This window comes from Zea mays, chromosome 2 (assembly GCF_902167145.1).
Source record: "Zea mays cultivar B73 chromosome 2, Zm-B73-REFERENCE-NAM-5.0, whole genome shotgun sequence".
NCBI classification, from domain to species: Eukaryota; Viridiplantae; Streptophyta; class Magnoliopsida; order Poales; family Poaceae; genus Zea; species Zea mays.
Genome location: NC_050097.1, coordinates 148282419 through 148354247, shown reverse-complemented (window position 1 = coordinate 148354247; position 71829 = coordinate 148282419). Strand labels below are relative to the sequence as shown.

General features: G+C 47.1%; 3 protein-coding genes across 3 annotated transcripts; 1 reads left to right on the top strand and 2 right to left on the bottom strand.

Annotated features, from left to right (window-relative positions):
* The first annotated feature begins 12902 nt into the window (after nt 1-12902).
* On the top strand, nt 12903-14199 carry LOC100275926 (uncharacterized). Its single transcript, NM_001149858.2, has one exon. It carries the CDS (start codon nt 12982-12984, stop codon nt 13951-13953), a length of 972 nt encoding a protein of 323 aa, NP_001143330.1. The 5' UTR covers nt 12903-12981; the 3' UTR covers nt 13954-14199.
* Nucleotides 14200-16765: 2566 nt separating this feature from the next.
* Nucleotides 16766-19638, bottom strand: LOC100274339 (putative RING zinc finger domain superfamily protein). The gene is made up of 2 exons (NM_001148700.1): nt 18981-19638; nt 16766-17530 (listed from the first exon to the last, which is right to left on the bottom strand). Exons 1-2 carry the CDS (start codon nt 19280-19282, stop codon nt 17062-17064), a joined length of 771 nt encoding a protein of 256 aa, NP_001142172.1. The 5' UTR covers nt 19283-19638; the 3' UTR covers nt 16766-17061.
* An 18696-nt stretch (nt 19639-38334) lies between these two features.
* Nucleotides 38335-42398, bottom strand: LOC100383227 (uncharacterized). The gene is given in 9 exon segments (NM_001175889.1): nt 38335-39103; nt 39194-39295; nt 39753-39845; nt 39963-40106; nt 40742-40829; nt 41058-41146; nt 41319-41384; nt 41515-41629; nt 42036-42398. Coding segments are annotated over 9 exon segments (1104 nt in total). The 5' UTR covers nt 42194-42398; the 3' UTR covers nt 38335-38854.
* Nucleotides 42399-71829: the final 29431 nt, after the last annotated feature.

Sequence of the window (71829 nt, the reverse complement as noted above, 5' to 3'; positions counted from 1 at the left end):
TAGCGTTTAGTTATTCGTTTACCCGTAGTGCGTCTCGGGCATAAGCTTTAACTCTCGCGAGACCTTTTCCCATTTCTTTCTAACCATGGTGAGTTCATTATCGTATGTGATATTCTATGCGTGTTCACTTTATTTGTTCCCTTGTATGGTGTACTGTTTGTTTCCTAATTTGAATGGATGAATGTATGTATGCTTGCAATCGCATAGAGAACGATCCGGTTGAAGAGCCCGAGGAACTCGCAGGAGAAGCCCCTGAGCAGCAGTCGGTTGGTGGAGGCAAGTGTCCCTTGACCTATCTCTGTCCTATTCATTCTTTAATTCACCTCCCGCTTTACACATTTATGCCTAAGGATTGACTAGCTTTGTTATCCATGTCCTTGTTTACCTATTTGGGTTGGATTATTATTGTTTAGCTTTATGCTATTGCTCAAACTATAATCAATGAACATGATGAGATTATCTATGATACGCTGTTTTCGCTTCTCTTATTATGATGTCGTACTTGTGGTCTTCAAGGGGGCTCGAGCGGTTTCTCGAGTGCCTCTCCGTAAGGACCTGTTCTATAGATGACCGCCCGGGAAAACAGTGCAACCATGAGGGTGGAATGGGATGCCCTTAGCTGAATAATTAGAGGATCTGGGGTGTAGATCACTTAGCCGTCGTGCCGTCAATGGGGCTCGGTGTATGCGGCTCGCTCTGCCAAGTTTGGGTTCGCCCCTTGGGGATGAGTGCGGTGCATTTAGGAAACCTAACGGGTGGCTACAGCCCCGGGGAATCTTTGTAAAGGCTACGTAGTGATGCCCTGCTGGGTCACCTTGGTAGTGATCAATGGAGAGTCATGGTCTCTGGGCAGAAAGGGAATCACGGCTTGTGGGTAAAGTGCACAACCTCTGCAGAGTGTTTGAAAACTGATATATCAGTCGTGCTCGCGGTTATGAGCGGCCAAGGGAGCTCCAGTGATTAGTGGTACTTGATCAGAGACATTATGGTACAGGTGGTTATGAGATCGATGGTTTTGGTTATGACTATGGTACTGGTAAGTGGTATTTCTTTCCGTTTGGAAAGGGTACATCGGGCTAATAACTTGGGTTAATGCTAAAACCTGGCTTTCTATTAGTAAATAATAATCTGACCAACTAAAACCAACTGCTTGACTTATCCCCACATAAAGCTAGTCCACTACAGCCAAACAGGATACTTGCTGAGTATGTTGATGTGTACTCACCCTTGCTCTACACACCAAACCCCCCCCCCCATCCCCAGGTTGTCAGCATTGCAACCACTGCTCAGGAGAAGATGAAGCCGTGGAAGGAGACTTCCAGGAGTTCCAAGACTACGACGAGTTCTAGGCGTGGGTTAGCGGCAACCCCCAGTCGGCTGCCTGTGAAGGCCGCGTTTATCTACGTTTCTTTTCCGCACTTTGATTTTTATTGTAAGGACTATGTGGACGTCTCAGACGTATGATGTAATCAACTATTATTTCCCTTTTTAATATCATTTTGAGCACTGTGTGATGATGTCCATGTTATGTAACTGCTGTGTACGTGAATAACTGATCCTGGCACGTACATGGTTCACATTCGGTTTGCCTTCTAAAACCGGGTGTGACATAAGTGGTATCAGAGCCAGGCTGACTGTAGGACCGCTAACCTAGAGTAGAATGGTCGTTCTAAGGACTATAGACCTTTGTCTCTGCCTTGACTTTGATATCCCTTCAAAAGTTGGTCATACCGACCAAACCTATGTTCTAGTATATATTATACCTTGCTGAAAATTGTGTTTTATTCTAATCCTTCATTTATTTATGGTTCATTGTTTGCTGGTCATATTAATTCTGTTCTCACCCTTTTGCTTGCGATGTCTTTTATAGATGGCTCGACTTAGACACACTGCACGAAAGTCTGTCATCCCCTTCTTACCCTCCCGCCTTGCTGAGCGTCCGCTTCGCCGTCCCGTGGCCGGACAGTCCAGTCACTTGGAGAGACTGCACCACCGCCTGCATGAGGAGCAGGGACGTCGACGACTGGAGCAGCAGGGCTCTTCCTTCTCCCTCCAACAGGAGATAGAGTCCGTGAGGAGCTGCTCTCCTGTGCTTCCCCTGGAGGCGCCCCCTGCACCACCACTGGGCGCCCCAGCCTCTGGAGTAGCTGCTGGAGGAGACCCAGACGACGGAGGTGGCGACGACAGCTCGAGCCACAACACCGACTTCTCTGCTGACCAGGAGCCAGAAGGATGGGTTGCTCGACCCATCACTCGCGACGCTGCTCGCGGGTGTCACTTCCATGATGTGCTCGACACCCTGCTACGTCGGGCACTTAACCGGCGTACTTGGTCCATCGAGTATCGCTGTGTGGTCTACCAGCATAGTCGCGGGGTCTACCCGGACCGCTGGGAGGCGACCTGTTTGGTGCGTCGTCCGGAGAACAGTCTCCAGGGTGCGGAGGCCTGCTCAGAGCACTATTCTATCTCTGAGCGGGACTCAGCTGAGGCAGCCATGCAAGATGCTGCACGGCGTGCGCTTTCGCACTACTGCTCGGTTCTCGGTGGGGTAGCTGATGGTCTCGACCTGAAGTATTACCCCTGCCGTCCATCTGGCAGCACAGGAGGCGTGATTGTCTCACCCGTCGGTGAGGGCAATCCTAGGTTGAGCAGCACAGTCAACCTAGCCGCCGTGCTAAACACAGAGCTGGACCATGCGCTAGACGATCTGAGTAGGGCTCGTGCTGAGATCGCCCTGCTGCGGGCTGAGCGCGCGGAATGTCGTCACCTGGACGATGGTTCCCCCGCTCCCGTCGGGACTCAGCACCCGTACCGCTCACCTCGGCGTGGACGCCAGTCTTATGGCAACCCCGACTGCAAGACCAAGATAAATCTAGAACCATAGATCGTTAGAGTTGGATCTTGTAATTAATACAAAATATATATACGTATAAGCTACAGTCTTAGCGTTAGTCTTGCTTTTAGTTAGTCTTAGTTAGACAGGGTAGTTTGCTATATCCTGTGCATTTATGTTTGTCATGATGAACTATGTTTGGTTTGGATCTTTGTAATGACTGTCACCAGAATGTGGGTATCCCCTGCATTTTGGTTTACCTATTATGTTAATAGAGTTAGTTATCTAGTTGGGAAACCTTTTATTCCACTTTCCTCTTTATTTGAGAAGCTGTGTGGTCTGTGTTGGAGATCAGTGAAGATGCTCATCTGTTCAGTGCTGTTGAAGAATTCTATACTCTTTTCTTATGCTGCAAGATTTGCCAGATCAGTTCTGATGTGTGGTTGCATTCTGCAGATGTCAGAGAACAGGCGTAGAGGAGGAAGGCGTGCTCAGCAGGAGCGAGCCGCTCAACAGGAGGAGGTGCCCCAGCAACAGCACCTGCCGCCCCCGCCCCCGATGTCGATCGAGCAGATGTTTCTGATGCAGACTCAGGCAGTTCAAGCCATCGGTCAGACTCTGGCTGCCATTCAGCAGCAGCAGTAGCAACAACAGCAGCAGGCACCACCTCAGCCTCAGATGCCTCAGATGCCCAGAGACAAGCGTGCTGAATTCATGAAAGGTCATCCACCAACGTTTGCTCATTCTTCTGACCCCATGGATGTTGAAGACTGGCTGCGCACTGTGGAGCGGGAGTTGCATACCGCTCAGTGCGATGATAGGGAGAAAGTCCTGTATGGTCCCCGTCTGTTGAGAGGAGCAGCTCAGTCATGGTGGGAGTCTTACCTCACCACCCATGCCCACCCCAACACCATCACCTGGGAAGAGTTCAGAGGAAGTTTTCGTCAGTACCATGTTCCTGTAGGTCTGATGACAGTGAAGAAGGAGGAGTTCCTGGCCCTCAAGCAGGGGCCATTGTCTGTCAGTGAGTATCGAGACAGGTTTTCTGCAGTTGTCTCGCTATGCTCCTGAAGATGTCAACACCGACGCCAAGCGGCAGTACCGTTTCCTGAGAGGCTTGGTTGACCCTCTGCAATACCAACTGATGAATCACACCTTCCCAACATTCCAGCACCTGATTGACAGAGCAATCATGACGGAGAGGAAGCGTAAGGAGATGGAAGATCGTAAGCGCAAGATCAGTGGACCCCAGCCTGGAAGCAGCAATCATCCTCGTTTCTCAGGCAATCAACCTTAGCGGTTCAGGCAGAACCAGCGTCCACCTCAGCAGCATCAGCAGTTCCAAAGGCAGTATCCTCAGCATCAGTATCAGAACCGTCAGAGCAATCAGTCAGGAGGTCAGTTTCAGAGGCAGAATCAGCAGGCACCTCGTCTTCCTACCCCAGCAGCCCAGCAGAACAGTCAGGCAGCACCAGCTCAGGTTGGAAACAGAGCATGTTTTCACTGTGGAGAGCAAGGCCACTGGGTGATGCAATGTCCGAAGAAGGCAGCCCAGCAGCAGTCAGGCCCCAATGCCCCAGCAAAGCAGAACGTGTCTCAGCCTGGAGCAGGCAACCGCTCTCAACCGCGCTATAATCATGGGAGACTGAACCACTTGGAGGCTGAAGCAGTTCAGGAGACCCCCGGCATGATAGTAGGTATGTTCCCAGTCGACTCCCATATTGCAGAAGTGTTATTTGATACAGGAGCAACACATTCTTTCATTACTGCATCATGGGTAGAAGCACATAATCTTCCAATTACTACCATGTCAACCCCCATTCAAATTGACTCAGCCGGTGGTAGAATTCAAGCCGATAGCATTTGTTTGAATGTATGTGTGGAAATAAGGGGGATAGCGTTTCCCGCCAACCTCATAGTAATGGGTACTCAGGGAATATATGTCATCCTGGGGATGAATTGGCTAGATAAGTATCAGGCAGTTATCAGTTGTGATAAGAGGACAATCAAGTTGGTGTCTCCACTAGGAGAGGAAGTGGTGACCGAGTTAGTCCCGCCTGAGCCAAAGAAAGGAAGTTGTTATCAGATGGCCGTTGATAGCAGTGAAGCAGATCCAATTGAGAGGATCAAGGTTGTGTCTGAGTTCCCGGATGTGTTTCCAAAGGACTTACCAGGTATGCCACCAGAGCGGAAAGTTGAGTTTGCTATAGAGCTTCTTCCTGGAACCGCCCCCATCTTTAAGAGAGCTTACAGAATATCTGGGCTAGAGTTGGTTGAACTTAAGGAGCAGATTGATGAGCTGTCAGAGAAAGGTTACATTCGGCCAAGCACCTCGCCTTGGGCCGCCCCTGTCCTGTTTGTGGAAAAGAAAGATGGCACCAAAAGGATGTGCATCGATTATCGAGCTCTGAATGAGGTCACAATCAAGAACAAGTACCCTTTGCCCAGAATAGAAGATATGTTCGACCAGTTGAGAGGAGCCAGTGTGTTCTCCAAGATTGATCTGAGGTCAGGTTATCATCAGCTCAGGATCCGACCTTCGGACATTCCGAAGACGGCATTCATTTCCATGTATGGGTTGTATGAGTTCACAGTGATGTCTTTTGGTTTGACCAATGCACCAGCCTTCTTCATGAATCTGATGAACAGTGTATTCATGGATTATCTTGACAAGTTTGTGGTGGTATTCATTGATGACATTCTGATTTATTCTCATAGCGAAGAAGAGCATGCAGATCATTTGAAGATGGTATTGCAGAGATTGCGAGAGCACCAGTTGTATGCAAAGTTGAGCAAGTGTGAATTCTGGATCAATGAAGTCCTGTTCTTGGGTCACATAATCAACAAAGAAGGATTGGTTGTGGATCCGAAGAAAGTGGCAGACATTCTGAACTGGAAAGTGCCAACAGATACTCGAGGAATCAAGAGTTTCATTGGAATGGCCGGATATTATCGGCGATTCATTGAAGGGTTTTCGAAGATTGCAAAACCAATGACAGCTTTGCTAGGCAACAAGGTTGAGTTCAAGTGCACCCAGAAATGCCAAGAGGCCTTTGAAGCGCTGAAAGAGAAGTTGACTACAGCGCCTGTCCTAGTCTTGCCTGATGTGCATAAGCCCTTCTCGGTGTATTGTGATGCTTGTTACACAGGTTTGGGATGTGTGTTGATGCAAGAGGGAAGAGTTGTGGCTTACTCGTCCCGACAGCTGAAGGTTCATGAGAAGAACTACCCAATCCATGATCTAGAGTTGGCAGTAGTGGTTCACGCACTGAAGACATGGAGGCACTATCTGTATGGGCAGAAATGCGATGTTTACACAGACCACAAGAGTCTGAAGTACATATTCACTCAGTCAGAGTTGAACATGAGACAACGAAGATGGTTAGAGTTGATAAAAGACTATGAGTTGGAGATTCATTACCATCCAGGCAAAGCAAACGTAGTGGCAGATGCTTTGAGCAGGAAGAGTCAAGTCAATCTGATGGTCGCTCGTCCGATGCCTTACGAGTTGGCCAAGGAGTTTGACAGGTTGAGTCTCGGATTTCTGAACAATTCGCGAGGAGTCACAGTTGAGTTGGAACCTACCTTGGAGCGAGAAATCAAAGAAGCGCAGAAGAATGATGAGAAGATCAGTGAGATCCGGCGACTGATTCTAGATGGCAGAGGCAAAGATTTTCGAGAAGATGCAGAAGGTGTGATATGGTTCAAAGACCGCTTGTGTGTTCCCAATGTCCAATCCATTCGGGAGTTGATCCTCAAGGAAGCTCATGAGATAGCTTATTCGATTCACCCTAGTAGTGAGAAGATGTATCAGGATCTGAAGAAGAAATTCTGGTGGTACGGAATGAAGAGGGAAATCGCCGAGCATGTGGCTATGTGCGATAGTTGTCGAAGAATTAAGGTAGAGCACCAGAGACCAGCTGGATTGTTGCAACCGTTGTAGATCCCTCAGTGGAAACGGGACGAAATCGGTATGGATTTCATAGTCGGATTGCCTCGCACTCGAGTCGGCTACGATTCCATTTGGGTAGTAGTGGACCGCTTGACCAAGTCAGCCCACTTCATACCTGTCAAGACCAACTACAGCAGTGCAATATTGGCAGAATTGTATATGTCTTGGATCGTTTGTCTTCATGGTGTGCCAAAGAAGATAGTGTCAGACAGAGGAACGCAGTTCACCTCTCATTTCTGGCAGCAGTTGCATGAAGCCTTGGGCACACATCTGAATTTCAGTTCAGCGTATCATCCGCAGACAGATGGCCAGACCGAAAGGACCAATCAAATTCTTGAAGACATGTTGAGAGCCTGTGCGTTGCAAGATCAATCCGGATGGGACAAGAGATTGCCTTATGCAGAGTTTTCCTATAACAACAGCTACCAGGCCAGTTTGAAGATGTCACCATTTCAAGCGCTCTATGGAAGGAGTTGTAGAACTCCGTTGCAATGGGATCAGCCTGGAGAAAAGCAAGTGTTTGGGCCAGACATTTTGCTTGAGGCCGAAGAGAACATCGGGATGGTTCGAGAGAATCTGAAGATAGCGCAATCGAGGCAGCGAAGCTATGCAGACACAAGAAGAAGAGAGCTGAGTTTCGAAGTCGGAGATTTTGTCTATCTGAAAGTGTCACCGATCAGAGGAGTCAGAAGGTTCGGAGTCAAAGGCAAGCTAGCACCCCGCTACATTGGTCCGCACCAAATTCTCTCAAGGCGTAGAGAAGTGGCCTATCAGCTCAGTCTACTAGAGAATTTGTCCGCTGTGCATGATGTCTTTCATGTGTCTCAGTTGAAAAAGTGCTTGCGTGTGCCAGAAGAGCAGTTGCCAGTGGAAGGTCTCGAAGTCCAGGAGGACTTGACCTACGTTGAGAAGCCAGTGCAGATCCTTGAGGTTGCAGACAGAGTCACCCGAAGGAAGGCCATCCAAATGTGCAAAGTTAGATGGAATCACCATTCAGAGGAAGAAGCAACCTGGGAGCGTGAAGATGATCTGTTGGCTAAATACTTTGCTAGCCAACCCTGAATCTCGAGGGCGAGATTCTTTTAAGGGGGATAGGTTTGTAACGCCCTGAATTTGGGGGTAGATTTTTTTCTTCTTTTCTCTCACCAAATTCAGGCGTTACTCTTTCCTTTTTCCCTTTTCTTCTCGCTAAGCCTTGATCTTTTCTAAAAGTTATAGCGAGAATTAGCTCGACATCTTGTGTAACCAAAACCTAGAACTATTTTTGGTTGTTGCATCATGCCGGATTATGCACTCTTTTGTTTTTGGTTGAGTGAATTGAAGAGTTAGGCATATAAGGAATTAGGGAAATTAGAAAAAGAAAAGCCTTTTCTTTTTCTTCCCCCCCCCTTTTTCTCTCTTTTGGCCCAGCCGCCCCCTTCCCCTTCGCGCCGGCCCAGTTGGCGGCCCAGCCGCCCCCCCTTCCCCCTTCCCGCGTGGGCCCCGCGGCGGCCCAGCCTCCCCTCCCCCCCCCCCCCGCCGTGGGCCGTTCCGGCCGGCCCACCCCGCGCCCACCCCCTTTCCCCCCTTTGGGCCCAGTCGGCCCAACCGCCCCCCCTTTTTTTCTTTTTCCAAAATTCCCTCCCCGCGGGCCCCGCCCGTCATCCCCTCCCCCCTCCCCCAACTCTCTCTCTCCCCTAACCCTAGCCGCCACCGCCCCTTCCCCCGGCGCCGCCGCCACCGCGCCGCCCCCTCCGGTGAGCCCCCCCCTCTCCTCCCTTCCCCCCCTCCCCCGCCCGCCGGCGCCGCTCCCCGGCGCGGCGTTCCCCGCCCGCGCCCCGGCCGCCCTCGCCCCACCGTGCCCGGCCGAGCCCGGCTGCGCTCCGGCCTCGCCGCCTCGAGCTCGCCCCACCCCATCCCGTGCCCAACCCCGCCGCTCGCCCCCGCCGCGCCTGCCGGCCGCCCCGGCCTCGCCCTGGCCGCCCCCGGCTGCGCCCGGCAAGCCCGCCCCCTGCTCGACCCCCCGCCGCGCCCGGTTCCGGCTCGGCCGTCCCCGGCGAGCCCCGCCCCGTGCCCGACACGGCCGCGCCGTCCCCGCCCCGGCGTGGTGGTCGGCTGTGTCTTCACCCTGGCGTGCTTGCCCGCTCGCCCCGCCGTGCCTTGCCCGCGTCGTGACGGCCCCGGCGTGGCCTCGAGCTCGGCCCAGCGTGCCTATGGCACGCGGCTTTGAGCTCGGCTAGCGCTCGGCCCCGACGTGCGCACGACTAGTTCGTGGCATGTGCGTGCGGCCTCGCGCGCGTGCTCGCGTAGTGCGCAGTGCCTTGGCACGACCCGTCGTGTCCCCGTCTACCCCCCTGTGTCCTATGCGCGCTAATCACGTGTTTAGATTAATAAGATAGGAGTCTCAATTTGGAAATTGGTTACGTTAGTTAATTTGTATAACTAATCATCTATCTCATTAAATGTTAATCTACTAAAAGTGGTCACGTTTACATTAGTGCATGTAGCTAATTCTTTTGTTAGAACCAATTGGAACTAGAGCACGTAGCGTTTAGTTATTCGTTTACCCGTAGTGTGTCTCGGGCATAAGCTTTAACTCTCGCGAGACATTTTCCCATTTCTTTCTAACCATGGTGAGTTCATTATCGTATGTGATATTCTATGCGTGTTCACTTTATTTGTTCCCTTGTATGGTGTACTGTTTGTTTCCTAATTTGAATGGATGAATGTATGTATGCTTGCAATCGCATAGAGAACGATCCGGTTGAAGAGCCCGAGGAACTCGCAGGAGAAGCCCCTGAGCAGCAGTTGGTTGGTGGAGACAAGTGTCCCTTGACCTATCTCTGTCCTATTCATTCTTTAATTCACCTCCCGCTTTACACATTTATGCCTAAGGATTGACTAGCTTTGTTATCCATGTCCTTGTTTACCTATTTGGGTTGGATTATTATTGTTTAGTTTTATGCTATTGCTCAAACTCTAATCAATGAACATGATGAGATTATCTATGATACGCTGTTTTCCCTTCTCTTATTATGATGTCGTACTTGTGGTCTTCAAGGGGGCTCGAGCGGTTTCTTGAGTGCCTCTCCGTAAGGACCTGTTCTATGGATGACCGCCCGGGAAAACAGTGCAACCATGAGGGTGGAATGGGATGCCCTTAGCTGAATAATTAGAGGATCCGGGGTGTAGATCACTTAGCCGTCGTGCCGTCAATGGGGCTCGGTGTATGCGGCTCGCTCTGCCAAGTTTGGGTTCGCCCCTTGGGGAGGAGTGCGGTGCATTTAGGAAACCTAACGGGTGGCTACAGCCCCGGGGAATCTTTGTAAAGGCCACGTAGTGATGCCCTGCTGGGTCACCTTGGTAGTGATCAATGGAGAGTCATGATCTCCGGGCAGAAAGGGAATCACAGTTTGTGGGTAAAGTGCACAACCTCTGCAGAGTGTTTGAAAACTGATATATCAGCCGTGCTCGCGGTTATGAGCGGCCAAGGGAGCTCCAGTGATTAGTGGTACTTGATCAGAGACATTATGGTACAGGTGGTTATGAGATCGATGGTTTTGGTTATGACTATGGTACTGGTAAGTGGTATTTCTTTCCGTTTGGAAAGGGTACATCGGGCTAATAACTTGGGTTAATGATAAAACCTGGCTTTCTATTAGTAAATAATAATCTGACCAACTAAAAGCAACTGCTTGACTTATCCCCACATAAAGCTAGTCCACTACAGCCAAACAGGATACTTGCTGAGTATGTTGATGTGTACTCACCCTTGCTCTACACACCAAACACCCCATCCCCAGGTTGTCAGCATTGCAACCACTGCTCAGGAGAAGATGAAGCCGTGGAAGGAGACTTCCAGGAGTTCCAAGACTACGACGAGTTCTAGGCCTGGGTTAGCGGCAACCCCCAGTCGGCTGCCTGTGAAGGCCGCGTTTATCTACGTTTCTTTTCCGCACTTTGATTTTTATTGTAAGGACTATGTGGACGTCTCAGACGTATGATGTAATCAACTATTATTTCCCTTTTTAATACCATTTTGAGCACTGTGTGATGATGTCCATGTTATGTAACTGCTGTGTACGTGAATAACTGATCCTGGCACGTACATGGTTCGCATTCGGTTTGCCTTCTAAAACCGGGTGTGACAACAGTCATGAGCGACTCGGATCCTCACATGAGTAATTTATGAAATTAAACTTAAACATGTCATTTGTATTGCATTGTGGGAGTTATTCTTTATTGCGATCAATTATTTAGTTGGGTTGGTATACGCTTACACTTAGTAATTGCTAATAAAATTTTGACCAACTATTGAAAAGCAATGCTCAGTCTTAACTATTTTCTTTGGTAAGCCTTACACTACTCTTGAGCCTCCACCATAAGTGAGCTTATGCACATTATTCCCCACACATGTTGAGAAATTAATGTATGTGAGCTCACTCTTGCTATAATCACGCCAGGTCAAGAATAGGTACTGCAAGATGAGGAGAATGAAGGATGTTATGATGAGTTCGGAGAGGTATAGGTTGTCGTCTCCTAGTCAACTATGGTTGTAAAGGATCGTTGTCGTCATATAGTTTATTTATTTAGTTATTTGTATGAAAATTCTATTATATAATAAAGATATGATATTGATTTATGTACCATAAGACATCATATATATGATATTTGATTCTAGTATACATTTGACATGCAACCGGATTTACCCTTAAATTAGAGTGTGACAACTTTATCATTCGAAAAGTCTATATCCGAAAAGTCTATGAGATAGAGCTTTCTGTTTAACACTCCCTTAAAAATAACTGAGCCATCATCATTTTTCTAAAATAGTTTGATACATATTTAGGACCCGTAGGTTTGGAAGCCTAGGATGGCTGCACACAGACACACTCAGGCCCTGTTTGGAATTGTAGTATTTTTGCAGTTTTGAAACAATACTATGGTATTTGATGATACTATAGTATTGAAGCTCAAAAGGTGTTTGGTTTGTACAGTCAAAACTCAGTTTTAAATACCATGGTTTATCCAAAACTGTGGTATTTTTGGAGTTTTCGAAACTCCACTCAGGACCTCAGTTTTCTTCTCTTCTCTTTACATATACTTTGTTTTTCCAATATAACCAAACAGATCTCAGTTTTGAGCAATACTGCAGTTTTACCGTGGTAAACCAATACCGTAGTATTTATGTCATGTACAATTGTAAACTATGGTATCTCAAAACTACAGTATTTTAAAACTGCATTTTCAAACAGGCCCTCAGGGCCGGCCCTGCTTTGTCTAGCAGGGTGGTTGTTCGGTTCTCATGATGCATAGGTGTCAGAGTGATGTCAAACAATATATTGAACTGGAGGTGGGGCGTGTTCAGTGGCGGATCCACAGGGTATGCCAGGTATGCATCGGCATACCCTGCAAAACCAGTGTCACATGCACATGGTATATATACATATAGTATATACATGGTATATATATATATATGCACATGGTATAGTATTTCATTTGAACAATTTGTATTAAGATTTGTTATCGTAGTTTTATCGAATTGCATAAGACATTTTTTGTATCGCATACCCAGTGGTCAAATCCTAGATCCGCCACTGGGCGTGTTTGTTGAACGAGTATAAATTCTGACTTTGATTCGAGTGCTAGAGACCGTAGGAACGGCTACAGATTTATCAGTCGGCGGTACGAAACGTTAACAAATGGAATCAATTTTTTCTAATTTTAAAAAGAATTGTTTTAAGTTTTTTTCTGATTAAAAATGGATTCGTAATTTTTTTATAGCAATAGTACAGTTTGGGGTCTGCAAATCCCATGGGTCCGTCCGACAAGCTTTGGTCTCAAAGTTGGGAGTTCGCGTGGAGGAGAAGCGCGCGCCATGAATGGAATGAACCCCCGCGCGCCCTGATCCGACGGCCAGCACGTCGTCCGCTAGCCTTGAAACCGAAGCATCCTCCTCCTCGCCCGCCGCCCCGCTCCGGCAGTTACCAGTCGGCTCTCTCGTGCTCTCTGCCTGCAGGCTGCAGCGGCGCCCGTCCGGTCGCCTTGCCACGTCGCCGCCCGCGCCCACCACCTGAGGCCGGTCGCCCATCCATAACGCCCACTCCCGCAGTCCAGTCCCCACCTCTTCTCTCACATCACAGAGTCGCACGCACGCCTCCTCCCCTCCCTCCCCCCCTCACTTCCCACGCCTCCTCACCGCGCGCAGATCGGAGGAATGGTGAGCGCGTCGAGCCTGCTCCTCCCGACCTCCGTGCGGGACCTGGCCTCCTGCGTCTCCGACGGCGCCGTCCGCGTCGCCTGCACCAGCCCGGCGTCCACGCTCACGGTCTCCTCCTCCTCCTCCACCACCTCCTCGCCGCCGCCGGCCACGCTCTCCGTCGCCATCTCCTACCGCGCCACCCCGCAGGCCCCGTCGTCGCCGCCGCTCTTGCTGCGCCTCACCTGGTCGCACTCCCGGCACGGGCCCCCGACGCTCTCCTTCGCCGGACCCACCGCGTCGTCCCCCGCCGTCCTCCTCCGCCGCCGCAGGGGCACCTACTGCCTCCCCTCCTCCACCTCCACATCCACCCACATCCCCCCGCTCGCTCTCTTCTGGGACCTAACCGCCGCCAGGTACAGTCCGGCCTCGTCCCCGTCCCCGGAGCCAGCCTCCGGGTTCTACGTCGTCGCCGTCGCCAGCGCCGAGGTGGTGCTGGCCGTGGGCGACCTGGCGGCGGAGTTCATCAAGGCGAAGTTCGAGGGCCAGATCCCCTGGGCGCGGTCCATCCTCCCCGTGTCCCGCACCGACCGGGTCGTGGCGGCGGCGCCGCGGCCGGGCGGGGCGGTTCACACGGCGCGGGTCCGGTTCGGCGAGGGCGCGCCGGAGCACGAGGTGGCCGTGGGCTGCTGCCGCGCCGGCGCCGGCAGGCCCGGGGAGGAGGAGCTCTGGGTCAGCGTGGACGGCAAGCGCGCCGTGCACGCGCGGCGCCTGCGCTGGAACTTCCGGGGCAACCAGACGGTGTTCGTGGACGGGGCGCCCGTCGACGTCCTGTGGGACCTCCACGGCTGGTGGTTCCAGGACCCGCCCGGCTGCGCCGTCGTGATGCTCCGCGCCAGGAGCGCGCTCGAGAGCCGGCTCTGGCTGGAGGAGGAGGCCAGGGCGCCCGGGTTCGCGCTCCTCGTGCAGGCCTTGAGGACGCCGCCCTGATCTTGGTGGTCCTTTGAATCCTGATGAAGAGGTCAAATGCTCACTGCCTGCTGGTTGATCATGTTTCCTTTTGACTAGGGAATTTGGTGGGTGGTATTTAGCAAACCAAACCAAATCCAGCCGGGGGGGAATGGTGGCTGCGTTGGCAATCTAGACGTTTTTAGGTTCCGGTGTGTGGAATGGGTTTGGGAAGGACACCATGGATTTTCATGTGGTTTTGGTATACCAAGAGGAGATATATTGATCTGTGACTGCTGTTTGGGTCATCTTCTTTCTGTCTGTCTGTATGTCTTTTCTTCTAAAAACTTGCTGCTTGTTATTTCCCGATAATTTGCAGCTCTATGAGGTCTGTGCTCGTACAGTTTAACAAAGGATTATACAGTATCATCATAGGGTGTGCCTTGATTCAGCATTACCAACTATATGTATTGATTATACAATTGCTCTTCACTGTTTATACGGAGTGCTGCAGTAACAGTGATGCAGGTGATTCCAGCACCATTCCTAGTACAGCGGCACAGTGCGAGCAGTGCCTCCCCTCAATGGATTCCCGCACCATCTCCGCCAGACATATCGTACTGTTTACCAAAGATCCGCTACATGTTTTCCAGTGCTGTTTACCTGTGTTTGCAGTCTACCTCATCATTCCCATGCCACCACCCGTTTGGTTCTAGCATGTTGTTACTTGATTATGTTTAGTTTCTGCAGGCGCGCGCACACACACAGCGATGTGTCCCTGTCATGATTTATGGCCACATGACTGGGTCCCCCAAATACAGAGAGAGAGAGCATGGGAGAGGGGGGCGTCAATGGAAGGAACACGCACTTGGCGTTGGTTGGTCCCAACTTGACCCAGCATCCAAAACAAGCTGAGGGGTTGATGGCATATATATCGGATTATTGCTTTGCTTCTCAGAGCTTGCTTGCCTTCCCAGATCCTGTTGCGTGCCTTTTTGTGCTCTGGCTTTGTTTTATCTGATGCACTTGGCGTAGAGCAGCAGGCGAAAGAGACTGATGGCGCTGCCACCTATCGTGCGTGCGAGCATATCACCGAATCTGTCACTCCCTCCGTTTTTTAAAATACACATTGCGGTTTTTAAATAAATAATTAAATTGTATAAATGTTATTTATTTTTGTTCTGACTTATTTTATCATTAGAGATATTTTAGTAACAACTTATTTATTCCATTATTTGCGAGAGAGAGAAAAAAATATGCTCCGGATCCGGATGGCAGCTTCACCAAACAGGCCATATACACATACAGACGTAAGGTAAACATGCATCTGATTACACATCAGTGTTCTTTCTCTGGATTCTAGCTAGCTAAAGGCCTTGTACCCAAGAACAGGCTCAGGGGGGGCAGGCACCGTTCCGGAATCCAGGACGACGACGACGGTTCCCGGCACGGCACGGGACGCCGGGCGCCGGCAGCCATGGATGGATGGATGGATATATGTGATCGAGCTGTATGGCCTAGGTATTTTTTTGGAGTTGGGGATGGCCGACAAATGCAGCGCTGCTTTCACGGTCCATGAACACGTTGCTTCCAGGCTAAATTACGCAGCGTGTAAGACGTATTGTAATGCTGCTTTGCTTGGTTGCTGTCCAGCACTTCGCGCTGTTTCAGGTATGTATGGCTGCGTTTAGGTTAATTCTCCTCTTCAGCACGGATCCTGACAACTCGTATCATTATCGTCTCCCATGATGATATGCATAGATTGTACGCGATCGATCCCGCTGTCTGTGTCTCGCTGAGGTGTGATTTCGCGGGTGCCGATTGTGCATCTGAGGCACGCCACCTCGCAGGTACGGTAGGATGGTCATTGTCTGATTAGGAAAATCAGGACTCACGCACACACTAGATTTTACTACACTATAAAATACGGCAAAACACACACACGCACTCACATCAGAAAAGAGAAATAAAAAAACACGACAAATAAAAAAACCGAGAGAGCAACTTGATGCAAGCGGTCGCATGAAGCATTTACTAAAAAACAATATCCGTCCTTTTTCTGGATTTGGAGGACCTTTCTACCTGAGGATGGTCGATATGGAAATAGACTGTAGTGGTGCCACAATAGAGAGAAAGAAAGAGAGAATCTAACTGAATATTGTTAAGCATCATATTTAGCACTTGGACACGGGCGGACAGTTTGACCATGTAACTCGGACGGTTCGTGACGGTCCGCAATCAGATTAACTCAGGGTGACGGTACTTATCCACACGTGGTTATCCTAACCTATCTGCCGACCTCAGAGCACCTTAAGATCTCCTCCCTAACAGGGTCCCTCCCAAGGGCGAGATCTAGATTCCTGCAAGGAAGAAGAAGGCTCTTGCGCCATCGTGAACCGTCTGACCCCTGTGCGCGGACCGTCCCGAGCGACGTAGAGAGGAGCCGCTCCTGCAATAAGGTAGCGGACCGTCCGGTTCAGAGCCGCGAACCGTCCAAGTTTCATGAACACTTCTTCTCTAGAGATTACAAGTTAGATTTAGTTGATTTGGTATCGGTCCAACAAGAGGACGATGAATCTGTTAATAATTATATTCGAAGATTGTAGAATACTAGAAACCAATGTTTTCAAATCCAGGTCGCATATAAACAACTAGTGAGATTAGCTTTCAATGAGTTACGAAAGAAAAATTATCACGGTCGGCCATTAAGAAAACACTCTAAAAAGTGGAGTAACCATCTAAATTACCCACTCCCTATAAAAAATGCTCATTTTGATTTCTGTTGCAGAAAATCCTGTTAGTTTCGAAATGGAACCAGTCAAGATCATCATATTTGCTGATGACAACAGTTAATGACATGAATAGTTACTAGCCTTTTGGCGAATTCACCGATGGTTGAATCTCTCTGTGGTATCCCGTATCCGCATACCACGGGGGGTTGCTGTTTTCAGCATCAATACTGAACTGAACAGATGAAGTGTGTTTGGTTTCCAACAACAAATCTGAATGATTTCTCATATTTACACCATACCCTCATCAAACCCCAACCTACAGCAGCCAGACAGCCATCTGCCACTGTACAGGTGTTTGCTCGTCCTGCAGCAGACCGCTGCAGAACAGCGATCTCGCCTCGCCGACTCCAGGCAGCTGCTATTTGCAGGGCCCTGGCTGCTGCTTCCTCACTGTCTGGCTGTTGCTCTCGGGTGGAGTGGGGTTAACTTCGGACAGCGGCATGCCGTTACTGTTAGCACCCCCGTCCACCGATGGCCCAGACGCCACCTGATTCTCCTGGTCGGGCTCGTGCCTAGGAGGAGCCTCTGATGACGCCCTCGACGAGTGCCCGGCACCGGCGAACAGGCAGCGGCACGGGTCGGAGCCTGGCGGCTCAGGAGAGCCTGGAGAGCTCATCGTCACTGCTACACCGGGTAGCGGCGGCGGCGGCGGCGGAGGGGCATTGTGCTCGCTGTTGGGATTATCGAGCAACGAGATTCTACAGACGGGGCAGGTCGAGTTCTGCTCCAGCCATACATGTATACATGCCATGTGGAAGTCATGGCCGCAGTGAGGGAGGACGCGTAGCACGTCCCTCTCTTCGTATTCTTCGAGACAAATGACGCACCTGCCAAAAGATGGCGTCAACAGTTTTTCAGTGACTAGTGCAAGCAAAGACGGTTGCTAAAAGATAGGAGTAGTAACAGAAGTGGAAACCAGCAAATGCCACAGGAATGGGATGCCACGCATCTGTTACTCTTGCTCTCTTTGTTTAAGAATGGGACGCTCTATGCCTCGGGTTGAAACCGTTTCCCCCCTCCACGTTTTACGATCAGATGGTCACGTAAACCCAGTGAAGCTATAGAAAACTGAAGGCACGTAAAACATGGTACAGTACAAACCAACTTGTGCAGAGTGAAACATGCAGTCGGCTGAGAATACTTGTAATCCGATCCCTGTTTCCCTTCATCAGGCACCACAAGTGAGGTTAACCTACTCAATAACAATGCCTAATGACCCATCTTCCTCAAGACTCAAGAGCAGTTAAACACCCATGCTCCCACTTCAATGTGATTGATCAAGTGGCCTTGGCTGTTCAGTAACAATGCCAGCCGAGGGACACCATGATCCGATCGCCAATCACCAGCGAGGCACAGCAATCAGTACACTTGTACTAAAGAAAAAAGAACGCACCGCCACTGTATTTAGGCACCAACATCCGCAAGGACAGCTTCTTTGGTACTGAAAACACAATCAACGTCCCCCCAATGACAGCAGCCCTTTCGGTGCCAACAGGCTGTCTCCTGTCGTGGCACCTCTCTCATGATTCCCAGCAGCAGTAAAGCAAGCACAGACGCGCAGCGCACAGGCTTGGCAAAATGTTGGGGAAACACCTAATAACACGGCAAAAAAAACACTTACTAACAGGTTGTAAGTTTATTCATGGTTTTCCCATAAATCTGTTCCGGTTGTTTACATCAGTGAAAACATCGTTTCCCCATACCGGTGTGGATGCAGTAGAACTTGTGTTCACTTGTATAGTATTACTATAGTCTAAAGGGGTGTTCAGTTCGAAACTTACATGGTGACTAAAATAGGTCTTTGAAATAGGATTTCTAGGGAGAAGAGTGACTAAAGCAACCAAACACCCCATTCACAGTGAGCAAGTCGCATTCTGTTTGGTAGGGCTTCTCCCCGCCAAACCCCTCTCAGTAATGTCAACAGTGTGTATGTATGGCCGACAAACACAACAGCCTGATCTTGTTTCTGACAGTGACATTGATATCCATCGGAACATCTAAAGGATTCCAAATCGGAACATCTAAACATAACAGCGATCCCGTTCCCCGCCCGCCCGCCCGATGGCGCCCTCGCAACTACAAGCCTCTTCTTCCTACTAGTTGCAGTGCGCACCCCTGAATATGATTTGGTACGGTAGCGACCAGCGAACGCGCCGCCCCCCACCATGCGCCGTCCCGCGCGTAACCGACTGGAGCGAGCCCGACACGAACCGATCGCGCGCGAGATTGCAACGCTACGGGGTAACAGGAGCGTGGAGGAGAAGGACCGGTACTTACTGGGACTCGGCGTCGGAGGCGGCGGAGCCGCGGGGGCGGGCGGCGAAGGCGCGGGTGGGGAGGGCTGCGACGGCGGCGGGGCCGAGCCCGAGCCCGCCGCCTCCGCCGGGCGCGGGGTGGTGGGCGGCGAAGGAGTAGTCGGTGTAGTAGCGCGGGAGGGCGAGGAGGCGCGAGCGGGCCCGGCGGCGGCGGCGGCGGAGGAGCGCGCAGGCGAGGCGGGAGCAGACGAAGGCGATGAAGATGAGGCTGAAGCAGAAGCCCGCCAGCGCCAGCGCCATGCTCGGCGACACGCCGGACGCCATGCCGCGGCTCCCACTCCCACCCCGCGCGCTGCGCTGCGCTGCTCTCCCCCCTCCGGCCTCCCTCTCGGCCGGTTCGGTTCCTACTGCGGCTGTGGGGACTTGTGGTGGACTAGACTGGACTGGACTGCTCGGCTGGTGGGCCGTGTCGATGCGCACTCGGTGCGATGGATAGAATGATAGATAGGTCTCCTGCCTGCTACTACCTCGGATGCTGATGCCTTCGCTTTGCGTCCGCGCCGCCCGTTTCTGTGGCCTGCGTGCGCGCCTCGCTGCCGTGCCCCCCCTAGTTGCCGTCGCCGAGCTCCCTCGTTTCAGGGCGGGGCGAGCGGTCGGCAACGCGACGAGCGCACTAGCGAAAAGATAGAGAATAGAGAACGACCGGCGTCGAGGCGGCAGCGGCGGCTACCACACGACCTGCATTTTTGTCAACTTGGTCTTTTTTTTGACGTTCGCGTGCACAACATTCGGATGGAACATCAGCAGTGGACAGCGGTGGCAGTGGAGTGAAAGGAAGGATAGCGCGCTGGCCACTGTACAGTACGGATAGGATTAGGCCAGGCATAAAAGGAACGGTGGAGAAAAAAAACTACCCCCTGATGATGTTTGTTTTTCTAATCATAACTACATTCGCAGAAGTAAAGATGTTTGCTACTTACCAAATATAGACCGGATTGTTCAGGATGTTCGATGATGCTACGGTTTTAAGGGATGGAAACGAGCACATTTTACCCGCGCGCTGTCACACCCAGATTTAAGGGTAAATCCGGGCGCAAATCAAATGTGTGTTAGGATCAAGTCTCACATATATGATGACTCATGTTACAGAAACGAATGTCACATCTTTATTTCATAATAGGGTTCTATATAAAATAACTAAATAATTACATCATATGACGACAATGATCCTCCACAACCATAGTTGACTGGGAGACAACAGCCTAGACCTCTCACGAACTTATCGCAACATCCTTCATGCTCTTTATTTTGACGGTACCTGTCCTTGACCTGGGGGTGAGTACATCAAAAGTGAGCTCACATACGTTCATCACTCAACAAGTTGTGAGGAATAATGTGCATGAGCTCACTTACGGTGGTGGTTCATGTGAAGTGTAAGGCTTACCAAAGAGAATGGTTAGGGCTGAGCGTTGCTTTTAACAAATTGGTCAAAATTTTATTAGCAGATATTAAGTATAAGTGGATACTATCCCAATGAAATGCATATGACAGATTAAGTTTAATTACATAAGTTATTCATGTGAGTGTTCGAGCCGCTCATGACCGTGAGTATGGCTGATATATTAGTTTTACACTCTGCAGAGGTTGCGCATCTTTACCCACAAGACGGGTTTCCCATTTAGCCAGGGTTTATAAGACCCCTAGACACTCTCAAGGTGAATGGCTAGGGGGTCCACTGCGAGGCGTTTACAAAGTTACACTAGATGAGAGAAACCCGCTACGGATTCTGACCCGAATGCGATATAGGAATCCCTCGTCCGAAAAACTTTACAGACAGTCCACCCCGAGGACCTCCCTATACCTGCACTCCGTCATCCCGCTTCCCCTTTCAGGAAAGGATTAAGTGACACTAGCTTTCCTAATTAATCAGCTAAGAGCGTCTCATTCCACCCTTGTGGTAGCACTCTTTTCCCGGGTGACTTTTCATGTTCGTCTTTTTTGCCCTCACTACCCTGCAACATAAATCTTATGGATTGATAAGTGCGAGGGATGATCAAGGGCTGGTTTCATCTTTGCTTCAACAAGGACTTCAGAATTTGCATCATGTTGGAATCTTCGCTTGTATCATGTTCGTCATAAGTACTTGCTAGCACGGGCAAGATAGGTGTACAAGTCATTGGGCCAAGATGAAACTACAGAATGGTAAGTGATGGAGACATTGGGCAAGCTAATGATACGAGGTGCTGGGCTGCCGGGCGATCAATGATCAATGCAAAACAGGCAAAGTACAGCATGTTCATAATTTATCTATATGCTAGGGCTGCTATACTCATGGTGAGCTGATGAATGCATGCGGGTGTATCTGACGGCCAGCGGACTACTGCTTAGCTCTGAGTACTGTCACATGTAAATGCTGCGTCCATTATTCCATTTACAAAGGATAGAATGTGTTGACGCTTTTTCGGAGCGCCAAATACTTAAGAAGAACCGGCGACGGTGCTCTCTGGTCAGGCGCGGACGGTCCGCGGCACAGGGTCGGACGGTCCGCGACCTGGCGTGAGGCGGCGGTGCTCTCTGGTCAAGCGCGGACGGTCCGCGGCACAGGGTCGGACGGTCCGCGACCTGGTGCAGGAGCTCGGGTTCCCTGCCTGACGGCCGGACGGTCCGCGCGTGCGTAGGGGCGGCGGAAGATCGCCGGCGGCGCCTGGATCTCGCTCCCGGGAGGGACCCCGTCGGGGAGGAGAGATCCTAGGAGTTGTCTAGGCTCGGGCAGGCCAACCTAGACTCCTCTAATCGACGTAGAGTCGAAGAGAGGCGGAGAATTTGGGGATCGAGAAGCTAAACCTAAACTAGACTAGAATTACTCCTAGGATAAAATGCGAAATAGAAGTTGTATTGATTCGATTGATGATTACAAATCAGCCGTAGACCTCTCTTTTTATAGAGGAGGGGGCTGGACCCTTTACACGACTGGATTCCGAGCTAATTCCGCAAATCTAGCCAACAAACATATGTAACACCCGGGTTTTAGGGGTCCAAAGCCCGGGCGTAAACATAATCACCAGGTGTGCTGGGACCAAGTCTCACACATATGATGAATCATGGCACAGGATCGAATGTCACATCTTTACTACATAACAGGAGTTCTATACAAAATAAGTAAATAATTACATTATAAGGAGACAACGGTCCAGCAACCCAAAGTTGACTGGGAGACGACGGCCTAGACCTCTCACGAACTCATCACAGCATCCTCCAAGCGCCTCATCCTGCGGTACCTGTTCTTGACCTGTGGGGGGTGTGAGACAGCAAGAGTGAGCTCACATACGTTCATCGCTCAACAAGTTGTGGGGAATAATGTGCATGAACTCGCCAAAGGTGGGAGCTCACGTGAAGTGTAAGGCTTACCAAAGAGGATGGTTAGAGCTGAGCATTGCTTTTAAAGTTGGTCAAAATTTTATTAGCAGTTACTAAGTATAAGTAAATACCAACCCAATTAAGAAGTAGAAGTAACAACCTCACCTGCGATGCAATGCATATGACAAATTGAATTTAGTTCCATAATTTAATCATGTGAGTGTCCGAGCCGCTCATGACCGTGAGCACGGCTAGTATACCAGTTTTACACTCTGCAGAGGTTGCGCATCTTTACCCACAAGTCATGTTACCCATCTGCCAAGGGATCGCGACTTCCCATACACCTCTACCGAGGAGGCGAGGCAGGGTAACACTACGAGGCCTTTACAAAGTTCCACTAGCTTCAGAAAACCCGCTACAGTTTATAGGAAGCTCCAATGCAGGAATCCCTTGCAGGACCGCCATCGCAGCAAAATCCTCCCGAGGGCCTCCCTACACTGACCACTCCCCTACTGCCCTTGCCCCTTTCGGGTAAGGTAGTCCTCCACTAGCTTTCCTAATTAGTCAGCCAAGGGCGTCCATAAACCCTTGTGGTAGCACTGTTTTCCCGGGTGGTTCTCCATGTTCCAATTAACATAATGATCTTATCATGAACAGTAATAATAAAAAGACAATAAAAGTGTGATCATGAATAATGTATCTTCATACCCAAAACCACATAAAGCACTAGCAAGTATTACCCAAAAAGTTCAGTGGTAGACAAGGTATAAAGATAGACAAACTAGGGTAACCTATTGGGTCCCATCAAAATTAACCTATGCAGATCATTATGATTAATTAGAACATGAGTGGGTAAAAGAAGTGATCAAGGGCACAACTTGCCTGGGACTTGAGATTCCAGGTACCAGGATGATCTTCAGATGACTCGTGACCTCACTGCTAGTCATAGCAATACAAACAAACAGTGTATAGGCAAAATTAACATTACATCAAACATAAGAACAACTGTATAATAATATTCTACGCGTTGCTACGAGATCGTAGAAACAAAAACCACTAAATTCGGAGCTACGGTTATTAAGTTATGAATTTCTGAAATTATTTAGTGCTTAGAATAGATTAATCCTTATGAACAATTTTAATCCAAGTTTCATGGTTAAACAAAGGTACTAGGTGATAAACAATATTAATACAAAATTATTGCAACTGGAATGACTCAATTTGGAGTTAAAATGAATTAACTATGAATTATAAAGTTTCTGAATTTAATTCTAAACTAAAAACCATTTTCTGAATTGTTTTATCCCTTTTATTCAATGATTGGACTGGGGACACTATTCTGTGAAAAACCAGGGGCTATTTCATATATTTCACCAAGACTCATACCCACCCCGCGCGTGGATGGCGGGTTGAATAAGAAAAACTACAGGGGCTCTTTAGAAATTATCCACCGCCGAAGGGGTATCGGCCACCGAGCACCGCACGATTACGATCCGGTGGTCCAGATTAGTCTGATCCGCATCCGAGGACCCGCGGATGATCCACACCGTAGGCACACAGATCTACGGCTAGGATATATTAACATGAAGGGGGTATCTCGTCTCTAATCTGAGCCCCCAATTCGGTGATCGACGGCTCTCATTCAGTTACCATCAGATGTAATCCTATCCATCTGTTCGCCGATCAACGACTCACACACGTCGTCTTCCCCACGACCACACATGGGATGATGCATGAGCGTCCCACGGCGTGACCTCGTCGGCGATCACCCATATCTACACCGATTGCCCCAACCACAAAATAGAGCGGTGCTACGTGAAGCGAAAAACAAGGCGAAATAAGGGAGAAGTAGCTCACTGCAGGCGGAGGCAGAAACAGAGCTACCCACGAGGCGGGGTGGACCGACAGCCGTACCCCAACATCGGCGACGAGGAACTGTGCAGCGTGTGGCCAGAACCCTGGCCCGGCTAGACGTCGATGACGATTGGTGTGCGTCGAAGATGGCACAACGAGCAGTAAGGAAGGAGCTTTGGCGGGAAAAAAAAAGGCCGCTTCGGAAATCTGGAGAGGAGAGGGAATGCGTCGGGTCTTCACAGCGACGGTGCCCACGGTTCTTATACCCGGAACTGAGTCCGATTTTGGGGGGAAATTGGTCAACGGAGCGCGCCATGCGCGCGAGCATCCAGCGGAGAGGATTAGTCCGACGCATGCTCCAGCTCCGATTGTTATGGCGGATCCCAACTGACCAGCGTCTGATTCGGCACAAGCGCCCGAGATCCCCGGATTCGCTTGATGCGCAGAGTCCGCGTTCGCTGTGGCCGCGAGGTAGAAGACCCAGCTGCATGGTGGTTCATGGCGGAGTTCGCGGGAGAAATGAGCAGAGCGCGTGAGAGGCTTGCATGCTTATGTCACAAGTGTGTCATGGTGACCTCATTTGCGGCAAGAGTATAAATAAAAGGGAAAAGAATATAGGAAGAGAGGCTTTAGGAGCATGGGCTGGGATCACAGGTTTTGATGGGCCGGTCGGTAAGCTTCCTTCACATTTTTTTTTCTTATTTCTACTTTCATTTCTAATTTGTATTTTATTTTAATTCAAATATCCAAATTCAAATCTAGTTTTGATCATAAGTTCACATGCAACATTCAAAGAACTTAGAATGAGATGCCTATTCCTATATTTATTTATTTATTATTTGACTGCTTTATTTCTCTTAAGTGAGTATGCACAAAGAAAAGGGAAAACACATAATTCCCAGAACGCTTTTATGTAAATCCATGTATTTATATTTTTTTTACCTTATACAAATTTAAGGGCTTTACAAATTCTACCCCCCTTAACAGAAATCTCGTCCTCGAGGTTTGTAAGAAAGGAGATATAGAAATAATGGTTTGTAATTTATGTTTCAGTTTCTAAGTGGTTTTAATACCAAAAGATTTTATTTTTGTTCAAGTTTGTAACACAAATTAGCAGGTGATTATGAAAGTATGGGTATATATATGTATATCTACTTTATTATGTAGGATAGAAGATGTCTTTAATGCACAGATAGGTTTGGGTAAGAAAGAGTAGAGTAAGGAAAGACTCCATCCAAGATTGTGGATCTTGAATCATCTCGAGATCTGATTTGACTCCTATTCTTCCATGTCGAGGTTGATCTTATCTTTCTTGCTCTTTGGTGTCTCCATCCGGGTTTGGGTCAAGAGGTTAAGATAGATCTGTATGTAACACGTAGGTAGAGGAGCTAGTTTAGTAGATGGCTATGAGTTTAATGAGATTAGTCAGAATCTAATTTGGTCGTTTGCTTCTAGATGGGTGGGATAGGTTATGTAACCTATTATATAGGTCAAGTGGTTGTATATGGCTGAGTTGACTTACGTCACCAGTTTAGGCTTAAGTGAATTAGGAGTATGGTCTTATCCAGTATTAGTAACTCACACTAGATTAGATTATATTAGGTTAGGTAGGATCTTGATTAGATGGGATATGACTAGATTAGACTAGATAATATCTAATTACTTTGGATTAGATCACGGTTGTTACACTAGTTCGAGATAAGCAAAGTGGTTAGGATAGGATGAGATGAGATAGAACATAGGGTGAACCTATTAGGATAAAATAGAATCTTTTGAGTTAAGAAGGATCTATTTAAAATAGATACACTTTAATGGAGGATAATCTAAGTTGTTTAGTTACCTCATGAATTTTATTTATTTATATTATGCCTATATGTATATGTAGATGTAATTGTGGACATTACTCCACGACTCATCACATTCAATCAAAGATCCAAATCAGACAATTGTCATAAGAACAAACATTCAAGCATACAAATATTTATATAAAAAAATAGTTTTGTTGTGGTTCCTATGAATAGGTCTCCTATTCCTAAAGGTCACTTTAGGCACAGGATTTCAATGTGTGAAATCCACATTTGTCTTTAGAAAGAAAAGATAAGAATAATCAGAGTAAAGAGGAAATAGATGAGAAAATATTAAGATAAGTTTAGAAAAGATCAGAGTAGCAAAGTTAAGTACATAAGGGTTGTCCAGTTCTATCTAGGTTTCGTCCTACAGTCAACATTCCTCTGATACCACTTCTGTAACACCCGGGTTTTAGGGGTCCAAAGCCCGGGCGTAAACATAATCACCAGGTGTGCTGGGACCAAGTCTCACACATATGATGAATCATGGCACAGGATCGAATGTCACATCTTTACTACATAACAGGAGTTCTATACAAAATAAGTAAATAATTACATTATAAGGAGACAACGGTCCAGCAACCCAAAGTTGACTGGGAGACGACGGCCTAGACCTCTCACGAACTCATCACATCATCCTCCAAGCGCCTCATCCTGCGGTACCTGTTCTTGACCTGTGGGGGGTGTGAGACAGCAAGAGTGAGCTCACATACGTTCATCGCTCAACAAGTTGTGGGGAATAATGTGCATGAACTCGCCAAAGGTGGGAGCTCACGTGAAGTGTAAGGCTTACCAAAGAGGATGGTTAGAGCTGAGCATTGCTTTTAAAGTTGGTCAAAATTTTATTAGCAGTTACTAAGTATAAGTAAATACCAACCCAATTAAGAAGTAGAAGTAACAACCTCACCTGCGATGCAATGCATATGACAAATTGAATTTAGTTCCATAATTTAATCATGTGAGTGTCCGAGCCGCTCATGACCGTGAGCACGGCTAGTATACCAGTTTTACACTCTGCAGAGGTTGCGCATCTTTACCCACAAGTCATGTTACCCATCTGCCAAGGGATCGCGACTTCCCATACACCTCTACCGAGGAGGCGAGGCAGGGTAACACTACGAGGCCTTTACAAAGTTCCACTAGCTTCAGAAAACCCGCTATAGTTTATAGGAAGCTCCAATGCAGGAATCCCTTGCAGGACCGCCATCGCAGCAAAATCCTCCCGAGGGCCTCCCTACACTGACCACTCCCCTACTGCCCTTGCCCCTTTCGGGTAAGGTAGTCCTCCACTAGCTTTCCTAATTAGTCAGCCAAGGGCGTCCATAAACCCTTGTGGTAGCACTGTTTTCCCGGGTGGTTCTCCATGTTCCAATTAACATAATGATCTTATCATGAACAGTAATAATAAAAAGACAATAAAAGTGTGATCATGAATAATGTATCTTCATACCCAAAACCACATAAAGCACTAGCAAGTATTACCCAAAAAGTTCAGTGGTAGACAAGGTATAAAGATAGACAAACTAGGGTAACCTATTGGGTCCCATCAAAATTAACCTATGCAGATCATTATGATTAATTAGAACATGAGTGGGTAAAAGAAGTGATCAAGGGCACAACTTGCCTGGGACTTGAGATTCCAGGTACCAGGATGATCTTCAGATGACTCGTGACCTCACTGCTAGTCGTAGCAATACAAACAAACAGTGTATAGGCAAAATTAACATTACATCAAACATAAGAACAACTGTATAATAATATTCTACGCGTTGCTACGAGATCGTAGAAACAAAAACCACTAAATTCGGAGCTACGGTTATTAAGTTATGAATTTCTGAAATTATTTAGTGCTTAGAATAGATTAATCCTTATGAACAATTTTAATCCAAGTTTCATGGTTAAACAAAGGTACTAGGTGATAAACAATATTAATACAAAATTATTGCAACTGGAATGACTCAATTTGGAGTTAAAATGAATTAACTATGAATTATAAAGTTTCTGAATTTAATTCTAAACTAAAAACCATTTTCTGAATTGTTTTATCCCTTTTATTCAATGATTGGACTGGGGACACTATTCTGTGAAAAACCAGGGGCTATTTCATATATTTCACCAAGACTCATACCCACCCCGCGCGTGGATGGCGGGTTGAATAAGAAAAACTACAGGGGCTCTTTAGAAATTATCCACCGCCGAAGGGGTATCGGCCACCGAGCACCGCACGATTACGATCCGGTGGTCCAGATTAGTCTGATCCGCATCCGAGGACCCGCGGATGATCCACACCGTAGGCACACAGATCTACGGCTAGGATATATTAACATGAAGGGGGTATCTCGTCTCTAATCTGAGCCCCCAATTCGGTGATCGACGGCTCTCATTCAGTTACCATCAGATGTAATCCTATCCATCTGTTCGCCGATCAACGACTCACACACGTCGTCTTCCCCACGACCACACATGGGATGATGCATGAGCGTCCCACGGCGTGACCTCGTCGGCGATCACCCATATCTACACCGATTGCCCCAACCACAAAATAGAGCGGTGCTACGTGAAGCGAAAAACAAGGCGAAATAAGGGAGAAGTAGCTCACTGCAGGCGGAGGCAGAAACAGAGCTACCCACGAGGCGGGGTGGACCGACAGCCGTACCCCAACATCGGCGACGAGGAACTGTGCAGCGTGTGGCCAGAACCCTGGCCCGGCTAGACGTCGATGACGATTGGTGTGCGTCGAAGATGGCACAACGAGCAGTAAGGAAGGAGCTTTGGCGGGGAAAAAAAAGGCCGCTTCGGAAATCTGGAGAGGAGAGGGAATGCGCCGGGTCTTCACAGCGACGGTGCCCACGGTTCTTATACCCGGAACTGAGTCCGATTTTGGGGGGAAATTGGTCAACGGAGCGCGCCATGCGCGCGAGCATCCAGCGGAGAGGATTAGTCCGACGCATGCTCCAGCTCCGATTGTTATGGCGGATCCCAACTGACCAGCGTCTGATTCGGCACAAGCGCCCGAGATCCCCGGATTCGCTTGATGCGCAGAGTCCGCGTTCGCTGTGGCCGCGAGGTAGAAGACCCAGCCGCATGGTGGTTCATGGCGGAGTTCGCGGGAGAAATGAGCAGAGCGCGTGAGAGGCTTGCATGCTTATGTCACAAGTGTGTCATGGTGACCTCATTTGCGGCAAGAGTATAAATAAAAGGGAAAAGAATATAGGAAGAGAGGCTTTAGGAGCATGGGCTGGGATCACAGGTTTTGATGGGCCGGTCGGTAAGCTTCCTTCACATTTTTTTTTTCTTATTTCTACTTTCATTTCTAATTTGTATTTTATTTTAATTCAAATATCCAAATTCAAATCTAGTTTTGATCATAAGTTCACATGCAACATTCAAAGAACTTAGAATGAGATGCCTATTCCTATATTTATTTATTTATTATTTGACTGCTTTATTTCTCTTAAGTGAGTATGCACAAAGAAAAGGGAAAACACATAATTCCCAGAACGCTTTTATGTAAATCCATGTATTTATATTTTTTTTTACCTTATACAAATTTAAGGGCTTTACAACATAGCACAAAACTCGGAACCCTAAACTGCTCTGCGCATGCGCGGACCGTCCGGCCCACTGGCGCAGACTGTCCGGACCGCGGACCATCCGGCCTTAGGGCCGGACCGTCCGCCAGGCTCAAAATGGTGCTCAACATATGCCCCCTGCCTTTTGGTGGAGTTGAGCAAACCAAAAGCAACTAACTCGATGTGATTACATCGGTTCTTTTAGGCATCTTGCCACATACTAGGATGATACTGTTTGAGGAAACGCCCATTCAAAGCCTTAGGCAAATCCTTGCCTTGTAATGTTTGTAGCAAATAGGCGTTGCCAGACATCACCTGTTTTACTTTATAAGGACCCTCCCAGCTTGGCAACCATTTCCCGAACTTCCGGTCTTTATTCCTTAGAGGCAGAATAGTCTTCCACACCAGGTCCCCTACTTGAAATGATTTTGCTTTGACCTTCTTGTTGTAGGCCTTGGCTACCATGATCTTGTCCTTTTCTATTGCTCCCAAAGCTATCATCCTCTTGTCGGTCACCTCATCAATATTATCCATCATTGAATTATAATAATCAGTAGCAGTTAGATCATTTTGTCTGGCGAACCTGACAGCATTCAAACTTATTTCCACAGGCAACACTGCTTCCTGCCCATAAACAAGCTCAAAAGGAGACACTTTAGTAGCCCTATGTTTAGATATCCTATGAGCCCATAAAGCTTCAGACAAAATCTTATGCCAATATTTAGGATTATCAGATATTTTCTTTTTTATCAAATTAATCAATGTCCTATTACTAGACTCAGCCTGTCCATTGGCCTGAGCATAATATGGAGATGAATTAAGCAGCTTAATTCTGTATAATTCAGCAAATTCACGTACCTCCTTTGACATAAAAGAAGTACCTTGATCTGTAGTCAAGGTCTGGGGAATGCCGAATCTATAAATAATATGCTCAGTTATGAACTCAATTACCTGCTTGTGCGTCATGTTCTTTAGAGCAACGACTTCAGTCCATTTGGTGAAATAGTCAGTGGCAACTAACACAAACCGATGCCCCTTTGATGATGAAGGATGAATTTCTCCAATAAAGTCTAATCCCCATCCTCTGAACGGCCAAGGCTTGATGATAGGATGTAATTCGGCTGCAGGGACCAACTGTAGGTCACCGAATTTTTGACACACTTGGCAACCCTTGTAGTACTTGAAACAATCAGCTATCATACTAGGCCAATAAAAACCAGACCTTCGCAACAACCACTTCATCTTTGGAGCTCATTGATGAGTACCACAAATTCCTTCATGTACTTCGGCCATGGCTAATATAGGATCATCTGGGCCCAAGCACTTAAGCAGGACGTCATTGACTGTTCGGCGGTAAAGTTCATCACTCATCAAAACATACTTGAAAGTTGTTCGCCGAATGTTCTTATCTGTCCTGATATTGGGATTTTGTAAATAATTAAGTATAGGTGTCCTCCAATCACTTGCATCGGCTTCATTGTCAGCCGAATCGACTAAGAGAACATTTCTGGTAACCCCGGACGGTCCGGCGTCATCACGCGGACGGTCCGCGACCTGGGAATTTGGCTCTGTACTGGTTATCAGATTTTCGGTTTTGTGAAATTTCCCTCTCTTTATCCGATAACCCGATGCATCTTGTGCCAAATCGTTAGCTCTATGATTCTCAACTCTAGAGATATGCCGAATACTGAATTCGTCAAAAGAATGGATTATGCTCCAACATTTCTCAAGGTAACTATTTAGAGTACCATCAAAACATTGATATTCTTCTAACACTTGTTGGACAACCAGCTGAGAATCACCAAATACCTTCACATGTTTTACTCTCATACCATTTAAAAGTTCTAAGCCGAATAGGAGGGCCTCATATTCAGCTTGATTATTAGTGCAATAAGTTTTCAATCGGCTAGAGAAGTCAAAGGAGACATTACTTGGTGAAACAAGCACAATGCCAATTCCTTGCCCTTCATTGCAAACCGATCCATCAAAATATAAAGTCCAAGGAGTAATAGTGAGGTATGACATGTCTAGTTCATGAATATCATTAACCCGATGTTCTACAATGAAATCCGCTACGACTTGGCCTTTCATATATTTCAATGGTTCATAGGCCAAGTCATATTCTATGAGTGCATAAGCCCACTTACCAATTCTACCACTCATAATTGGGTTATGCAACATGTATTTGATCACATCGGCTTGACCAGAAACAGTGCAATGACTAGACAGTAAATAATATCTACATTTGGTGCATGCATAAAACAAGCATAAGCATAACTTTTCAATAAAAGTGTACCTTGTTTCAGCATCCACCAACCTTCGGCTTAGATATGTCACCACATGCTCCTTCCCCTCAGTTTCTTGTATCAGAACAACCCCAATGACCTTATCCTCAGCTGCAATGTATAATCGGAATGGTACTCCTGCTTGTGGTGCTTTTAATACGGGAGCCGAAGTATTTTTTGATGAGATCAAATGCTTCCTGCTGCTCTGCCCCCCAAGAGAATTCGACATCATTCTTAAGCCGAAGAATAGGGGTGAACGCATCAATCTTCCCGGCTAGGTTAGAAATAAACCTTCGTAAATAATTCACCTTGCCGAGAAACCTCTGTATCTCGACCTTACAGGTCGGAGGTCCCACATTCCGAATAGACTTGATTCAGTCAGGGTCTATCTCTATACCATGTTCATGTATGACAAATTCTAAAAACTTACCAGCCGACACTCCAAAAGCACATTTACGTGGGTTCATTTTCAAACCATACTGACACATTTTATCAAAGGCTTTGCGCAAATCAGCTATATGAGAACTAAACTCAGCCGATTTGACTACAATATCATCAATGTAAACTTCCACAATGTTTCCTAACAATTCATGGAAGATCAAATTCATAGCCCTCTGATAAGTAGCACCAACATTTTTCAGACCAAATGTCATGACAACCCACTCAAATAAACCAATGAAGCGTGGACATATAAAGGTCGTTTTAGACGCATCTTCTTCGGCCATGAAAATCTGATTATATTCGGCATTACCATCAAGGAAGCTAATAATTCTATTTCCTGATGCATTATTGATTAATGTGTCGGCTATAGGCATGGGATATTCGTCTTTAGGAGTTGCTCTATTTAAATTGCGAAAATCAATGCATACTCTAAGTTTACCTGACTCCTTCTCCACCGGCACAATATTGGAGACCCACTCTGCGTATCTGCAAGGTCTGATAAAATCAGCTTCTAGCAGCCGGTGGATTTCGTCCTTGATGCGTGGGAGAAGATCTGGACGAAATGTTCTAGCTCTTTGCTTGAAAGGTTTGAAACCAGATTTAATAGGCAGCCGATGCTCTACGATCTCTCGGCTTAATCCAGGCATCTCAGTGTAATTCCAAGCAAAGCAATCTGAATATTCCTTCAATAGACCGATCATCTCATCTCTAGGATCGGTCTCCAGGGTCTTGTTTACAAAAGTCGGCCTTGGAGTTTTACCATCTCCTATGTCAATCTCCTCCAACGGATCGGCCGATGTAAACCCCTGTCCTAGTTTATCAAGATCTCTGAATTCCTCTATCATGTTCCCCACAGAGGAATTAGAAGAACTTTGTGTGACGGCGGAATTTCCGGTCTCGGGGACCGGATCATCCGTAATACTGTCCTTTTGCTGTGATATATGTTCGGTCTTAAAGTACGAACCCTTTTGTGAAAGACCAGACCATCCGGCCTTGGAAGCCGAACTGTCCGTGACCAGAGACTCATGAACTTTGTATGTATTCATCATTTAAACTTTATTTAGGATTTAGCCGATTCTCCATCGGCTCTAGCATTACAGGAATGAAACCTTTTTTATCTATACTTATGAATTGATAATCAGAAAAATCTACTCCTGTGAGACATGTAGCAGTCTCATAAGTCCAGAGTACAGGGGCATCGGCCACAGCGATGCAGGCCGATACATCAGCATGTACTTGTTCTATGTCATCGCCTACCCATTGTATTAGCATTTGATGTAATGTAGAAGGTATACATTGATTGACATGAATCCAATCTCTGCCTAGGATTAAACTATAATTTCCTTCTACATCAGCGACAAAGAATGCAGCAACAAGGGTCTTAGTCCCGATGGTTAATTCAACGGACGTGACTCCCCTGTCTTTGATCGAACTATCAGTTCCAACACCACTGAGGGTCATGTTGGTCTTGACAAGTTCGTCATCTTGTTTACCTAATTTTCTGTATAATGAATAAGGCATTAGATTTACAGCCGCCCCTCCATCTACCAACATCTTAGCAATCGGTATCCCATCAATGTGGCCGCGCACGAAGAGCGGCTTTAAATGATTTACCGATTCTTTTGGTTTAGTAAAGGCGGCTTCTTTAGGACCAAAATCAAACTGGGCAACAACAGGTTCATCGTCGCCGATAATAGTACAATCGGCGGAAAATGTAATAATATTTACATCCATACCTGGGCGTTCTGGAGAAGCCTCGTAGTCGACCAGGTCTTCTTCCAGCAGGTCGTCCTCCTCCATTGATGTTGTCGTGTCGTTGGAGGCTTCCTGGTGAACGACGGACGGTCCGCGTGCGGGGACCGGACGGTCCGCGCCTGGTGCAGGTTGTCTAGAGGCTTCCTGGTGAACGGCGGACGGTCCGTGCGCGGGGGCCGGACGGTCCGCGCCTGGTGCAGGTTGACTTTCTATTTCTGTGGCCGTTTGTTTTTTCTCAACGGCCTTCGGTCTCCATTTCTTTTGCGGTGGCGGGTATAGTGGATGTGTGTCATTAAATGTCTTTTCCGCCTCCTTCTCCTGGCTCTCCTTTGCTCTTAGGCGCTGTAATTTTCTCTTTTGGGATCGTGTCAATCCCGCTGGGCACCATCGAGGCATGGAGTATTTTGGATCGGCTGTTTTGTTGGTAGCCGTATCCTTTTCGGTTGTGTTGGTCGATTCGCCGAAAATCATCGGCCCTTTATTGTCTCCCTGTATGACAACATCTGTAGTGCCTATTTTGATGATGTCCTTTTTTGTTGTTCTTTGAGTTGCTACAGGCATATGCCCCCCTGCCGGATTGGTCGGCCTAGGAGGCCGAGTAGTCCGACAATCTTGTTGGGCTTGTGCCTGGTGACCGGATTCAGCAGCGCTCAATCAGTCTTGCACTGGCGGCGCCAGCCTATCATAAACGGATGTTTGGGGTGCCCCCCAGGCGGGGTACTGTGGCATCCCAAATGGATATGGTGGCATGCCCCACATTTGATTTGGGACATATGGTGGAGGTAAGTATGTGTATGGATATGGCATAGATGGATAAGGGGGTGGAGGTGTCCATGTCGGCATGTTAGGTCTCAATTGTACAATAGGACCTTTCATTTCTTCCGATTGGTGAGGTGGTCCAATCGGCCTGACCTGACGTTGCTCATGAATGGGTGAGCGGGGTCGCTTTGGTGGCCGGTCACTGGGGCCGGCCTTCTTTTTCACATATTTAGACAACAATTGATCGAAAGTCGGGCCAGGCTTGATCAGCCGACCAACTGCTTTAAATGTATTTGTTTTCCACGTACCTATTTCTGGTCGTCGTGGTTTGAAGGTACGTGGTCGCTGCGAGTCCTGAGCATGGCCGGACCGTCCGCTGGAGTCCTCCGAACCGTCCGAAGAAGCGTCGGACCGTCCGCGTCTGGACGACGGACTGTCCGTGATGCGCAGCACGGGTTCCCGCAACTGTCTCCCTGTCTGCGCTTGCCCCCCAGTGCTAGAGGCTGTGATGGTCACCTTCAGGGTCTCCCCTCCATCGGGAGTATTCTCGGCCACCACTTTCCTGCAAGAAACTTTACAATCCCCATCGGCCTTTTTAGCATTGCCGATGATTGTTTCCTTGCCTTTGCCTTTATCGGCTGTATTTGGCCGAACCAGGACTTTCTTGCCCTCGAAGTCAATCATGTTCATCGGAAAGGGCTCTGTATCCACCTGCATTTCCTGAAATTTCAATCGTCCTTCGTTAATGGCCGATTGAATCTGTCGTCGGAATACATTACAATCATTAGTGGCATGAGAAAATGAGTTATGCCACTTGCAGTACGCACGACGTTTTAGCTCGTCGGCGGATGTAATAGTGTGATTTATTTTAATATTGCCATTTTGAGTAATTCGTCAAATATTTTATCACACTTACCAACATTAAACGTAAACTTAACCTCTTCTTGCCGTTTCTTTTGAACCGGCTGTAAGGAGGAACAAGCCGAAGATTTGGCCTGTTTTGGCCAAACCATTTCAGCAGCGTACACTTCTGCTGATTCGTCATCTGAGCTACTTTGGTCGCACTCTACTATGTGTACGTTGTGACACATTGTTTTAGCAGTTTCCTTGCTCCGGCTTTCGCAAGCCAAAGCTCTCTGGTGTAACTGTGCTAGTGTAAAAAATTGGATGCCTTCTAATCTTTCTTTTAAATAATATCGCAGACCATTAAAGGCTAATCCTACTAGTTGTTTTTCTGCTAAATGAATTTGAAAGCATCGGTTTCTTGTATCTCGGAATCTCCGGATGTAATCATTAACTGATTCATCTTTTGTCTGTCGCAATGATACTAAATCTACCAAATCCAACTCATAGTCACCGGAGAAAAAATGATCATGAAATTTTTGTTCTAGATCCCCCATGATGAAATGGAATTAGGAGGTAAAGTGGTATACCATGCAAACGCAGTTCCTATTAGAGATAATAAAAATAAACGCATGCGAAATGCCTCTGTGTCGGCCATTTCTCCTAATTGCGCTAAGAACTGGCCTATATGTTCGCGCGTGTTTTTCCCTTGATCACCCGAAAATTTTGCGAATTCGGGTATTCTAGTTCCCTGTGGGTACGGGTGGTGATCAAATCGGCTGTCATAAGGTTTCCGATATGATTGCCCCCCAGGGACCATGCTTAGTCCGAGCTTATCTCGGAACGCCCCGGCTATTTCTTCCCTCACTATATCAATGGCAGCCGGTGCAAGACCACCGGCTCTCTAGTCAAACATAGGTGGGGTTGGTTGTATGTTAGTATGTTGTCTTTCCCCCCATTGGTTTGAGCTGCGTGGTGCATTCCCATTTGCCCTATATGGCTCATAGGTTTGATCGTTTCTTTCTGGCCTTCTAGGTGGGGCCGGAAAGCTTTCCTGGGCTCTGGATCCTGAATTAATGGGTTGGTGCATTGCATAGTGTGATGGGAAGTGTTGCTGGGACGGGCGAGGATTCAGGTAATAATCCTCCTCAAAAGACTCATGCGCGGACTGTCCGGATACGTACCCGGACCGTCCATAGTTATATGCGGACCGTCCGTCGTTGTATGCGGACCGTCCGACTGGGTAGTTTGGGTTCTGTGACGTATGTGGTGGCTCGGGTGCATGTCTGGGTACTTCATTAAAAACGGGCCCGACCGTGGCTGGCCCGGACGGTCCGCGATCACGCGCGGACGGTCCGGACATGTGCAGATCGGCTGTTTTGCTGCCGATTTGCGGTTGCTCAGGGTACGTGTCCATCGGCATCCCATAAAGGGGTTGTGACTGGTCGTGACAACCTACAGCCGATGTATTACGCGTATTACCCCTTAATTCTACCTCGTGTGATAGGAAATTTGCAATGCTAGATTTGTCGAATGCACGCGCTAATCTCCTATAGTCGTTTTGCATATCCCCTATGATATTTTGCATTTGCTCACGCTGTTCATCTACATAATTCTTAAGAGATTGCAGCTCGTTTGTATTACTTACATTGGGGATGTCTGGCGTGGGTCGCAGTGAAGCCGGATCTATCGTCCGATGTCGGACGACTTTGTTGTTCCTGTCCACTTTGAAGTTGGCCAAGAACCTCGCTTTTGCCTCCTGGATCATCTGCTCCTTGTTCTCCTCAAACTGGAGCTGTTCGTCAGCTGGCAATGTGTCCCAAGTTGGCTCTATGATGTTGCTTGGGGAAATATCAGAGCTATCCATTGAACCGGCCATTGAGGGCCGATTTGATAGGTCTAAATATGTCTTCCCCAGCGGAGTCGCCAAAAAGTATGTTGACGCTTTTTTGGAGCGCCAAATACTCAAGAAGAACCGGCGGTGGTGCTCTCTGGTCAGGCGCGGACGGTCCGCGGCACAGGGTCGGACGGTCCGCGACCTGGCGTGAGGCGGCGGCGCTCTCTGGTCAAGCGCGGACGGTCCGCGGCACAGGGTCGGACGGTCCACGACCTGGTGCAGGAGCTCGGGTTCCCTACCTGACGGCCGGACGGTCCGCGCGTGCGTAGGGGCGGCGGAAGATCGCCGGCGGCGCCTGGATCTCGCTCCCGGGAGGGACCCCGTCGGGGAGGAGAGATCCTAGGAGTTGTCTAGGCTCGAGCAGGCCAACCTAGACTCCTCTAATCGACGTAGAGTCGAAGAGAGGCGGAGAATTTGGGGATCGAGAAGCTAAACCTAAACTAGACTAGAACTACTCCTAGGATAAAATGCGAAATAGAAGTTGTATTGATTCGATTGATGATTACAAATCAGCCGTAGACCTCTCTTTTTATAGAGGAGGGGGGCTGGACCCTTTACACGACTGGATTCCGAGCTAATTCCGCAAATCTAGCCAACAAACATAGCACAAAACTCGGAACCCTAAACTGCTCTGCGCATGCGCGGACCGTCCGACCCACAGGCGCGGACTGTCCGGACCGCGGACCGTCCGGCCTCAGGGCCGGACCGTCCGCTAGGCTCAAAATGGTGCTCAACAGAATGAAAAGCAGGTTACTTAAACCACGGTAACAAAAACATACCATCACCATCTGCTTCAAAGCTACCATGTCTGAAATGTGACAGAATCAGCTTGCCCATAGCCTATTTCAGCTGGAGAGCATTGCATTGTGCTACTCTCTGTGGAACCACAGGACAGGGGACAAGAAGAAAGGACAACAGACCAGGTATGTGATCTTTGCAGTGCTGAAAGATGGTATTGCAGAATAGCAGTAACCGGACAGCCGCATGGTTGTGTGCTCTTTGCGTGGCATAAGCTACTCGAAGTTCACTTGGCTGAGGCAGGGAGGCCTAGATCAGGGCGAGCAGTGATGTTGGCAAGGCGATTTCAGTGGGAGACAAGCACGGAGGCAGTCGCCTCGACGCCGACGGAGTTGACGCCCTTGGCGAAAGATCCACCATCTCCAGAGCCTGCATCCTGAGCTCCATTGGGTAGTCCTTGACACACCCAATCCTCGGACCAGCCCCCGTGCTCCATTTAAGGGACAACCTGTGCCCGAGCTGGTAGGACTTAGACCCGCTCTTGGACTTCATCCTCTCAAGAATCGCCTTCTGGGGGACTTCGGTGGCTCTGGGGCTCTGCAGACCGCCCGACAAGGTCCTTTGGTAGGTTGGCCTAGCTTGATCTTAGGAGCATTGTCGCCTTCATTGCCTTGCGTGGTGTTTAGAGGGGGGACCAGCTGTGGAAGATTTGTTGGTTCCATGGTAGCTGAAGCGAACTTCTGCGAGTCATTAGGCACTGGATCTTCGTTGTAGTCTTCTCTGGTCGATGAGCGTACCTGAGCGCAGAAACAAGCTCAGCAAATAAAACCATCTAGCATCTGTTGCCACGAGGGTAGTTTCGACTGTGGATGGTTATGACAGTGTACCTCGACTTCTTTGAGATCGACTCCATTCCCTTCAAGGAAGTTCATGAAGTTGAGGAGGTTCTCTGCACTAGGTTTGTAGTGGCCGCTGTATGCCCAGATGGACTTCATCCAGAACAAATAAAAGAATTAGCCAAATTTGCCAATGAAAAGGTAAACTAACATGATGTAGTCGGAGTAACATAGTCATATATCTAGAGCTCACATCAACTTTGCACAGTGGTTTAATCAAGATAAGTAGATATCTGTTGTGTACTAAGCAGAAGTAGATTCAGAAACTGAAGTTTCCAATATACTGCTGAAGAAGTTTTGCAAAAAAAAAGGTGCATGGATATCAATGTTCTGGTTTATATTTCATATTTGTCCTTTAGAAATTGTCAGAAACTAGTTATCCATGGTAGCCCATGGGACAGAAAATGGTTCGGAGGATCACACACAGTGATCAACACAAATAAAACATTTTGACCAACGGTAAGAATAGCACGAGCAAGAATACCAAGAAAGTAAACTACCGCGGTATAAAACAAACATTCCAATAGGCAGTGGCTGCTAGAAAGAATACCTTGATCACTCCATTTTCTGCAGTAAATCTCCCAGCAGCTATAGTTGCACCTCCTGCCAAAAAGCTGGAGTGCTGGAATACGCCTCTCTGTTTCTGATGGCGTATAGAAACAGTTTTAGCAGAAGTAAAGTAGCGAAATGCAACAAAGATATAGTATTGTTTCAGCAGAGTAGCGAAGTCATTGTAAGCCAGTAAAAGTAGACAAATTACCTGTCCAGCATAAATCTTTTTTGCTGTACTCATAACAAATATCCATTTAGTCCCCTTAGGACCCCTTGTATCAAGCGGTTCTCCAGACTGTTTATGGATAACTTTTCCCTCCTTAATGATGTATTCATAGTGCTCGCGCTCTTGCTGCAAAACAATGGACAAATGTAGTTTTATTAGCCATCCAAAGAGTCTGTTAAAACTTAAAGCAAACCCCCTTTTTCCTGTTGTTAACTATGTTCAACGTTGCAAAAACAATGGTAGTTTTATTGGTCATCCATATTCATGAACAAAAGAAATATAATGTGAATAAAAGCAGGCCAGGGTGTGACTTGATCCCGTTCATATTTCAGATGTAACAAAAATTCAGACTTCCATGAACAAATGAAATATGATGTGAATAATAGCAGGCCAGGGTGTGACTGGATCCCATTCATGTTTCAGATGTAACAAAAATTCAGACTTGAGGGTACATGAAGTGCAGTTCATATATAAAACAACTTTATGTTGTAACTAGAAGATGAAACATGCATGTTTTATTTGATAAAAAAAATAAAGACAAACTTGGGGAAACTTTTTTTTACAAAACATAAGTGATAAAATCAAGAAAAGGTGTGTTCAAAAAAATAAAAGGAACAAAAGAAAGGTTTATTACGCCGACATGAGATTTTGTGGGTGAAGTGAGTCAAGCTATCTTAGTGCTCGTCGCAGAAATTTTCTGCAATGTTGTATGTCACAGATTCTAAATAAAGATTGGCAGCCGTTGGTGGAATATATCTTACCGGACCAAGATACCTGATACATTGCATCTTCAGTAAAGCTCTTGGACATTCAGGAAGGTCTAGGTCCTTCCCCTCTCCAACATCAAGCCTACATATGCACACAAAAAAACTAACTTAAATTGTGCTGCCATCAAACTGATAGCTGAAATTCCAGGTATGAACAGACATTCCTATGGTAACTGAAATCGCTGGTACGAGTAGGCGTTTGAATATGTATATCTCCTTTCCATCTGTTGTGCCGGTTGTGCTATTTTGTTCGAACAACAGAGCTTGCCAATGTGATTGCTGCTCCTGGAATTTGCGGTGAGGTTCTTACCAATAGAAGAATGGCTGGCCTGCTTGGCTTTGGCACCACTCGTCGTAGTAGAAGTGCAGGTTGTGCCCATATCTATGCCGCGGGTCGATCTACACAGAACAATCGATGTTCAGACAAGGCTGAAGTAGTACTGGTACTGTCCAGGTCAAATGATAATGTAACAGAGCAGCCTCTTTTCACACACATAAGAACAGAACAGCAATACTGCTAAGCTAAAAGGTGGTGTTATTAGTGGACTATGTTAGTACGGTGTGTACTCACCGCTTCGATCCAGTGCTGGAAAGCCAGCTTGAGGGCCTTGCCGTCTCTGGATAAACCCTGGCCCACCTGTTACAAGCCAGGCAGCGACATAAGCAGCTGAGGACTGAAGGAGTCTGAAACAGATTGGTTTCTGGAGAGTGAACACGACACACGAAGGCTTTTCTCTGGTAGAAGTGGTAGTAGTTGGGATGGCGACCTTGGACGCGTTGAGGCTGACGCGGTTCCAGCGCGAGGCGGCTGTCTCCGGCTTGGGCTCGTCGAAGAAGGAGACGGTGCTGTGCTCCAGGCGCACGTAGTCCAGCGCCTGCCACCTTCATTCATCCCAACCACAAACCCTATCAGTCTCGATCAAATTTCTGCCTCGGGCGAAAAAGAGAGCTCTTTTTTTTAAGCTGTGACTGGTTCCCAAATCCCAACACCCGTAACGCAACCATTGGGAGGAACCAAATTCAGCCATTTTTGTTTTAACGGGAGACACCAAAATCCCCACGAACCAAAGGAGGCGCCTTCCGATGGAACGCGACGCAACAACACACGAGCCAGCAATAAGCAAAGAAAAGTGAACCCGAACCAAAGGGGACGTACGCCGCCGCTCTTGCTCAGTACCAAATCGAACCGAACGGACGGGAAGAAACCACACCAGAGTCCAGAGGCATGGGCCCATGAGAGAGAGAGAGAGAGAGAGAGAGAGGGAGGGAGAGGATCCGAATAAGATACCAGAGCTCCTCGACGACGACGGCGGAGTCGGCCAGCTTCCGCCGGGTCCGGTAGCTGCGGTACACCTTCTGCAGCGTGGTGGCCGCGCCATTCTCGCCAGTCCCCTTCGCCGGCGAGGGAGGCTCCGGCCTATCCGGCCCCGCCGCCTCCACCTCCATTCCTCTGGGGTTGGGGCGCTAAACTTGGACCGAGCCGGCAGTTCGTCCGCGGAGGCGGACGCGAGGGCGGGCGAGAATGGCTCTTCGCCCGGCGCTCGTGCGGTGTGTCAAGGTTTTGGAGAGCAGGTGGGAGTTTAATCCGTGGATTAGCACGCGAGCCGAGGGAATAATTGAAGGAACGGGGAGCAGGGTATCGCATTCGCGGGAGGAACTGCGGACTGCGGTACGAACGACGACGACGAAAGAAGTCGTTGGCGCCGCCTATTGGCTCGTGTTCCGCGGCGGGTGGTGGCGCCATAACTGCGCGTGGCTGGCCCACTTGTCAGTCATAAAGTAACTACCGCATGATTACTGGTGGCCAGGGCGTCAGGGCGAGTCCTCGCAATGTTGGACCGGCGCCCGGGGGGCGACGGACGCGACGTTCGTGGTGCGGCGGGGCGGGGTCATGTCCGTTGGTCGCCCCCTCTCCACCACCCCGCCCCACGCGGGGCACCAGTCCCTCTCCGCGCCGGATCGGGTCGCCGTCGTGGATTCGTACGTGTCTGCACACGGCACACGGCACACGGCAACTACACACTAGTACTAGCTCATATCTAACATCAGCGTCCTCAATTTGTAGGCTACTGCTGTTGCTGTTGTAGAATCCATGATCGTGCGGTCGGTCAGCACCGGCGTACGGTGTAGTGTAGTCCTACCTTCTGGAGCTAGAGGCCTAGAGCTAGACTACCTACGGAGCGCTATGGAGCGGGCGTGGTGCCACTTGCTCGGTCCTTAAAATAAACCGTTGCAAAGGCACCTCAATCATATTTGATAATATAATGTAACGTATATACGACACGCGATAGCTAAGTGACAAACCAATGTGATCGATACTTCTCACAAAAAATTATAATTAAGACTGTTGGGGGCCTTCGGCTTCCGAAGGTCCTCAAAAACATGATTTAACGATGTTTCTGGAGTATAATGTGTGAACAGGTATCTTCGGACTCGAATCAGTACCACAGTGGGAGAAGCCCAAAGAATACGAAGGTTGACACAACGCCGAAGGTGTGAGCAGGAAAGCTTCGGCGTGATAGTAGAAAAGGAAACCGACTTAAAGATGAAAAGGCTATTTAGACCTTGGTGGATTACTATAGAATTACTACCAAATGTAAAGGGCATGAGTGTAATTTTACATGGGCTGTGTCCCGCGCCTATAAATAGGTGAACAGTGCCCCCGTACTGTTCACGCTGACTTCGCATTTGCTTTTGCGTCACGCTTATACTATTACCTTCTTTTAAGCCGAAGGTACATGTGTAATTTGATATCATTTCTATCTTTTCATAGTAACAATATAGAAATGAGTTAATAATAATATATAATTGTTTATGTTATCCTTTACATTTCATATGTCTTCTTCTTCATTATTATATGTTGTGTTTATGAAGGGATGTCCTTCATAACCTTCGTCCGAAAATCATTATATCCTCAAGGGAAATAATGCTTCGAAGGACGAAGGACTTTAACGTTTAATATTTTTTGTGTTGCCTTGTTCTTAACTCATAGCATTTGAGAACAAGTCCCCAACATTGGCGCCCACCTCCGGTGAACTCACTTCCACTCATAAACCTTCGTTATGGCGCCGAAGAAAGCTTCAGCAACTGGGGCTGCAGCTCTGCAACCGCTGGACCCCAATCAGGAGACTCTCTCCCTTCGGGAGGCCCGAAGCCAGAAGAGGAAGGCTGTCAGCCCGACACCGCAAGAGGATGAGCTAGACCAAGAAATCAGAGAAATGGAGATGCTTCATCAACAGGTGCAGAGGAAGAAGGAAAAGATGGTCAGGCTAGCTGAACTGCAAAGGCAGATAGACGAAGCCTCTGAAGAAGTTCACCATCTTACTCAGGATGAGCAGAACCGAAGGCCTCAGCACAAAGATCTTCATCAGGAGGATTTTTTCAACGAAGATGACTGGTATGAGAATTTCCACCATGGAAATTTTGCTTTTGATGATGCTTCTCCTCTGTCCGCTGAGCTGCAGGCTACACCTTGGCCTCCGTCCTACAAGCCACCCCAGCTTCCCATATTCGACGGCCATTCAGACCCAAAGCAGTTTTTGATGAGCTACGAAGCAACAGTATCTTCGTATGGTGGCAATACTGCAGTCATGGCAAAATCTTTTGTTATGGCTGTCAGGAGTGTTGCTCAAACCTGGTATTCCTCCCTTCGACCAAGAACGATCACTTCATGGCAAAAGCTGAAGGACATGTTGTTAACCAGCTTCCAAGGGTTTCAGACGAAGTCGGTCACTGCTCAAGCTCTATTCCAGTGCACCCAGGACCATGAAGAATACCTTCAGGCGTATGTCCGGAGGTTCTTGCGTTTGAGGGCACAGGCACCAACAGTGCCCAACGAAATTGTCATTGAGGCCATGATCAAGGGACTCCGGCCAGAACCTTCAGCTCAGTACTTTGCTAGGAAGCCTCCTCAAACTTTGGAGAAGTTGCTCCAGAAAATGGACGAGTATATTCGTGCCGACAATGATTTTCGTCAAAGAAGAGAGGAGGCTTTCAGGTTTTCCGAAATGACCAGGGGCTTCGGAGGAAGATTTTATCCGAGGCACGTCAGGTCAATTCACAACTCTACTCAAAATGATGATAAGGGGAGTCAGCAGCAAAGGCCACAGGGCTCTTCACAGGCTTCGGGGCAACAGCAAAGCTCCTTCCGGCCGCCAGCTCCAAGAGGCAGAGGCGCCAGGGGCTTCGGCGGAAGATTTGGAGATCAACCGAGGAGAACATTTTGCTTGTTCTGTGGTGAAAACAAGGGCCATACCACCAGGATGTGCCAGGTTACCATCCAGAAGCAAAAGGAGATAGCCGAAGTTGCAGCACAACAGGGTCAGCCGAAGCAGATCATGCACACTGCTTCGTATCATTCACCTTATATCCCAGAATATGTAGGCAACCACCCTGCAGTTTCTGTAGCTTCGGCGAGTCAACCTCAAGCTTCCTGGCAACAGCCTCCGCCTCCACCACCGCTGCAACAAGGCCAGCAGCCAGAAGGAGGCCAATATGCTCAACACCAAAGGGACTTCAGAGAACAGTCCGAAGCTCGCACAGTCAATAGCACTGTGCCAGAGTCGAAGCACATTTATTGACAAATATCCTACCTTGATAATAGACTTTTCCATTCAGTTTTATTTTCTGTGTAATAAAGGACACTTTTTAAATCTCATGTAATAGTTTCATTGTTTGCCACAAGGAAAACATATCTTCCCCACAGGCTTAAGGTGTTGAAGCTTAAAAATTTGCGATAGCAAGGAGGACCTTCGAATTATCAAAAATTTATTTTAAAAGGCACGGTATGAATTCTTCGAAGAAACAAAAAGTCGTTCTAAGGAACGGAGAGTAAGTTTGCTGAAGTTACAAAAAGCCGTTCCAAAGGGAGCGCAGTGTAAGTTTTCTGCTCAAAAGTCGTTCCAAAGGGAATGCAGAGCTTACAGCGAAAAATAAACGCTGATACCGCCTAAGTAAAAGGCGAAGCGCGAAAAGTCAACGCGAATACCGCCGAAAGTAAAAGGCGAAGAAGCTTCTAAGGGAGGCTTACAGCGAAAAATAAACGCTGATTCCGCTGAAGTAAAAGGCGAAGAAGCTCCTAAGGGAGGCTTACAGCGAAAAGTCAACGCTGATTTAAAAAGATTATATGTTTTATTGCAGGGATATGCGTGTATCTTCGGGATAAATATCATTTTACATAGCATAACATCATCATATCATTTCGCATAGCATAAGCATCATACATCATGCTGCATATACAAGAAGGGGACACAATATTGATCTTCGGAAGAATGCTTTGAAAAAGGGGAAAATCATGCTAAGTCACAAGAAGATACAATATTGATCTTCGGAGTGTAGCTTCGGAAAATATTTTCACGAAGCTTGGATATTCATCATCAGAACACTCTGGATATAGTTGTGATAAATGAAAATTCTTCTTCACGAAGCATGAAAAGAAGGGAAGGTGTTTTTTCGTCAAAGACTCAAAAACGGTATGTATGTAAATTTCATGCATCGTAAAGAATTGAACCATAAAAAAACAAGTATACAAGATATTACACATATTACATTTCAGATGTTTTTACAATAGCACCTAGTCTTCCCTAAGTACTACTTCCGCAGCTTCGTTCAAGAGTTGATTGACAACTTGATCCATGATAGCTTCAGCCATCTTTTTAATTTCATCGTCATCTTTCGGCTGAGGGCCTGGAGGCGCTTTAGTAGGATCTGAGGGAGGACAGGATACGGCTACATTGCTATTACAAATTGCGAACGAAGTTTAAAATCAAAAATTATAACACAATAAAAACCATTAGTTAATACCTATTTGCCCTTCGGGCTCTGCGGTTTTCTCAGCAGCCTCTGCTACTTTTCTAGCATCATGGATGCCCTTTTCGCTTTTTTGGATAATTTCTCGGGCCATCTCTCGACCACCATTGTCCCAGACATCGGTGAAAAATTTTCCACCAACCATGCTAGCTTCGGCTGAAGGATCTTTTGCATCTTCGAAGGACAAAGTAGCTTCGGGCTGTGCTAAAATCTTTATATGCTCACAACCCTTTCTCTCCAAAATGGTGGCAATCCCCCTGGCACCCGAAAAAGCGCATATGTCTCCGCGGCTATTTAAAATTTCCTCAAAGGCCTCAGCTTCGTGATTAATCCATTCGATGGGACCCTCAGGGTTGCCTCTTGTAAAGTTTTCTTCGCTCGAGAATGCGCCAACGCTGGCGAAGCTAGCTTTCATTTTCTTAACACACTCCATAGATTTGTCATAGCATCTTTTCTTGGACGAACGAAGCTCTTCAACAGTTCCTTCTAAATGATTTGCCCATTGGTCGCTAAGTTCTCGCTTCGTTTCTTCAAGTATGCGTTCCTCTTTAGCTCTGGCTAGTTGTTTTCGAAGATCTTCAATTTCACGCTTCTGAGCCTCAGCTTGACCTTTAAAAGTAGCTTCGTCTTCTTTTATTCTATTTATCAATGAATGTAATATTTTATCTTTTTCGAGACCTTCGTTCCTTAGTTTAATTACTTCGGAACGAAGGTTGCTCAGGGCCATAACACACCCTTCGTCTTCGGCATCTTTTTGGGCCCTGAGGGCATTGCTAAGTATAAGGCCCTGCAAAGAAAAATGTGTGTGCGTCAATAAATTTAAGCAAACGAAAAATTTTGGTCTCAAGAAAAAATACAAAGACCTCATTTTTTTGCACCTTTAAGCTATTGTATGCCAAGCTGTCGGCCAGCTCGTTTTTCGACAATGCCGAGAGCCCGTCTTCTAGTGTTGGGAAACCGAAGCTCTTGCTCATCTCCCGACAGACAGAAATCTCCTTGCTGTCAGGGAGACAATACAAGAAGTCTTCTTCTCTGCTGCCGTTGAATATCAACGCCCCCTTTGGATATTTCAGTTTTTGGGCGTAAAACTGGGCCTCTTGCTTTTCTTTTTCAGACAACTTTTCCCCCGAAGCATGTCGAATAATATAATCAAGGACTTTGGGGGATGCTTCGGGGGCAACAGCACTGATTTCTTCAACAAGAATTGGCTCCGTCATTTTTTCTTCCTCGGTTTCCAAGGATTTTACCTTCGTGGGCTCTGAAGGCCCAGCTTCAGCTTCAGCTTGTTGCTTTGGAGCTTTAGTATCAAAAATTTCAGTTTCCGCTTCGGAAGTTTCAACAGTCTTCTTCGGAGTTGTGCTTGAGGACTTAATTGTCTCCAGAACATCTAGCACATTGACCATTCTTTTTCTTTTTGGAGTCACCGCTGGGCCCTTTTTAATTCTTGCTACTTCAATTTCTACTAAAGGACTTAAAATTTCTGATATTTTTGATCCCTCAGTTGATCCTTTTGTTTCTTCCATCTTTTCTGTCGATGGCGCTTCGGCCATCTCTTTGGTTTCTGGTAATAAAATCTTTGGTTCCTCCAATTCTGTTGTTGTTGGCGCTTCGGCCAGTTCTGCGACTTCTGGCAGCAAGGTTGGCTCTTCAGCCTCGGTGGCCGAAGAGGTATCTCCGGTGAACTCAGGCACCGAGGCTGGTTCAATATAGCGTGGCCGATGTGTGAGGACCTTTATCCTTTTTTTTTCGGTGCTGGCTCACTAGGAGCAGCTGCAGCTTCTTCTTTCGCAGAAGTTGTGCCTTTCCTTTTCTGCCCTCGAATGGGATAACGATAGTCAGGGTAGATGAACCCGATTGCATCAAATACCCGGTTGAGTCTTTTCTTCTTCCGGCCTCCGAAGGCTGCCGACAATGCAGTATCTTCGGCCTTTGAATAAACCCCAAGTAGTTCATCACTTACATTTTCAATGCTTTTTAGCCAGTCATCATCTGGCTCAACGAATTTATCTCCGAACTTGAAAGTATATTTCAGCCTGATAAGTCCACCTTCGTCGGCCTCCTTTATGGTCTCTTGCGGCATTTCCCATTTTTCCGCGAGCGGCCATACTCTGAAGGCAATATGCTCTTGGACCAAATCCCTCGTTCCAATAAAAGAGCAAATAACTCCGAAGGCTCTCTGGCATGCTTCGGCAGCTTCATTCATTTCAACCTTCGGCCTCCGTAGGCCGAAGCTTTGCCAAATAGGGCGCATAATTATACCTTTAATATCTTCCCGTGTTTTAAGGTCATTCTTCACATAAAACCATTCTGTCATCCAGTCGCCGGGCCATCTCTTCCGAAAGGTTGGCACGGGACAGCTTGACCCGGACCGAGAGACGAAACTGTAGCAGTAGAAATTATTGTGATATTGTTCCTTACCCCAGGGTTTTGTCTCGTATAACAATTCGTGTATGTTGCAGAAACTTTTCGCATCAGGTTCTAGACCTTGGCTTCTCACGGCCCACACGAAGATATTCATCTTTATGATTGCTTCGGGGGTAAGTTGGTCAAGGTAGATTTCAAATATCTTCAGCACCTCTACGACAAAGCTGCTCAGGGGAAATCGTAGCCCAGCTTTCAAAAAGCTTCGGAACACTACGACTTCATTTTCCTCAGGAGTCGGACAAGTCTTTTCTCCTTCGTCGGCCCTCACAACGGACAAGTCCCGGAAATATCTTCCCCTCATGCTGGCAAGATGATTTTCTTTGATACTTGATTTGCCGAAAACCGCATGGCTTGGTCGCCAAGGGCGATCTTCGGAGTCTTCACCACCACTATCCACATCATAACTGTCGCTATCATCAGTATCTTCAGATAAACCTTCTAAAATCTCTTTGGTGATCTTTTCTGTATTGGTCTTCGACATTGCTACAAGAAACCCCAGGTTTTTCTCTTCAGAGAGACTCAGCTTCATCTCGACAGCAGCCTTTTTATCTTCAGACATCTTCGAAAATGCTAAAAACTGTTTTCAAAGACGAAGCTTAAAAACTTAAAAAGCCAAGCAAGTGTTGGTGCGCAAGAGCTAAAAATTGAGTAAGCAAGAGCAGATGGCAAGAAAGCGTACCAAGTAAGCTCGTGGTATGCTCTTATTTATACGCCCAGTGCATTGAAAATTGGAAAACCCCGCTTGTCAGTGACTGTTGCTATTCTAGCAAAGGAAAGGTGTTTTTTCGGACCTTCAGCTTAAGGCCTTCGTCCATGTCGCAATCTAAATTTATTATTCTAACAAATCAATATTGCGAGGGGCTACTGTTGGGGGCCTTCGGCTTCCGAAGGTCCTCAAAAACATGATTTAACGATGTTTCTGGAGTATAATGTGTGAACAGGTATCTTCGGACTCGAATCAGTACCACAGTGGGAGAAGCCTAAAGAATACGAAGGTTGACACAGCGCCGAAGGTGTGAGCAGGAAAGCTTCGGCGTGATAGCAGAAAAGGAAACCGACTTAAAGATGAAAAGGCTATTTAGACCTTGGTGGATTACTATAGAATTACTACCAAATGTAAAGGGCATGGGTGTAATTTTACATGGGCTGTGTCCCGCGCCTATAAATAGGTGAACAGTGCCCCCGTACTGTTCACGCTGACTTGGCATTTGCTTTTGCGTCACGCTTATACTATTACCTTCTTTTAAGCCGAAGGTACATGTGTAATTTGATATCATTTCTATCTTTTCATAGTAACAATATAGAAATGAGTTAATAATAATATATAATTGTTTACGTTATCCTTTACATTTCATATGTCTTCTTCTTCATTATTATATGTTGTGTTTATGAAGGGATGTCCTTCATAACCTTCGTTCGAAAATCATTATATCCTCAAGGGAAATAATGCTTCGAAGGACGAAGGACTTTAACGTTTAATATTTTTTGTGTTGCCTTGTTCTTAACTCATAGCATTTGAGAACAAGTCCCCAACAAAGACCTTGTTCGGTTATTACAATTCTATGTAGACCGGAGTGTATTGAAATGAATTGGGATGAATTTTAACTTGCTATGTATTTAAACCAGCTCAATACCACCCAATCCACATGTATTAACGGTGAACGAACAAGCCCTAAAGTGGACACATGACCCACAAATATCAGATATTAAACTGCAGATAGTGCACTTTATCTTAGCTAAAAGACCGAGAAAAGTATAAGTTGAAAATGAGACTTATCCCTTTTTCATAACTCTCTCGGCAATTCGTTTGGCAAGGTAGTACTATCTAGGAGTGCGGCTACATGTGGCTTCATGTCGTATTAGGTTTGGGTGTTTTCTCACGACTCCATCTAAGCGATAACGACCCACATCACTTATTGTTCTTATCGATGTCGGTTGATACGCGAGATATGGGAGAGAGAAATAGATCTACATGTGACACTAGTTTAAATGTCTTCAACTAGGTTTAATAAAAAATGTCTTCAACTAGTTTAAAATTTACACACTCATAACACATGATTTAACTAGTATGTTAGGTTGTCTCCAGCAACGTCCCCCTAAATTTCGTCCTCTAAAGAAATATTTCTTGTCCTTTACAGAACATTCTAAAAGTCTTCTCCATCTCCAGCAACGTCCCTAAATTCGATCCTCTATCTCTAAAATTAACTTAGAATATTTATTCTCTCTTTTCATATAATTTGGTCCTCTATTTTTTTATCTTGTACAATTTGGCCACGTATATTATATTAAAATTTGGAAAATATTTTCTTTGCAGGTCAAAATATGTGGCTAGTCAATTTCCCAGCTAGATATCGTCCTCCGCACGTTTGTGTTAGGATTGGTGCCTCGGCTGGCTCTCTGTGATTCGCCATGGGCGTTGGTGCTCGGTCTCATTGAGCTCCTCATTGTTTTGCGCGTTCGTCCTCTCTCGCCGATGACCGCTCTGTCTCTCTTCCTCCTCCCCGTTGAGCTATCACGCCCACGATCTCAGTGGCCGCGCGTTTGTCGTCCTCCCCAGCGAGCTGCTGCATCTGTGTCCACAACGGATGCGGGGTCGTTGAAAGGGAAATAAGCTTACACCTTTTCCTAAATGATTTTAGTGGTTGAATTGCCCAACACAAATAATTGTACTAACTAGTTTGCTCTAGATTGTAAGTTCTACAGGTGTCAAAGGTTCAACACAAACCAATAAAAAGTACAAGAAAGGGTTCAAATAAAAAGGAGCAAAGAAAACCAAAGGCTGCCCTGGTCTGGCGCACCGGACAGTGTCCGGTGTCGGTGTTTTGGGTCTGACCGTGCACCCAGGGTTGCCCCTCGAGGTGCTTTTTGGAGTAGGACGGTGTTACCGACTGTAGCTCGATGGTTCGTGCTAATGCACGAGAGGCAGTGGACAGTTTTGTACAGGTTCAGGCCGCTTCGAGATGTGTAACACCCTACGTCCTGGCATGAGTACTTTATGTGGTGGGTTACAAGGAGGTTCCTTAGTGTAGAAAACGTAGAGAACTGGGTGGATGGCTAAGTAGTCAGATCGATCTTTTTGAGGGAGTGCCCCCTAGGCCTTATATACTCGACCGTGGGGCGTTACATGTGGATATGATAACAACGTGTGCCTAAGTAATAGTGAACTGACTGAGTCTATCTTCCTATAATCTAGCCGACCTATCTCCGCTCTGTTCCGATACGCGAGGCCCCTACACGGGGAGGTCGGGTCACTGTTGCGATCATTACTCAAATTCATCGGGCCGTCTGGGCTTGCGTCGATCCAGTCTTGTGTCAATCCACTTCACTAGACGTTCTTCCCCAGGCCCACGAAGGGATGACGTTGCGAATTATTGGGCCCACGGGCCTTTCGTGAGGTCTCTTATCCTTCTGGTGGACCCGGGGGATATCCGTCCCCCACAAGCCCCCGATCTTTGGGTTGATTCTGAAATAACCGACCCAAAGATCCAAGGTCCAGCTTGCAGTTTTTTAATTTCGATAAGGAATGACTCGAAATAAGTCTGTCGGGCCACTGCTTCTGAACTCTGAGTGACCCAGTAAAAACGATCTTTTACTGTCTTCTTCCGCTATTATTCTTCAAAACTCGGTGTTCTGTCTTGAGTTTATGCTTTGGAGGTCAGCATTTTGATTTTTTAGGACTCGAATTTCATTGGGTGCACCAAAGGTGCACCCAATGGGTGTAGCCCCCGAGCTTAGAGTGGATTTTTGTAAATAATCCACTCGAAGGTCTTCATTTTAAGTCTTCTCAAAAATCACTTTTATCTTCCATTTGTGCTTTTTTCAGAAGTCAGCCTTGTCTTAGTTTCGCCTTATGCTTTAGAAGTTAGCATTCTTCCTCTCGGGGTAAATGATTCATTGGGTGCACCGAAGGTGCACCCAATGGGTGTAGCCCCCGAGCTTTGAGTGGATTCTTGAAAATAATCCGCTCGAAGGTCTTCATCTCATGCTGTTTTTTCAGAAATCATCCTTTTCTTTTGTCGAATGCTTTAGAGATCAGCATTATATCATCAACATTATGCTTTAGAGGTCAGCATTCATTTTTGTCTTCAAAATCGAGCACGCGATCTGTCCATATCTTGCTAGGTTTTGCAATTTATTTGATTTGTGACTGATTGGACGGTAGATGGCCTTTGTCTAGTCTTCATATCACTTCGTGCTTCAATGCTTCTATCGATTAGACTTGTACCTCATCGGCTATATTTGGCTTTCCTCTGATCTCTGTTGATATCTTCCTTCTGTCTTGAGGTATTTATTGCGTATACTGTATGGATGTGACTGCTTGGGAAAATCTATTGAAAATTCCTGGACGTCCCCCCCAATGGGTGTAGGCAAGGGACGGCTTGGTGCGCTGAGCGTTTAGCAAACTGCTTCTGAGTAGTAACTTGACGTGACCGCGGGTGTAATCATATCGCCCAAGCAGTTGATTGGAGTCCCAATGGGTGTCGTGTTACGTGGAACGGCGCCAGTCGCCTGACGTGTTTCCAGACGGTTTGAATTGCATATTGAATTTTTGCGACTATTTAGTGGCCGTGGTAGGAGGTGAGCGGTTGCCTTCTTCTTCTATAAATAGCGTGCTTGCTTCTCTGGCATCTTCACATCTCTTACCGCCGCTTGTTGCTTACTCTCTTCACTTCCCTTCTATTCCACCATGGGCAAGAGCAAGAAGGGTGGGAGTTCTTCACACCATTCCGGCGATAAGCGGAAATGTGAGCCGACTCCTCTCTCGGAGGACTTCGGCGACTCGGAGTACTCGGAGGAGGAGTTCTCCTCCGAGTCAGAGGGTTCACCGGTCCCTACCTCTCCCCCGGTGTCGTCTGATGATTCAGACGACTCCCAGGGGATCACCGCAGAGGTATGGACCTACATCCAGGCCGTCGAGCGTGCCAGGCTCGAGGGCTCGGATGAGTTGGGGGGCTCCTCAGACGACGAGGACTCCTCGGACTCATCCGAGGAGGGCGGCGGTGATGGCGATGGTGAGGGCGGTGGCAATGGCGGAGGCGGCGGCGATGGCAACGGCGACGGCAAGGGTGGCAGCGGCGACGACGGGGACGACAGCAAGGGCAGCAGCAAGGGCAGCACAAGGCCAGTGGCTAGGCGCCACTGGTTTTAAATGTTAGTATAGATTAGTAGTAGAAGTAGTACTAGTGAAATAATGTAGTAGTAGTTAGTAGTATAGTGTAGTGAAATGTAATGTATTAGTGTAGGGTATTGAACAGTGGGGAGAAAACCGACTCATAATGAGTTGGTTTTTTAAGTTTGGTAATGCTTCCCTTTTATAATGAAGAAGATGTCGCCCCATTCTGTGTGCGTTTCTTTGCTTTCCCGTCGCTTCTCTTCCCGTTGATCGTGCCTACGCTTAATGTAGCCGTTGTTCTTGGATGTAATGCTTGGGTAACGACTTAGAATCGTTGGGTCGCATTTTAGATTTGACTGCATATTCATAGAGAAAAAACAGCTGATTTACTGTCAGTATTTTCAGAGGTGGTGACCGAGTGGTTTTCCTTTTTTTGCGACGTTGGCGTTTTAGAGGTAACAGCCGAGTCATTTTGAGTCGCATTGTTGCTTTAGGAATAACGGCCGAGTGATTAATGGTGATGTCGACATTTTAGAAATAACAGCCCAGTGGTAATGGGCCACGCCGGTGTTTTTAGAAATAACGACCGAACGGTTACTGGTGACGTCGGCGTTTTAGAGGTAACAGGCCACGTCAGTCGCTTTGGAAACAGCGGCCGAGTGAAGACTGGTAACGTCAGCGTTTTTTGAAATAACCGCTGAGTTATATTGGGCCGCGTCGGCCGTTTTGGAAATAACGGCCGAGTGATGACGTGGCACGTCAGCGTTTTAGAAATAACAGCTGAGTGATGACATGGCACGCCGGCGTTTTAGAAATAACAACCGAGTGATGACTGGGCACTTTTTAGAAGTGGCATCTGGCCCGGGAAAACACCATTTGTACTGCGCTGTCGCATGCCTCTGCATTCTGAGCCCTAGTCTTGCTTTTCTGCATCCAGGCCTTCTCTGCTTTCTTGCGATCTCGCTTCCGCCTAGCTCGCGCAACAAGATTGAGATGGCGCCCAAGCGGAAGAATCAGGGTTCATCTGCCGTGTCCATTCCTCCCCTCGATCCCAACAGCCAGTTGCCTTTCGCAGGTAACCACATGTCTGTTGTTTCTGAGTCCGACCTTCTTCACCTCGTCTCCATCGGAGTTCTTCCTCCGAAGGAACTTTGTTCTTGGCGGATATGCCATGGGGTCACTGTCCCGACGGAGGACACCCACGAGTCTGTTATCTATATTCCTTTTCTCATCCGCGGCCTTGCTCTTCCTATTTCTCCTTTCTTTCGCGGTCTCCTTGATTTCTATCGTTTGAATCTAACCCATCTGAATCCCAATTCTATTCTGCAAGTTTCCGTTTTTGTTCATCTGTGTGAAGCCTACCTTGGTATTTTGCCATATTTTGGCTTGTGGAAATACTTGTATCACTGTCGGCCTGGGATGGCAGGAGGGCAGCACCAGCTCGTGGGGGGTGCAAGTTTGGAGATGCGCCATGGGAGGAAGACCGAGTACCTCGACATTCCACTCAAGGACAGCATCAAAGGCTGGCGCCTGGAATGGTTTATCGTAGAGAATCACGAGAATTCCCTCCCCCTTGGTCAGGGAGACAGCCAGATGTTCGCGCTCCCAGTTGGATTGAATCCCCCACGGACTTGGAGATAGCTGAGGCTAGGGTTCTACTTGCAGAGGTTGGCTTGTTGAAGAAGAAGGGTCTGACTACCGAGGCTGTGGTCACCGATTTCGTTTTTAAGAACATTCAGCCGCTGAAGGATAGAGCGTACCCAGCTTACTTGTATCGTGGCGTTACTGATTTGACCCGGGTTACCAATAGAAGGATTCTTGTTGTGGATCTGGTAAGCCGGCTTGAGATGATACTCAGAGGCAGGGTGTCGAATGTTGGTGCTCCTGTTGCTTATTCAGCCTAGAATCTTCCTGCTCCCAAGACGTTCATCAGTTTTGCGTCAAATCCTCCTGCCGGGGATAGTGGTTTGGGCCTTAGAGTGCGGCCCTCTCCCGAGGAGGTTGAGGCTTTGGTTGCTTCGCTTGGTAGAATCCCCAATGACGAGAGGCAGGTTCACTTTGAGATGCCTACTAGCCCGAGCGACGTAGAAAAAAGTGTCATGCTGGATATGTTGGCTGAGGATTCCTCTGACTCGGCTCCTGCTGAAACACTAGCTGTAGCACTCATCCCAGAATCTGGAAAAACATTGGACATTCAGAGACCTGATACTATTCGCCCGAAACGTCTCCACCAAGCCAGTCATCCAACTTCTCCTGCTGAAGGGAAGAAGAAGAAAAAGAGACAGCTTCGGCGAGTGTCACCCTTGGATCAGGATGCCGGCCCTTCTGCTCCTGCTGCTGGGGAAGTGCCAGTGCTAGTTTTTGTTGAAGCTGAACCCAATGGGTGTGACCTGACTGATGCTGAACCCAATGGGTGTGGCCTTGATGAAGCTGACCCCAATTGGTGTGGCCTTGATGAAGCTGACCCCAATGGGTGTACTGTCCGTATTATTGATGAGGATGAGGAGGAGGAGGAAATCCCCTTAATTCGGAAGAATAGTCGACGCTACATAGCCAGCGGGGAGAGTAGTGGTGTTCCTTCTCCAGCTTTGTCTGCTCTCGTTGGTCTGCAGGAATTGTCTCTGGCAAATTTTGATCAGACTCTTGAAGACATGGTCCCTGAAGATCTGTTGTTCGAGCCTGCAGATGGTGGAATGATGGAAGTTTGCGCTGATGTGCCTGATGCTGGGTTGGAGTTATCCCGAGCAGCGTCTCGTGCCTCCTCGACCTTGGAGCGCGGTTTTAGGAGTCGAGAGGTTGATCTGGATTGCTCCGTTCCCATGGAAGTGGCTGAAAATCCTTCAGCCTTAGAGGTGGCTGTTACAGAGAACTCGATCCCCAAGGATGGCGCTTGCGTTTACCCAGCCCCCAAGGGTGTTGTCGGTGATGATCCGGCTCGGGTGGGCAGTGCGAGCTATGACCCAGCCCCCGAGGGTGTCCGAGCGGGTTCTCCTTCTCATACTTCCATGGATGTTCACGTCGGGTCTTCTCCTCCACATTCTGGTTGCATGGCAGCAACATGGGCTTCGGGTCAGGAGGTCGCCTTAGAGGCCGGTGCGCCTGATGACAGAGTTTTGATTTCTGCTGGTGACGCTGAATTGGTCCCCACTGATGCTCTGCAGATTGCTTCAGTTGGTAATCCTTCATCAAGTCACCAACTGAATTCCCATGATTTGGGGGTTCCTTCGTTTTCTCCAATCTCTAGGTAATTTGGTTTTTTCAGGCCTGACTATACTCCAGGTGAAATACTGTTCTTATACTCATTTGTTTTTAATGTCAGGCATTGGTTGACGAGATGGCTGGTCAGCTGAGATCGCAGGGTGCCTCTGTCCCAGAAAGAGCTCTGTCTCTGACACATTGAAATCCAGTGTTGCTTCAGCAGCGGGTATCTGATTTGGAGGTGGCGAATGCTGGTTAGTGCCCTTTGTTTCTTCTTTGGCTGCTTGACTGATCTGCTTTTTGGCTGAACACCCTTGCTTGACCGCTTCTTGATAGATATGGCCCGGCGGTACTCTGATCTTGAAGAGAAATATTCTCAAGGTCAGACGGACTTGGCTCGGGTTTCTGCTTCTCTGAATGATGCCAGCATGCTGAACTCCACTCTCAATGCTCAGCTTGACTCTAAAAAGGTGACCAATGAATTAAGCTTTACTTGGCTCTCTCTGTTGTGTTCTTAATGCTTGCTTGACGTTGGAGAACTGATTCTTGTCTGCAGGAGGAAAAATGTGCCCTTGCAACTTCTCGTGATAACCTTGATAAGTTATATCGCGACGCCAGCAACTCGTTGACTATATTGGAGAGGAGCCATCGTTTCACCATGGAGGACTTGGATAATCATCGTTATAAGGTGCAAGAGTCCCTGGATGATATGATTCGCCTTAGGAAATTGGTGTCGAGCAAGGATTCTATCATCAAGGATCTGCGCGCTTCCAAGAGATCAGTCGTCCAGGAGCTAGAGGCTGCTCGGCTGGCTGTCAAGGCTGCTGAAGACACTTCCGCTACTTTGAGGGCCCAGCGCGACAGAGCTATGGACAAAGCCGTTCGCGCGGGGCGAATCTTGATGAGGAGGCCCGGTGTGATTGTTCCTGGTGACATAGTTGCAGATGTGAATGCTGCTCCTGATTCTTCGAGTCGCCCCTCTTCATCAGTCGCTCCTGAGAAAAACATTATCAAGTAGAAACACTGAATGTCTTGCATATGTGGTTAGTGTGCTCGAATATTCTGTCAGAAAGCTTTTTCAGTACTGAATGCCATTAATATTTTCCTGTTGTTAGAATCCAACTGTAGCTACAATTTGCAGAAGTAAATGCAGTGTGATGATTGTTGAAATTCCTTTTTATTTCGCGAGGCATAGAGATCGCCCTAAGATGAGTAATTGCGAATGTGCTTGTGTTGGATCGAGTAGGCGTGAGTGTGCCGTGCCGATTTAAGTCACTACCGGCTTAAATCGATCGCTCTGATAGTAGGGTATAGTAGTCACCCTGAGTTACGCATGAGCATGTCACACCGCCTTAAGTTGCCACCGACTTAAGTCGTTTGCTCCGTTAGTAGGGTATAGTGGTCACCCTAAGTTAAGTGAGCGTGAGCATGTCACACCGCCTTAAGTCGTTGCCGACTTAAGTCGATTGCTCCGTTAGTAGGGTTTAGTGGTCACCCTGAGTTAAGTAAGCGTGAGCATGTCACACCGCCTTAAGTCGTTGCCGACTTAAGTCGATTGCTCCGTTAGTAGGGTATAGTGGTCACCCTGAGTTAAGTAAGCGTGAGCATGTCACACCACCTTAAGTTGTTACCGACTTAAGTCGATTGCTCCGTTAGTAGGGTATAGTGGTCACCCTGAGTTAAGTAAGCATGCAGGTTGACAGTAAACAATACAATTTGAGCGCCTTTGAGAATGAAGTCTTTTTATTGATGATATGTTTCCCAGTTTACAGAATACAAGGCCGTCCCAATAGCTTTTGAAATATAGCTAGGGGTAAAATTTCCTGAGATGTTCTATATTTCATGAGTTCCCAATTTTCGTGCCGTTCATTTGAGTAAGACGATACGATCCAGGCCGAGTGACTTCCGCTACTATGAATGGCCCTTCCTATAGTGGCGACAGTTTGTGTTGTCCCTCCCCCGTTAGAATTCGGCGGAGGACGAGGTCTCCCACTGCGAAGGATCGATGCTGTATGGCCTTGTCATGATAGCGCCTCAGAGTTTGCTGATACCGGGCTGACTGAATTACCGTATTCAATCGTTCTTCTTCTAGTATATCAACATCCTCCAGTCTAGTGGCCTCAGCCTCTGCTATGTTTTCAAAGACTAACCTCGGTGCCCCAAACTTGAGATCAGTGGGTAGCACTACCTCCGAACCATAGACCATGAAGAAAGGAGTGTTTCCATCCAGAGCTCGGCTAGGTTGAGTTCTCAGGCTCCAAACAACATACGACAACTCTCTGATCCACTTTCCTGTGAACTTTTCATTCTTGTCAAAGATTTTCTTTCTGAGTGCCTCCAATATCATCCCGTGTACAAGCACTCCCCGGACCTCACAAGTCCTTTGCAAGTGACGCACAAATGTAGGGGGAGACGTGCTACAACTTGACCCTTTGCGACTAACTGTGTGCTTGAGTTTGCTTAATTTAGTCTCAAAGGAGGTTTGAAAGGGAAAAGGTGGACTTGGACCATGCAAGACTTCCACTGCACTCCAATGAAAGAGTAACTTTTCCAAGTTCATCTTTATACTCTTATTGCCTGTTTACTCTTAGTTGAAGATTTTGGTGAGGAAATGGGGTTAGAGGGCCAAAATTGATCCCGTTTTGGTGCTTGATGCCAAAGGGGGAGAAAATAAGGTCAAAGCAATAATGGATCAGCTACCACTTGTGAATTTTTGAAAATAGTAGAGTTAGAGTTTTTGTTTGTCAAAATACTCTTGTTTGCCTCTTATTGTCAAAAGTTGGGAGAAGGCTTAATTATGGGAAAAGGGGGAGTTTTTGAATCCTTGATAAATTTCTCGTGAAATATCTCTCTTTATGTTTCAACATGTGTGTGTGACTTAGAGATATGAAATTGAGTGTGATTTGCAAAACAAACCAAGTGGTGGCAAAGAATGATCCATATATGTCAAATTTGAATCAAAACAATTTTGAGTTCTTATTTGAATTGATTTTGCACTTGTTCTACTTGCTTTATGTTGGCATAAATCACCAAAAAAGGGGAGATTGAAAGGGAAATGTGCCCTTGGGCCATTTCTAAGTATTTTGGTGATTTAGTGTCCAACACAAGTGCCTAAGTGTTAAAAGGTGGACAAAGTACAAATCAAGTATAAAGGTATGTTTCTCAGACTTAGTACATTGTTTTAGAGACTAATGTATCGTGTCTAAGTGCTGGAAACAGGAGAAATCAAGTTGGAATTAAAGATGGCTTTGTTCAGCCAAAGTCAGCTCTGTCTGGGTGCACCGGACTGTCCGGTGGTGCACCGGACAGTGTCCGGTGGTGCAGGCTGGCTCAGGCGAACTTGCTGCTCTCGGGAAGTAATTATCAGCGTACGGCTAAAATTCACCAGACTGTCCGGTGTGCACCGGACTGTCCGGTGAGCCAACGGTCGACCGGGCCAACGGTCGGCCGCGCGATCCGCGCGAGACACGTGGCCGAGCCAACGGTCGGAAGGGGAGCACCGGACTGTCCGGTGCGCCAACGGCTCCAAAGTGCCAACGGTCGGCTTCGCCAAATAAGGAAGGAGATCCGCACCGGACAGTGTCCGGTGGTGCACCGGACTGTCCGGTGCGCCAGGCGATAGAAGGCAAGAATTGCCTTCCTGGAATGGTCTCAACGGCTCCTAGCTGCCTTGGGGCTATAAAAGGGACCCCTAGGCGCATGGAGGAGAACACCAAGCAACCTTTGAGCATTGTTGATCATTCACACTTCACTCTTGCGCACTAGTTCGACATTCTTAGTGATTTGAGCTCTGTTCTAGTGAGAACCTTGAGATATTGTTTTGAGCTCAAGTCTTGATCGTGTGTGTGCGTATTTGCTGTGGTTTTGAGTGTGTCGCTTCCCTCCCTTACTCTTGTGCTTCATATTGATTCTTATTGTAAGGGCGAGAGACTCCAAGTTGTGGAGATTCCTCGCAAACGGGAAAAGAGCAAAGTAACAAGAACACCGTGGTGTTCAAGTTGATCATTGGAACACTTGAGAGGAGTTGAGTGCAACTCTCGTCCGTTGGGACGCCACAACGTGGAGTAGGCAAGTTTTGTACTTGGCCGAACCACGGGATAAACCACTGTGTCATCTCTGTGTTGATCTCTTTGTGGTTATCGTGTTGTGCAAGTTCTCCTCTCTAGCCACTTGGCTTAACTGTGCTAACTCTAATCAAGTTTTGTGGATTAAGTTTTAAGTTTTCACAGGATCACCTATTCACCCCCCTCTAGGTGCTCTCAATTGGTATCAGAGCCGTTCTCTTCAAGAAGGGACTAATCGCCCGAAGAGATGGATCCTAAGGGAAAGGGGATGGTGGTCAACAACAACGAGAAGGAGTCTATCTTCAATGAGCCGAAAGATGACAAGCCTACGGACTCGGGCTCGAGCCACAAAAGAAGAGATGGGAAGAAGAAGAAGACAAGGCGCATCAAGGAGATCATCTACTACGACGACAGCGACGAATCCACTTGTTCCCAAAAGGACGATGACGGCTACGAGAAAAAGAAAGCGGTCAATTCAAACTTTTCTTTTGATTATTCTTGTATTCCGCAAAGCACAATTGCTCATTTACTCTCCATTCCACTTGGTAAACCTCCTCACTTTGATGGAGAGGACTACGTATTTTGGAGTCACAAAATGCATAGACATTTGTTCTCTCTCCATCCAAGCATATGGGAGATAGTTGAGAATGGAATGCATTTTGATAGTAGTGATAGTCCCATGTTTATCAATGAGCAAATTCACAAAAATGCACAAGCTACTACTGTTCTTCTAGCATCATTGTGGAGGGATGAATACCATAAAGTGAGCGGCTTGGATAACGCCAAGAAGATTTGGGACACCCTCAAGATCTCACATGAGGGGAATGATGTTACCATGCTCACCAAGATGGAATTGGTGGAGGGCGAACTTGGTAGATTCGCGATGATCAGGGGCGAGGAGCCAACTCAAACATACAACCGGCTAAAGACCCTCGTCAACAAAATAAGGAGCTATGGAAGCACGCGATGGACGGACCACGACGTCGTTCACCTAATGCTAAGGTCCTTTACCGTACTTGATCCACATTTGGTAAACAATATTCGTGAAAATCCTAGGTACACCAAGATGTCGCCCGAAGAAATTCTTGGAAAATTTGTAAGCGGACGAATGATGATCAAGGAGGCGAGATACGTGGATGATGCATTGAATGGCCCAATGCACGAGCCTCAAACCGTTGCCCTCAAAGCGACAAGAAGCAAGGAAGCGCTACCAAGCAAGGTGGCTCAAGTTGAGGCGGCCAGGCTTAATGATGAAGAGATGGCCCTTATCATCAAGCGGTTCAAGACGGCGCTAAAAGGTCGCAAGGAGCACCCCAACAAGAACAAAACGAAGGGGAAGCGCTCCTGCTTCAAATACGGTAAGATTGGTCATTTTATCGCTATCTGTCCTGATAATGATAGTGACCAGGAAAAGAAGAGTGGAAAGTGGGAGAAGAAAAAGAACTACAAGAAGGCGAAGGGCGAGGCACATCTTGGAAAGGAGTGGGATTCGGATTGCTCCTCGTCCGACTCCGACAATGAAGGACTCGCCGCCACTGCCTTCAACAAGTCATCACTCTTCCCCAACGAGCATCACACATGCCTCATGGCAAAGGAGAAGAAGGTATGTACTCGAAACAATACTACTTATGCTTCTTCAAGCGAGGATGAGTCTAGTGATGATGATGAAATAGATTATTCATGCTTATTCAAAGGCTTAAATAGAACTAAGATCGATAAGATTAATGAATTAATTGATGCTTTGAATGACAAGAATAGATTACTAGAAAAACAAGAGGACCTTTTATATGAAGAGCATGATAAATTTGTTAGTGCACAAAATTCTCTTGCTCTAGAAGTTAAAAGGAATGAAATGCTTTCTTGTGAACTATCTACTTGTCATGAAACCATTTCTTCTTTAAAGAGTGTTAATGATGATTTAAATGCTAAACTAGAAGTAGCAAATAAATCTAACTCTTGTGTAGAAATGTGCAATAGGTGCAAAGACTTCAATGTTGATGCTTGTAGTGAACATCTAGTTTGCATTTCAAAATTAAATGATGAAGTGGCTAGTCTTAATGCCCAACTTAAGACTAGCAAGAGTGAATTTGAAAAACTAAAATTTGCAAGGGATGCCTACACAATTGGTAGACACCCCTCAATTAAGGATGGTCTTGGCTTCAAGAGGGAAGTCAAGAACTTAACAAGCCATAAGACTTCCATCTCCGCCAAGGAGAAAGGGAAGGCCCCTATGGCAAATAATGTGCAAAAGAACCATGCTTTCTTATACCATGATAGGAAATTTACTAGAAATGTTCATCATGATAGGAGTTGTAATGCTTATGGTTCAAATGCAATGTTTGCTTCAAGTTCTTCCTACATGCATGGTAGAGATATGCCTAGGAGAAATGTTGCTAATGTCCCTAGGAAAATTAATGAACCTTCTACAATATATCATGCTTTAAATGCCTCCTCTGCTATTTGTAGAAAGGATAAGAAAGTAGTTGCTAGAAAATTAGGGGCAAAATGCAAGGGAGATAAAACTTGCATTTGGGTCCCTAAGGCTATTTGTACTAACCTTGTAGGACCCAACAAGAGTTGGGTACCTAAGACCCAAGCCTAAATTTGCCTTGCTGGTTTATGCATCCGGGGGCTCAAGTTGGATTATCGACAGCGGATGCACAAACCACATGACGGGGGAGAAGAAGATGTTCTCTTCCTACGTCAAGAACAAGGATCCCCAAGACTCAATTATATTCGGTGATGGGAACCAAGGCAAGGTGAAAGGTTTAGGCAAGATTGCAATCTCAAATGAGCACTCTATTTCCAATGTATTCTTAGTAGAGTCTCTTGGATATAATTTGTTATCCGTAAGTCAATTATGTAATATGGGATATAATTGTCTATTCACAAATGTAGATGTGTCTGTCTTTAGAAGAAGTGATGGTTCATTAGCTTTTAAGGGTGCATTAGACGACAAACTTTATTTAGTTGATTTTGCAAAAGATGAGGCCGGTCTAGATGCATGCTTAATTGCTAAGACTAGCATGGGCTGGCTATGGCATCGCCGCTTAGCACATGTGGGGATGAAGAACCTCCACAAGCTTCTAAAGGGAGAACACATAATAGGTCTAACTAATGTTACCTTCGAAAAAGATAGACCTTGTGTAGCTTGTCAAGCAGGGAAACAGGTGGGAAGCTCTCACCATGCAAAAAATGTGATGACCACATCAAGACCCCTGGAGTTACTTCATATGGATCTCTTCGGACCCGTCGCCTATCTAAGCATAGGAGGAAGTAAGTATGGTCTTGTTATTGTTGATGATTTTTCCCGCTTCGCTTGGGTATTCTTTTTGCAGGATAAATCTGAAACCCAAGGGACCCTCAAGCGCTTCCTAAGGAGAGCTCAAAACGAGTTTGAGCTAAAGGTGAAGAAGATAAGAAGCGACAATGGGTCCGAGTTCAAGAACCTTCAAGTGAAGGAGTATCTTGAGGAGGAAGGAATCAAGCATGAGTTCTCCGCTCCCTACACACCACAACAAAATGGTGTGGTAGAGAGGAAGAACAGGACGCTTGTAGACATGGCGAGGACAATGCTTGGAGAGTTCAAGACCCCCGAGCGCTTTTGGTCGGAAGCCGTGAACACGGCTTGCCACGCCATCAACCGGGTCTACCTTCATCGCCTCCTCAAGAAGACTTCGTATGAGCTACTAACCGGTAACAAACCCAATGTTTCGTATTTCCGAGTTTTTGGGAGTAAATGCTACATTCTAGTGAAGAAGGGTAGGAATTCCAAATTTGCTCCCAAAGCGGTAGAAGGGTTTTTATTAGGTTATGACTCAAATACAAAGGCGTATAGAGTCTTCAACAAATCATTGGGTTTGGTTGAAGTCTCTAGCGACGTTGTATTTGATGAGACTAATGGCTCTCCAAGAGAGCAAGTTGTTGATTCTGATGATGTAGATGAAGAAGATGTTCCAACTGCCGCAATACGCACCATGGCGATTGGAGATGTGCGGCCACAGGAACAAAAGGAGCAAGATCAACCTTCTTCCTCAACAATGGTGCATCCCCCAACTCAAGATGATGAACAGGTTCATCAAGAGGAGGCAAGTGATCAGGGGGGAGCACAAGATGATCAAGTAATGGAGGAAGAAGCACAACCGGCACCTCCAACCCAAGTTCGAGCGATGATTCAAAGGGATCACCCCGTCGACCAAATTTTGGGTGACATTAGCAAGGGAGTAACTACTCGATCTCGATTAGTAAATTTTTGTGAGCATTACTCCTTTGTCTCTTCTATTGAACCTTTCAGGGTAGAGGAGGCCTTGCTAGATCCAGACTGGGTGTTGGCCATGCAAGAGGAGCTCAACAACTTCAAAAGAAATGAAGTTTGGACACTGGTGCCTTGTCCCAAGCAAAATGTTGTGGGAACCAAGTGGGTGTTCCGCAACAAACAAGACGAGCACAGAGTGGTGACAAGGAACAAGGCACGACTTGTGGCAAAAGGTTATGCCCAAGTCGCAGGTTTGGACTTTGAGGAGACTTTTGCTCCTGTGGCTAGGCTAGAGTCCATTCGTATTTTGCTAGCATATGCCGCTCACCATTCTTTCAGGCTGTTCCAAATTGATGTGAAGAGCGCTTTCCTCAACGGGCCAATCAAGGAGGAGGTGTACGTGGAGCAACCCCCTGGCTTCAAGGATGAACGGTACCCCGACCACGTGTGTAAGCTCTCTAAGGCGCTCTATGGACTTAAGCAAGCCCCAAGAGCATGGTATGATTGCCTTAGAGACTTTTTAATTGCTAATGCTTTCAAGGTTGGGAAAGCCGATCCTACTCTTTTTTACTAAGACATGCGATTGTGATCTTTTTGTGTGCCAAATTTATGTCGATGACATAATATTTGGTTCTACTAATCAAAAGTCTTGTGAAGAGTTTAGCAGGGTGATGACTCAAAAGTTTTAGATGTCGATGATGGGCGAGTTAAGCTATTTCCTTGGGTTCCAAGTGAGGCAACTCAAGGACGGGACCTTCATCTCCCAAACAAAGTACACGCAAGACTTGATCAAGTGATTTGGGATGAAGGACGCCAAGCCCGCAAAGACACCAATGGGAACCGACGGACACACCGACCTCAACAAAGGAGGTAAGTCCGTTGATCAAAAGGCATACCGGTCTATGATAGGGTCTTTACTTTATTTATGTGCTAGTAGACCGGATATTATGCTTAGCGTATGCATGTGTGCTAGATTTCAATCTGATCCAAGGGATTGTCACTTAGTGGCTGTGAAGCGAATTCTTAGATATTTAGTTGCTACGCCTTGTTTCGGGATCTGGTATCCAAAGGGGTCTACCTTTGACTTAATTGGATATTCAGACTCCGATTATGCTGGATGTAAGGTCGATAGGAAGAGTACATCAGGGACGTGCCAATTCTTAGGAAGGTCCCTGGTGTCCTGGAGTTCTAAGAAACAAACCTCCGTTGCCCTATCCACCGCTGAGGCCGAGTATGTTGCCGCAGGACAGTGTTGCGCGCAACTACTTTGGATGAGGCAAACCCTCCAGGACTTTGGCTACAATCTGAGCAAAGTCCCACTCCTATGTGATAATGAGAGTGCTATCCGCATGGCGGATAATCCTGTTGAACACAGCCGCACAAAGCACATAGACATCCGGCATCACTTTTTGAGAGACCACCAGCAAAAGGGGGATATCGAAGTGTTTCATGTTAGCTCCGAGAACCAGCTAGCCGATATCTTTACCAAGCCTTTAGATGAGCAGACCTTTTGCAAGTTGCGTAGTGAGCTAAATGTCTTAGATTCGCGGAACCTGGATTGATTTATAGCATACATGTGTTTATGCCTTTGATCATGTTCCTTAATGCATATTGTTGTTTATTTATGGTGCTCAAGTTGTACAAGCACTCCCCGGACCTCACAAGTCCTTTGCAAGTGACGCACAAATGTAGGGGGAGACGTGCTACAACTTGACCCTTTGCGACTAACTGTGTGCTTGAGTTTGCTTAATTTAGTCTCAAAGGAGGTTTGAAAGGGAAAAGGTGGACTTGGACCATGCAAGACTTCCACTGCACTCCAATGAAAGAGTAACTTTTCCAAGTTCATCTTTATACTCTTATTGCCTGTTTACTCTTAGTTGAAGATTTTGGTGAGGAAATGGGGTTAGAGGGCCAAAATTGATCCCATTTTGGTGCTTGATGCCAAAGGGGGAGAAAATAAGGTCAAAGCAATAATGGATCAGCTACCACTTGTGAATTTTTGAAAATAGTAGAGTTAGAGTTTTTGTTTGTCAAAATACTCTTGTTTGCCTCTTATTGTCAAAAGTTGGGAGAAGGCTTAATTATGGGAAAAGGGGGAGTTTTTGAATCCTTGATAAATTTCTCGTGAAATATCTCTCTTTATGTTTCAACATGTGTGTGTGACTTAGAGATAGGAAATTGAGTGTGATTTGCAAAACAAACCAAGTGGTGGCAAAGAATGATCCATATATGTCAAATTTGAATCAAAACAATTTTGAGTTCTTATTTAAATTGATTTTGCACTTGTTCTACTTGCTTTATGTTGGCATAAATCACCAAAAAAGGGGAGATTGAAAGGGAAATGTGCCCTTGGGCCATTTCTAAGTATTTTGGTGATTTAGTGTCCAACACAAGTGCCTAAGTGTTAAAAGGTGGACAAAGTACAAATCAAGTATAAAGGTATGTTTCTCAGACTTAGTACATTGTTTTAGAGACTAATGTATTGTGTCTAAGTGCTGGAAACAGGAGAAATCAAGTTGGAATTAAAGATGGCTTTGTTCAGCCAAAGTCAGCTCTGTCTGGGTGCACCGGACTGTCCGGTGGTGCACCGGACAGTGTCCGATGCGCCAGGCTGGCTCAGGCGAACTTGCTGCTCTCGGGAAGTAATTATCGGCGTACGGCTAAAATTCACCAGACTGTTCGGTGTGCACCGGACTGTCCGGTGAGCCAACGGTCGGCCGGGCCAACGGTCGGCCGCGCGATCCGCGCGAGACACGTGGCCGAGCCAACGGTCGGAAGGGGAGCACCGGACTGTCCGGTGTGCACCAGACAGTGTCCGGTGCGCCAACGGCTCCAAAGCGCCAACGGTCAGCTTCGCCAAATAAGGAAGGAGATCCGCACCGGACAGTGTTCGGTGGTGCACCGGACTGTCCGGTGCGCCAGGCGACAGAAGGCAAGAATTGCCTCCCTGGAATGCTCTCAATGGCTCCTAGCTGCCTTGGGGCTATAAAAGGGACCCCTAGGTGCATGGAGGAGAACACCAAGCAACCTTTGAGCATTGTTGATCATTCACACTTCACTCTTGCGCACTAGTTCGACATTCTTAGTGATTTGAGCTCTGTTCTAGTGAGAACCTTGAGATATTGTTTTGAGCTCAAGTCTTGATCGTGTGTGTGCGTATTTGCTGTGGTTTTGAGTGTGTTGCTTCCCTCCCTTACTCTTGTGCTTCATATTGATTCTTATTGTAAGGGCGAGAGACTCCAAGTTGTGGAGATTCCTCGCAAACGGGAAAAGAGCAAAGTAACAAGAACACCGTGGTATTCAAGTTGATCATTGGATCACTTGAGAGGAGTTGAGTGCAACTCTCGTCCGTTGGGACGCCACAACGTGGAGTAGGCAAGTTTTGTACTTGGCCGAACCACGGGATAAACCACTGTGTCATCTCTGTGTTGATCTCTTTGTGGTTATCGTGTTGTGCAAGTTCTCCTCTCTAGCCACTTGGCTTAACTGTGCTAACTCTAATCAAGTTTTGTGGATTAAGTTTTAAGTTTTCACAGGATCACCTATTCACCCCCCCTCTAGGTGCTCTCACCGAGGCATATTTGATCTGAATGATTTTTTGTTCACAGAAATTGAAGAACTCTGAGCTTGTAAAATTGGATCCCAGGTCGGTTATGATACTATTCGGTATCCTAAACCTGAATATTATGTCTTGTATGAATTCCACTGCTTTAGCTGAAGTTAGAGAAGCAATGGGTTTGAATTCTATCCATTTAGTGAATTTGTCGATAGCAACCAGTACATGAGTGTATACTCCTTGAGCTTTCTTGAAGGGTCTGATCATATCCAGTCCCCAGCACGCGAATGGCCAGGTTACAGGTATGGTTTGCAGTTGCTGTTCTGGTAGATGCTGCTGTTTTGATAAGTACTGACAGGCTTCGCACCTCTGGACTAACTCGGCGGCATCACTCTTGGCCGTTGGCCAGTAGAAACCAGACCTGAATACCTTCCCCACCAGAGTCCTTGATGCTGCGTGTATCCCGCATTGCCCAGCATGGACCTCTTCTAGCAGTTGCTTCCCTGTAGCCGAAAGAATGCATTTCATGAGGACTCCTGATGCGCCCCTTCTGTATAATGTTTCTCCAATGAGAGTATAATGAGCTGACTGCCTTGCAATGCGTTCTGCTGTATTTCTGTCGTCCGGCTCTTCCTCATTCTTTATGTACCTAATGATCGGCTCCCTCCAGTCATCAGGATCTGACTCTGGTTGGTTCAGAATATTGCATTCCTCTACCCGATCTAGTGAAATGCTCGAGTGCAGTACTTCTTGGACAAAAACCCCAGGCGGAACCTGAGTCCGACTGGATCCTAGCTTGGACAATGCATCGGCTGCCGTGTTGCGATCTCTCTCCACATGATGAAATTCCAGACCTTCAAACTTGTCTTCCAGCTTTTGGACGACGGAGCAATATTTCCCCATGGAGTCATTAGAGCAATCCCACTCTTTGTTTATTTGACTTATGACCACCAGAGAATCCCCATATACCATCAGTCTCTTGATGCCCAGTGATATGACAATGTTTAGTCCATGAATCAGAGCTTCATATTCTGCTGCATTGTTGGATGCTGGGAATAGCAATTGAAGAGCATATTTGAGTTGTTCGCCTCCAGGTGCAATGAAGAGGATCCCTGCACCTGCCCCTTGCAGCTTTAACGAGCCATCGAAATACATTCGCCATACTTCTGCAGTTTCCGGGTTATCTAGCACTTGTTGTTCAGTCCACTCTGATACGAAGTCAACCAGTGCTTGAGTCTTGATTGCGGTGCGAGGTCGAAACTCAATGTCATGAGATCCCAGTTCACATGCCCACTTGGCTATTCTTCCGATGGCCTCTTTATTGTGGAGAATATCCCCTATCGGAAATCCAGTGACCACTATGACTTTGTGGTCGTCGAAGTAGTGACGGAGCTTACGTGCAGTTAGAAGTACTGCATATAATAATTTCTTAACTTGAGGGTATTTCTTCTTCGAGGGACCCAAAACTTCATTGATGAAATAGACAAGATGTTGCACTGGGTATGCATGTCCTTCTTCTGCTCGCTCGACTACCAACACGGTGCTCACCACGTGAGTCGTGCAAGAGATGTATAACAGCATATCTTCAGCCGGTTGAATCGGCGTGGCTCGGCGCGGTGGTTTTAGCACTGGCGGTATTGTCAAGAATTTCTTCAGCGCATCTAGAGCTTTCTGAGCTTCTGAAGTCCACTGGAATGTGTCTACCTTCTTGAGCAACTTATAGAACGGTAAGCCTTTTTCTCCCAGCCTTGATATGAATCTGCTTAGAGCTGCCATGCATCCGGTAAGTCTTTGTACTTTCTTCTGTGATCGTGGTGCTTCCATTCTCATGATAGCCTTGATCTTTTCTGGATTGGCCTCAATTCCCCGGTGGCTGACAATAAACCCGAGCAACTTTCCTGCTGGTACTCTGAAGACACATTTTTCGGGATTAAGTTTCCATCGATATCGCTGTAGCCTGTTGAAGACCAGCTGTAAATCTTCAATGAAATTTTCTGAGTTCTCTGTCTTGATTACCACATCATCCACATAAGCTTCCACACGCTTGCCCCAATGGTCGGCTAAGCATGTCTGAATAGCCCTCTGGTAAGTCGCTCCAGCATTTTTGAGGCTGAACGGCATGGAGGTATAGCAGAAGGCTCCGAACGGGGTGATGAATGCTGTTTTTTCCTCGTCTTCTTTTGCCAAGCTAATCTGATAATATCCAAAGTAGCAATCCAAGAAAGACAACACAGAACATCCGGCGGTCGAGTCCACCACCTAGTCTATCCTAGGAAGTCCGAAGGGATCCTTCGGACAATTTTTGTTGAGATCCGTATAGTCGACGCACATGCGCCAATCCACTTTATTCTTTTTGAGTACAAGAATAGGGTTAGCTAACCACTCAGGATGTAACACTTCTCTAATGAATCCGGCCGCGACCAAGCGAGCCAGCTCAGCGCAGATGGCTTCTCTCTTGTCGGGCGTGAAGCGACGTAATTTTTGTCGGATTGGCCTCGCCTGGGGGTAGACCTTTAGTTTGTGCTCGGCCAGTTCTCTCGGGACTCCCGACATATCCACAGGTTGCCATGCAAATACGTCTCGGTTATCTTGCAAGAATTGGACAAGCGTGCCTTCTTATTTGTCATCCAGACTGGAACTAATGATAGCTGTTTTGCGCTCATC

Coding starts and splice junctions, on each gene's coding strand:
- LOC100275926 (NM_001149858.2), top strand. CDS start 12,982: ATGGTGAGCGCGTCGAGCCTGCTCCTCCCGACCTCCGTGCGGGACCTG.
- LOC100274339 (NM_001148700.1), bottom strand. CDS start 19,282: ATGGCGTCCGGCGTGTCGCCGAGCATGGCGCTGGCGCTGGCGGGCTTC. Junction 17,531..18,980: donor GCCTCCGACGCCGAGTCCCA/GTAAGTACCGGT, acceptor ATCTTTTGGCAG/GTGCGTCATTTGTCTCGAAG.